Raw genomic sequence first — 72,089 nt, forward strand, 5'->3', positions numbered from 1 at the left:
ACTCTGATTTAATGGTTAATTAGAAATGCTTCTGAAGTCTAGAGGGAACTCTGACCATTTGTTTGGAATGTACCAAAGATAACATTGAAACAGATGTGTCGTTAATCTCTTCAAAGAGAGGAGGTAGAGAAAGGGGGGGTTTCCACCGTCCTTTTCTCTAGTGTGTGTATTGGAAAGTAGGGAGAAGAAGAACACGTTTGAGGGACAGATAGCACGATCGGTCCATCAGACGTGTTACCTAATTACAATTATAAAGACATTATATCACAAACAATTTTATCACAAACAATCCCGGTTCCTTTGGTTGAGGTTTTAAAGGAGAAGTAGCTTCATATGTTTCCTTCGTTTGACCTGTGTGAAAGGAATGTTCCTGTTTGTTAGGTCAAAAAAACAGTTCGTACAGGGGTTACCATCGTAAATTAATTCAAACTGATTCCCTCTGGTGGTTTTATGACGAGAGAGTGTTGTTCTCCCTCCTAAGAGATGACACGGGGAGACATCCCGGCGTCTCCATCCTGATAACGTCCTCATACAGATGGAAAGTGTTAATAATGAAAAAACAACAGGGCCTCAGCAGGTCAAAGGTCCACATGAGAGCATTAGGCATGTTTCCCTACAGGTGTAATTCAGGTATACACAGCTTTGGAGATATTATAAATGACAATGGTTTGCAAAGCTGTCAGGATTCGAAGGAAACATGTACATTGTATCCCCACTCCTTTTTTCTCTATCTACAATTACATTCGGCTATTCTGGCTGTAAATATCTTGAGTGACAGCCACCTAGTTTTACAATCCAATAATGGACTTAATTAGGAATCATTCTGGATTAACTAAAGGACATGTGTCTTTAATTTGTGATACTTTGTTAGAACACAGACAAACTCCATTGTGTGTGATAGCAATTTGGAATAAGAACTGCTCTGAATCATCAATAGAATGGGCTAGAGTTAGGAAGAATGCTTAAGTCATAAATTAACAAACCTGAATTTCATGCATCAAACTCATCTGACACCAAAGTGGCATTTTATGTTGAATTTAACTACTTCTCCAAACTGCACGCTATGTGATTTGAATCAATTAGGGACTTTTTTACAAATCATGTTGGAGTGTCCATCAGTCAAAATAACAAAACGTCCATCTGAAACTTTGGGCTTGCAGGTTGAATGCTCTCCAGCATGTATGCTGCTTAATAATGATTCAGGAACTTTAACCAAAGGCAGTTATAGCTATCAGCTTGTGCTGTTGCTAAAAAGCAGTAAGGTGGCAGCCACCACACACTCTTTCTATTCAACAGTGGAATTAATCTTTAATAGAGATTTTATCTGTGGAGCTCTCTGTTGCTATGATGAATGGGACAGGCCATGCCATGCTTGTGGCTAGGAAGGAGGCACTCAACTTAGCAAGAAATATGATATTAATTTTTATTCACATGTTGTTTTCATTTTACTCTCCAATGCACCGAGACAATTCCTGCATGTATAGTGGAATTTAGAGAAAGACCCACAGGGAAGGGGCAGGTCAGGGTTGAGGAGGGATCAAAGCTGCAGGTGTATACTTAAGGTTACGTATCTCTATTTGTTACTGTCTTTATAATAATGGTAGGGCTGTATTCAATTAAAATGTTAATGCATGAATTTATGAAGAGAAGGAAAAAATATTTACTTTATTTGTTATTATGTTTATGTATTATTCTGTTTCGAGTAGTTTCTTGTCTTTTATTGCCCAGATATGTCTGTATGTTATGATTGCAGCAGTAGTTATTTGTTGAAGCATAACCGCAAATGTTGTAGCAAATAAATTAAAAAATTGGTCACCAAAAAAAAAAAAGAAAATCAGTTTTATTATATTGAGTTACTTTAGCATCTCCTTGTGTGAGAGTGGAGATAAGGTCCTGTAGCCTGATGCAGTTTTGGAGAAATTGCATTTTCATAAACAATGTTTTATTATGAAAATATCATTTCATTTTCCATTAAAGAAAGGTTACAAAAATGTTTTTGTGTGCTGTCAAGTGTGGTTCTTCTAAAGAAAGAAAGTCAGAGTAGGTCAAAATTGGAATAAACGTGTCAGAAAATTGCTATTGTTACATCTCTGCTATCTATCCATCTGATCTTATCATCACTTGGCTAAATAGAGCAGGCTGTAGCTAAATTATAGGAATGGTAAGCAATGTGACATTAATACCGGTAATAGAACAATCAGGCAATATAGCTTCAAGAAATCGACAGTAAGCCATGGAAGGATATATTCATGATGTTAAGTTTTATGAACAAGTCAAAATGATTAATTCCAGTCTAAATGAAATCCAGAGAAGCTATGGGTATGGGTATGTCCCCTTTTCCCATTCTCAGGATCAATAAAGTACTTATAGTACAATAATGTATTTATTCCTGACTAGACCCTGGGGCTGACCGTTACGTTAGCTAGCCAGTTAGCTAGCATTTTGCTTATATTAGCTAACTTAAAAATGACTATATACGATGTGGTTTGACACGAAGATCGTAGCATCAATATAATGTGACTCTACATTGTAGTTTAAAATACCTTTTAACAAATGTAGGTGTCTTTGGTGATGTTGATGTTCATGATGGTGATGTGAGGTCTACTGCACAGCCTAATCCATTGTTTACATTGGGCAAAATTTGTCTTTATAAAATAATTTAAAAAAAAAATGTATTAATAAAAAAAAAAATAAAGTAACATTTCTTCCTTCTGAATATACTGAAACTTTATATCACAAGTGATCATCTACATCCCATTTGTCAATCAACTCGCTCCCTATGGCTATGGCCGACAGCAGCCTATCATTTGTTTGTGAAAATCTTGATGTGGAGACAATGACATGGCTGGTTAGTTAAGCCTCGCTAGTCTTGTTTTTAAATATACCATCAGATTATATTTACTGTTTGTCAAATGTACGCAGTGTTATTGGATCTTGCGAGCGTAATGTTAAGTAAGTAAGTAAGTAAGTAACGTTTATTTATATAGCACTTTTCACAGATAAAAATCTCAGAGTGCTTCACAATAAAATAAAATACAACAGTAAAAACATAACAATATAATGCATAAAACAGTTTAAGACATTAACTAAAAGCCTGCTTAAATAAAAAAGTTTTCAAATGTTTCCTAAAAGAATCCACAGATTCGGAGCATCTTAGAGAGAGAGGCAGGGCATTCCACAGTTTGGGTGCCACTGCCTGAAAGGACCGGTCACCTCTGGTCTTAAAGTGGGTGTGAGGGACCACCAACAATCTCTGACCTGACGACCTCATAGTACGGGCAGGTACATGAGGTGTAATCAGGTCAGAGATATAAGGGGGTGCTTGGCCATGAAAAGTAAGGACCAAGATTTTAAAATTTATTCTAAAATGGACTGGTAACCAATGCAGGGAAGCTAAAACAGGGGTGATGTGTGCTCTTTTGTGAGTGTGAGTTAAAAGCCGTGCAGCTGCATTCTGTACAGTCTGGAGACGGTTGAGCTCTTTTTTGTTTAAGCAGGTAAAAAGGCTATTACAGTAGTCAAGACGAGAAGAGATAAAAGCGTGAATAACCATTTCAAGTTCAGCTTTTGACACCATGTCACTTAATTTTGCAATGTTCCTCAGGTGGAAAAAGCAGTTTCTGATCAATTGTCTGGAGTGCTGCTCTAGCGACATTGCAGAATCGAAAATGACACCTAAGTTTCTGAGGTTTGGCTGAACAGATGAGCCTAAAACATCGCCAATGTACTGACTGATCTGAGGGATTTTGTCATCCGGGGCAATAATCAATGTTTCTGTTTTATCAGAATTAAGCTTCAGGTAGTTGTCGTTTAACCATTTTTTGATCTTGGTCAGGCAGTCAGTTAAGGTAGACAGTTTATGGAGCTCAGTAGGTTTATACTTACAATACAACTGAATGTCGTCAGTATGAAAATGGTAAGATACATTGTTATAAGACCTGATTATTGTTCCTAGTGGAAGAATGTACAAAAGGAATAAAATTGGTCCCAAGACCGAGCCCTGGGGAACCCCACATGGGAGTTCAGTAGTATCTGACATAATCTGGTTCGCACAAACACTAAAGGTTCTACCTGACAGATATGATGAGAACCACTGTAAAACTGAACCAGACATCCCAACCAGATCATGAAGTCTTTTGATCAGAGTCTAGTAAAACCAGGACAGTGTATTCCCCTGAGTCGGCTGACAACAAGATGTCACTTGAAACTTTAAGTAGTGCAGTTTCAGTAGAATGCCTTTTACGGAATCCAGACTGGAATTTATCGAGGATGTCATGGTTTTCTAAATGTATAGTGAGTTGTTCTGCCACCACTTTTTCTAAGATTTTTGACACAAAGGGGAGTTTAGAAATTGACCTGTAATTTTCAGGATGTGATGGGTCCATACTGGGTTTTTTCAGTATTGGTTCGACAACAGCATGTTTGAAGACACAGGGAACAACTCCAGTTAAAAGCAATAAATTAAACACATCAACAATACAAGGGCCAATAGAGTTAAAAGACTTTTTAAACAGCGCTGTAGGGAGGACATCTGTAGGACAGGAGGAGGGTTTCATTTTATCAAGAAGGGTAGAGACATCATGTAATGTTACTGGGTTAAATGAGGACCAAGTGTGAGGGGGTGACAACACATAGGCAGACCCATAACACGATGGTGGTGAGGTGTTTCCCCTGATATCTCTGATCTTTTCGATAAAGAAAGTGCAGAGTGCATTACTGTCTGTTTGGGAAAACACAGGAATTTGAGAGGCGGTAGGGGACACTATGGAGTGTATGGTGTCAAACCGGATTTTGGGGTTTTTCTTATTCAAAGATATTAACTGAGAGACGTATTGGGTTCTGGCAGTTCTTAGGATGTCATTTAAGGAGGCTCTCAATTCCTTCAGATGAATCCTGTGAGCTTCAAGTTTAGTTGATTTCCATAGGCGCTCCACCTTTCGACAGTTTCTCTGGAGAGAATTAATAGGTTCATCAATCCACGGACAATGATTTTTAAGCAAGACATGGCTTGATTTCAAAGGTGCCACTTCGTCTATAATGTCCAGGCAATGGCTGTTAAAAGCCCCTATTAAAGCATCTGCATCAGTGTATCCCACCAGGGAGTATGGATCGAACAAAACAGAAAACTTCCTAACAGCATCCTCATTTATAAACCACCTTTCTACCCTCGTTTTCGGAGGAGGGGGATCCAAGGGAAAGGCGAGGTCAAAGAAAACACAACTGTGATCACTAACACCCACATCCTCTACACACACATTAGCAATATTTAAACCAAGGGAGAAGACGAGGTCCAGGGTATGGCCCTTGGTGTGTGTAGGTCCAGAGACATGCTGGGTGAAGTTGAAAGAGTCAGTTATGGACAGGAGGTTAGCAGCCATGTTGCAGCTGACCTTATCAATGTGAAGGTTAAAATCGCCAATGATTAGAACCTTCTCCAGCTTGATTATGGAGGCTAAAAACTCTGCAAAATCATCAAGGAAGACACCTGCAGGGCCAGGGGGGCGGTAAATTAAAACACAATAAAATACATTAGTTGAACCAATCTTTATCATCTGTGACTCAAAGGAGGAGTGGGTATCTAAATTTATTTCTCTGCACAAGTATATGTCGCGATATACAGCAGCGAGCCCACCTCCATGGCGTGCCAAGCGAGGTGCACCAGCAGCCGACTGGACAGAGCTCATTCAGGTGGACAAATTCACCCTCACGTTGCCACGTTTCTGTAAGAAACATAAAATCCAGGGACTCTGGTGAAAAGTTCATTGTGGATGAGAGATTTATTAGCAATTGAGCGGGCATTAAGCAAGGCTATCCAAACTGATTTTGACAGGCCAGGGTGCCTAACTGATGACTGTAGGGGAATAGACAGTAAACACCTGTTGCGAGTTTGTGATCTCTGCCTACGCCGAGTGATCGGTCAGTGGACATTGAGGACAGGCAAAGGCACAGAAGACAGATTTGCAGACCTATCAAAATAATATTGGGGGTGAGGGGGAGTCCCCCTTATGTCAAGTAGGGGGAGCTGTGGCTGTGGCAACAGGGAGGCATCATGGAAAAAAGCTGGCTGCCAGTGTTGTTGAGGCCAGCAGGGGGAGCTAATCACTGAAATGCAACTATGGGCGTTCATGGGGACCATAGAGGAAGATTCAGGTGTGAGGGTGTGTTGTGTAAACAGTCAGTCGCGAGGAGTAGGCTGAATTGCATTCTGTACATGGTATTGTAAATTAGCCTTCAATATTGAGCAGCCCAGCCTGGTGGACGCCGTCATGACTGTAAAGGGAGGGACGGTTCCAAAACAGATTAAAATTGTCAATGAAACACAAATTGGTGGCTCTGCAGGTCATACTGAGCCAGGAGTTGAGGCTGAGGAGTCTACTGAAGCGCTCTGCACTGCGGGATGACAGGGGCAAGGGGCCGCTGATAAAAACAGACTTCCCCAAGCTTTTTAGAAGGCTAAAAAGGTCTTTAAAATCCTTTTTCATCAACTCTGACTGCCCGCGAGCGGTGTCATCGGAACCTACGTGGATTATAATCCGGTTAACAGAGGATAGGAGTGAGTTCAGCAGGCCAGGTATTTTATCCAGGATGACTGGGACTGTGGCTCCAGGCAAGCAGTGTGTGATGGCATTGAAAAAGCGTATGTACCTGGTAATGCTGTCACCCACAATCAAAGTGGTTGGAGAAAAGAGGGAGCTGGGGGGAGACGGCGAAGGAGATGGGTCCGCATCAGCCAGGCCCAGCTGGCAGGGAAGCCCGTCAGCGTGGGGAGGCGGAACAGCGGTATGAGCCGCCAGCTTTGTGACAGATGGATCCCAGCTGGATGGTGCGCTGTCCATGTGACGGGACCCGCTGGGCGAGGGACGCCAACCGGTGGTAGTTGAACCAGTAGGAGGATCCCCCGCCAGGTCCTGTTGCGGAAGCCCACCTGAGCGGTGGAGCACGGCCTCCTTCAGAATCCTACACCGGGCGGTGGAGGTTGCGGATCACGAGGAGGGCCGCTGGATTGTCCCGTCGGTGGGATTTGTAGCTGCTCGAGGGTCGGTGGAGAAATTAGCTGCCCACGGGGATGACGTGGTGTAGATGGCAGGCGGCTTGGATGTGTCTTCATCCAGCTGAGGAAGAGGAGGCGCAGTGGAGTCAGACGAATGGGCCAGGTTATCGTCGACCAGGATGGAAAAGCGATTTGAGAGACTCAGAGGAGGAGGAGAGGGGAACTCGCCCGAGCCCTTCTTGCGGCCATGGACCACCACCTCGGCCCAGGTCGGACCGATGCCGGGGGTTGAGCAGAAGGAGGGCTGCGGGCAGGTGATGGGGTCCCATGCAACTGTATCCTGGAGCGCTGAGCTGAGGGAGGCCAACTTTTTGGACTGTTCACTCGCCAGGTCCATAAAGCTGGATAGTAGGGAGTTCTTCTTGTGAAGGTCGTCAGAGAGCCGTCTGATGTCCTCCTTCAGGTCAGCAATGTTTTTATTTGCTTTGAGCAGCAGTGAATTGTCATCTCTGTGCATCTTTGAGTGAGGGCGACAGGTTAGCCGCTAAGCTAAAAACAAACAAACACAACTAAGTGTGCTGAATGCAGCCTGACTTCTGTCAGGTCGATTATTATAAAATCCCGGGGACAGAAGGGTACGAGTCCTTGTCAGGTTAAAAATTGCAGTTAAAACCAGTCGGGAAATTAAAAGAGGAGTCTAAAATGTCAATTTAAAATAGGTTAAAAGCCCGATTAAAAAGCGGTGTCAGGCAGTGACTAGCCAAGTGTATGATGTTAGCTTCCAAACTAAAAGGTTCTATGAGCTGAGCGGACTTCTGTATCTCTCGTTGCCAAGTCGTAACTTAGGTTTGGCCTTTGCACTGGAGTAGGATCTCCATTGCATAAGAACCCAAATGAGGATGGCAATGATTGTTCCTGCTATTATTCAAACCCTCAGGTGTTAACAGCGTTTGCAACTACATGTTGGATGGTTCTGACCTCACCCATCTTACATTAGACCCTGATAATGGACACCTCTTTGGTCATATTCCCTTACAGATATCCTTTCTTCCGTGTTAGCCAGTGTTAGCAAACTGTAGATAGACATTGCTGTATAAGTGAGGGGAGTTTGTGGACTTGGTGACTCCTGAGTGTACAGTAGAGGTTTTGTGGACTTGCTTTAAAGGGTGACTGATAAACACTGGAATGCTCACAAAAGAGGTATCATCTTTTTTTGTTAAGCATTTAATGTCCTTGAATTCTTTTCACTGAATTCAGTAGACACTCGTGGAGAGCTTCAGTATTTACTCTGAAGCAAACAGCAGTGGTGTCAAAAACAGAGGAACTGTTTTGGTGTCTTGGTTTTTATGATGCTCTATAAAGGCAAGTGTTCTGTCTTTACAGTTCTGTTCAAGGTCCAGTCAAGTGTTAAACATGCAACCTCTGTATTCTATGAAACTCACTCATTAGAAAGTACAGAATCTCAAGGTAACTTCCATAAAATAGAAAGTGGGGAAAATTGGACTATTTACTTCACTGAGTCAACAGAATAACTGGCAAGGCCTGAAATAAATTCAGAGCGAACATAAAGTGTTTTCCATTTCATTTTCAAGGAACAAAAATGACAGAATGCCTGGAGTTGATGCACCAAGAGTAATAGAGGAGAAGTGGAGGAGTAAGCCAACAAAAACTTTCAAAAGATGACAAATCTTCGCTTCTGCAAGACTGACACACCTGAGACTGTTGTCATTATAGAGACTCATCAGGACAGAAGGTGACGTGCCATTATTTACTCTATGAAATTCCTATTATGGAACTATTTTTATTGTCTTCAGTAATGATTTAGCAGATGTGTGAGTGTGTGTGTATTACCCTCCAAACTCATTGGACCTCTTCATCACAGGGTGTGCAATGAAGCAATGAATGCCTCATACTACAGGAGGCATACACATTGAAGAAAGACTGTCCATAAGTCTCATCAGTCATGGATAAAGTTTATTGAAGTCCTCACTCACGTCTCTTCCTTGCACCTTAGGGAACATGGAACATCGCTTCGCTTACTCCATTATTTTAACGGGACAACAAATACTCATGAGGCTCAGTATCTCAACCTGAAATCAGTGGTGCCATCCTTGGTTTTTAGCCTGTGCTTTTCCCTTAGTCTTTGTCAGATTGTCTGTTTCCCCGTGTCAATCCTGCATCTGTTCTCTGGTCCTGTTTTGTTCCTGGTGTCACCGTGTTTGCTCCTTGTGCTCTCTGCCCTTTTTTTTGCAGTCCTGCTTTGGTTCCCCGAGTTTTATCATGGTTAGTACTTCTCTTTTGTCTTTAGGAATTACCCCAGTCTGTTTCTGTCAGTGTTGCTGCCTGTGTTTTGGGATTTTGGATTCATGGACTTCAGCTTTGTGTTATTAAAGCTCCCTTTTTTCTTTTTCTACCTGCCTGCCTCGCTGTGGTAATTTGGGTCCTCACCTTTTTGCCAAACTTTACCACACAAGCATGTCATTAGTTAAAAATCTTCAAGCGGTTAGCCCTGTTGTAACGGAAATACAAATCCAGCCAAGCCAGCACGTGTATTGAAAAAGCCCACTATTTTTCACAGTCCGGATCAACTCTGCTGTGAAGAACGCAGGAAGTTGCCGCAACGTTACATGAGCAGGGACTTTAAATTTCTCTCCTGTGGCAGCAAACACAACACGCATCGCTTCAGTAACTAACTATTATACTGCAAACTGCCTGACTACAGTAATAACAACATGCATTTTTCTATGGCTGTGGCAATGTGCTGGTACCTCTCGCCTACAACAAATCCTCTTGACTCTGACACACACAGGTTAGCAGACCACCTGTGGAGGCTCAGCCGGTAACAAAAGTGCAAGCAGGTGCATGTTAGACACCATAAGCTTGAATATTATAGCCAACGCACTATGAGCATAATACCTGTCATGCATTACCACATTACCACTCACAAAAAGTCTTGTTCCCCCTATTCTGGCACCAGTGCCTGAAATTAGTAACAGTTGAAAAGAATCACCTGACATCTGGTGACTGTTGCTGTGGTATTGGGTTGGAGAGACTTAGGATGTGACCAGTTTGATTACTGAAAGCACAGAGTGGACATCACGGAGCTATGAGGATAGCTATAAATGTTCGTGTTTAATTGAATGAGGCATTGACAAGAAAGAAAGAAAATATTGCGAGGCATATCTCGCCCTCAGCTTCATCAATGCAATGCTGGCCGAAAAAAAGACACCTTTGTGTGTTGTATGTCTCAAAATAGATTCTGACAGTATGAAGCCAAATGGAGACTAATGAGTTTTCAGGTTTTTATTTGTTCCCATTGAGTTGCTGTTTTTTTTCAGTGACAATTTAGAGAAAATCTGCTGAAAGAAAAATGACTACTGTCACAAAAAACACCTCAAAAATTTAGAGAAGATCCATGCTGCATTTCAAAGGACTAGAACATCGTCATTGATGGTTGATGTATCAATTTCAAGGACAGGAGAGCAAAGAAAGCATCCAGACTCCCTGAAAGTCTGCAGAAAGTCAAAGGCTTGAAGTCACCTCACAATGCCTGAATAACCATCTTGTTGCAGCCACTTCTGCAATTATTTAATCACACCTGACTGGAGAATTAGTGCCACCAACTGTTCATCTGAATGCTCCTTAAATTGACATAACATAATGAAAAATGTGCATTAAATAGCATTTCCATTTTCCATTTTCTGGAAATTTATTAAAATTTGGCAGGTTTGACATTTACTACTGACTGTGTGGGGCAGTCCTAAACAGCATGTCATGTCTGATTAATGTGATAACCTTCTTCAGCACTCTGATATGACTTACTTTACGTAAGGAGGTTGTTCAGTTGCCTGCTAGTTTAAACTAAATAATACAAACACTATTTAAAAGGCTACAAGCTCAGCAGTTATCACATCATGACTGTAGCTTTAGCTGTCTTTTAGTAGCGTTTAACCAGGATTAACATACTGCATGTCCCTGCTAAGCTGACATGTCAGGAGTTGAGCTTCAGGATTTGTCAGTTTGTGTACTGAACATCTAACCCTAACCCTAGTCGACTTGCCAGCCATTCCAATTCTGTTGTGAAATGAGCCATCTTAGAAATACCATTCTAGGAAGTTTTATTAAAGATAACGCAACACTATACATTTTTATTTTTCTAACTATTCTCAGGAAGTCCTGGACCTGGAAGTCCAAAGTATTGTCCTGATGTCTTCCCTTTTTAATTCCCAAGATCTGAAGACTTTACCACACTGAAGGCCACAAAGGATAACCATTTGTGTTCACGTTTTGGCAAAATAATGCCAAATTTTTTGGTGCATGTAATGGAGCCTTTGGGATGAAACAGCCTTGTTGTTTCATTTTGATTTATTTGGTCTGAAAATGCAGATTTCAAGGGAGGTGGCCCACAAAATTGGGCACAGCACAGCAGTGGGAACCAGTTTTTCTTTCAACAAGTTCACCCTGAGATGACGGCAGCACACATAGACAAGTCTTGGCTATTTGTTGCAGGCATGCCAAAGCAGTCTGTGCTTGCTATCTGAGGCTAAGTGCTTATGCATGAGAAAATGGTGGTGGATGTTGCTGCAGTGCCCCGAAATTAAGTCTTCACAACAACGCCCACTGAGATGAATATAAACAATCTATAGTAGTCGCACGCACCCAGGTGCTGAGCCGATAGAAGATGAAAACATGAAAAACATCAAAAAGGACCACTCACTGTTGCTCCCTCAGGCGAGTTTATTAGCACATCCAAGTGACATCTGGGGTGATACTCCACTGAGATGAATGTAAAATGAACTGTAATTGTATCAACTTTTACAACAAAGTGGAACTAAAATACACATTATGGACACACATTTCAAATACATTGATAGTTTAAAAGTCTGGACAAAATAAATCATCAGTTATGTTGTTTTAACATATCTCACCGCTGAGATAACTGAATGTTACATTAGATGCAGCACATGAAGCTAAGCGTTTACACTCCTATGGGTAGATGCAATTCTTATTGGTCAGATCTGTCTGCACACTAAACACAGGAAGAAGGTCCTGTTTTCTGGATTAGTGGATTCTTCTGTGAGAGAATCATTGCTATGAAACACGTTGCAATGGCACTGTTGACATTTGCTCATAACCTTTGCAATGTACCGGGCAAAATTATAATAAGAGATGGCCAATTGATCTTTGAAGAACACTTGAAAATACGATCCTGCTCGGTGAGTGTGATATGTTAACAGCCTTTTCTCGCCATCTGAATCTAACGGTAAAGTACTGCACCACACTGAGTGCACTGGGTTTCAGTATCTCTCTTCCTTCATTATAGCAGTATGTGGATTCACCCACACTACAATGTGCACGTTAATAACATCTGGACTGCAGAGCATGGATCCCTGACCCAAACCGGTCCAGATGGGATGGGATGGGTTTGGTCTCATCCATTAATATGTGGCTGTCAAGTTCTTTTAGTTGAAATATAGTGTAAAACTACTGTATTTGTAGGCATTGCATTATATGATATATATGTAACGAGCTGAGCACGTACAGTATCGTCCTGTCATTCACTCTGTGGGGCCAACGCTGTGGGGCTGCATTTTACCCGACCTACACACTCAAAACAAGTAACTAAGAGTTAAAGCAACTGCGTTTAGGATCTGAGCCAACAAATTAATAATAGATAGTAATTTTAAACGTGGCATGTCCAGGCTTTGTGCACAATGTGAGTTATTGTTTCTGCTCTGACATTTTCAGTGACAAACATATTCACAGTGGGACAATCATTAAGACAAAAGTTACTGTGCACGGCAGCAGCTTTGAATAAACCATCAGCCCACCTGCTGCAGCCACACTGTCTGTTATTATCACCTACTGCAAAAGTGTCCCGTGCCGGGCTTTGTGCGAGGTTCGTGGTGATAAATACGGAAGCCCATTTCCGCCAGTTGTCTTTACTGGTGGAAATGGGCTTCCATATGAAGGATCATATCAGGGCAATAAATAAGTCATGTATGTGAGACGTCAGTGTCTTCTGGGTCATTGTGCCGCTAAAGATTTAACAGGATTTTCTAATTCTCCTCCTATTAGGCCTACACAGCCCTGCAAGCAAGAAATGATTCCACTTTTTTGTGAATAAATTTTTCCCTCAGTTTATAGCTAGCTATCATTAACTTGTAAGGATGAAGGATGCAAAAGATCCTTTTGCGTGTGTACGCACACAGGTTTAGGTGCTCAGCTATCTAAACAAATAGCACCCCTGAACCACCACCCTAAACTTAATGTGGTACACGTTACCAATGCTGAGAGGTAGTCAGCAAAAATGACTGGTGCTAGCTTACCACCACAGTCTGTTGACATGTATGAATAGAGTGCTGCACGGTGTGTAAAATGCTCGTTATTTTCAGCTTCTGTCTTTGTTGAAACTGCATTTCCTGTTTGTTTTTTGTTTTTTTGTTTTTTTTGGGGGTTTCCATCATATTCTGCCTAAATCTCATTGGGCGTATCGTATGCAGCAAAGACAATGTGGTTAACCAACATTACATACTTTAGCCTCTTGTCCACAGTTTGATTGTTATCAGATAAATCAGTGTCTCTCCTGCAGTGGTTTGTCTTTTGAGAAGTATAGCCAATCAAAATCCGGGATATCGTCTCAATACGCAGGACATGGGGACAAGGGGTAGTACAGCGGGACACATGGTTACTCTAGAGTTCTATGTGAGTCATTCATTGTTTTTAAAGCCACTGAACTTTTAATGTTGATGGTGCTGGTTGCAGCTGAAGACATGGGTGTAGCTGAAGGTTTCATTCCATGGCTTCAGGTGACATGGACTGCTGTGGCACAGGAGAGTGACGCAAAGGCCGGGCAGTAGCAGTGCTGAACCCCACTGGAACTGGATGAATCCAGCACAGTGTATGTGGGTGCTGTTGTAAAGGACACAAAGCAGTGATGATAGAGCCCATTAGATGCATGACCATCTGTGGATTTGCCTGTTGCTGCTCTTGCAAAGACTGTAATCTCCTTTCCTCTGCATCCTTTTGTGTCTGTCAGAGGCCTCATTTTCCTGTTTTTATGCAATGCAGCTCTGATGTTGCAGAAGTTTCTACCCAGTGAGCAAAAAGTGGTCTAGATCACGTCTTTTAGACGTCATTTATGGACATCCAAGACGTCTTAAAGATGTCCTCTGGGGAGCCAGAATGAAAGTTTTTTATACATCTTTTCTGGACGTTGTATAGACGTTTATATGTTGTTTGTCGACTAATTCTGGCTGTCCGTGGATGTCCAGATCACAGCCAGTACAGTATGTACGTCTATTCTCAACTAATTCTGGATGTCAGTGGATGTCTAGATTATGGCCTGACTGGACATCCAGATAATGGCCTGGCCCGTCGGACATGATATCAACCTGTTTTGGACGTCCGCAGACGTTGCCTGCTCAGTGAATATGTACATGAACAATTACTTTATTAAATCGCAAAATTCAACCACATCATGATACAGAGATATGTCGATGTTGGGGCTGTAGAGATAGGCCTAATCAATATGCATTTGATTATTGTGGTCTCTGGGCCTGTCTATCAGCGGCATATTAGCCACGCAGTCTTACACCTTGGCAGACTTGACATGATGACATTGAACACGTCACAGGACGCACTACTGAAAACCGCAAGGGCTCAATCCACACGTCCTGAGGGCGGACATTCAGCAAAATAAATGTCCAGTACATGCAAATGGAAATGGCACGTATTTGACATCACATTGAATTACAATGTCTGCAATATTGCTGCAGTTTTCATGAACTGGGCAGTTTTGCACAAAATTGTGCTTAAAATCCTCTGTGAGTTAGACTTAATTTTTAGATTCATTTATGTTTTTGAAAAGTGAACTCAGCTGATCCGTCTCCCACCCCTTATCTCTGCTGGAGGCTAGAGGCTGCAGGCTACATTAGCCTCCAGTGTTGAATGGAACTAAAAACATACAGAGCATTTGTTTTCACTGTCAAGCTTGGCCAGTGGATGGCACTAGATACATGGCAGAATGAGATTTTAAGTTTCCCACATGTGTGAAAGTGTACAAGTAGAGGGTTAGTTGGGAAGATGAATGGGTGGAGAGAGGCTCAGACTGACTGAACACTAAAGCCACAAACCATGTGATAACTCCCATCATGCTGTGTTGTAAGATTATCAACAATTGATTATAATAATAATGACCATAGTGTGCTATCTTGCTGAGATGACTGCAGTTCTTTACAAAGCTAATTCAAAATGTATCTAATGTCAATGAATTGGCATTTTTCAAGTTCAATACAAGTTTACTGTATAACAAAACATTGTAAATTACAGTCACAACTTGAAATGGCTAAAGTTTGAGTTAAAGCTTAAGACATGGTTGACTCAGCACATATAAAATTCATAAGAAAAAGATTAATCATGATATGAAACTAATTAAAGAAGAAAGGGGGCACTAGTTATGTCAGCAGGGGGCACACTGAGCACAGTATATAGATACTTTGATACACTGTGAGGAAGCATAGAGAACTTTCTGAAAAAATGTTACAGCAAAGGACAAGACAGCATGATGAAGCTCATTACAGACTGTTGGGTAACTTCAGCCTGGTGTCTGACCTGCAGCACTGTCTGCACTTCTCTTCTTCTGCTTGTATTTTTCCTCTGATATCCCACTGATGACTGTGAATGATTGAACCATATGTCTTTACTTTTCCCAGCAATTGGGCTTATTGCATTCTATGCAATCCATTAATGAGTTATTGTCACCTGCTAACAATCACTAGATGGTATCATTAACAGTTACCTCATCAACTATACTATATGGCCTCTGCTGTGTTATATACTGTACCATCTCTGCCCTTCCTCCTCAAAGCATAGAGGCATAAAAGTCTGTAACAGAGCCTGAGCCATGCTGGATTATGAGATTTTAGATGCCCTGTGGCATTTATCGAGTTATCTGTACATTCAGTTGTGGTTCCTTGTGGTCTGAAAAATATGATGAAGCGCATTCACTTTCTCTTGAAACATGATTGTTCACATCCGGTCTACTTGTCGATCAGAGGCACAGCATGAAACCGTGGGGAGGAATGTGCGTCACGTCAGCTGTGACATGTGAATGTGTCCTTGTAAGATTTCACCTTACAGCCTGATTTCACTATTTTTGGTCTGCTCACATCATGTTGGAGCTGAGATGTATCAGCGTTTTTTTCAAGCTCCATTTACAATGACACGTCTCTCTGTCAGTGAAGTGACTGCAGGGAGTGTTCCCCTGGCTGTGAGCCTGGAAAAACGCATGGCAGAAAGATTGTTGCATTGCTATGACAACCCCAACCGTTCTCTCTGCAATGGGCCTTTAATTAACTCTAATATAAACCCACCCATGGCAAGAGCAAGTCAGGTGACAAGTAGTAAAAAGTGATGGTCATCAGTTATAAATGGTAAAATAATTCAACTTTAATTAAAACTTTAATTTTCATTGTTAACAAACAATGAAATGTTTCGTAAACATTTATGAAGCATTTGTTAAGGTTTATAAACATCAGTTACAACTTTATAACAACATCCAAATGATGTTTATAGAAGAACTACACAGTATTTATTAACCATTTACAAAATGTTATAATCATCAGTTACAAATCTACTATAAACAGTTGCTTAATAATGGTTTATAGAGCATTTAACAGTGAGAAAAGTTTTATTTAAAGTATAAATAACTATAAATTTACTATTTATTAATGATGGTTAATTTAAAGTGTTCCCATGCATGTGAAACCAAAATTCGGAATTGATTCATTTGAACTTAAATATGTAAGTAATAGTACGTCACATACATAACATAACATAACCATAACCTACATTTCAGTCATATCATAGGTTTGACCATTTATTGCAACAAATGGAACAGTTATGCGTGGGATGCCACTCTTAGGATGCTCCCTGAATTGACCAAGCAGCATGCTAAGCCAAAACAGGGAGCACAATATACAAAACCCCCCAGGGTGCACAAGACTGAGCCATAAGGAAGACAACACTTATACTGTTATAATACTTTGTTTTAACCTTGAGTCCTGACAGGACTCTAGTAGAATGCAAAAGGAGCCATGACAATACGTGGGAATGAGAAGAGATTGGACAACAGGCAATGGTGAGCTTCCGTCACTAGTCTTAGCTGCATATTTAAAAGCTTTATTACTAAAGAGACTTAGATTTTATTCTTCCATTGCGATACACACCATCAGCTTCTTCTCTGCTGCAGCTGCTGATTTATCACCTTTGGTTGTTCGTTTATCCAACAGTCTATAAGAACTTGTTCGTGTAAATCTGTGACTTGAAATGTAGCAAGCAGTGGCGACTGGTCAGTAGAGGGGTTCAAACATTCAGGTTGGATGGTCGAAAGACGCAGAGGGCCGTGATGTTCTCAAAGTCCGCTGCTCTTCATACAAGATGCCCGCTTTCTTCTCCAATGATGATGATTGTATTTATGCCATAGGTAGTACGTGTTTCAACAATAAAGCTGAAAAAATGGCAGTCAAAAATAGCAAAAATGTAGCATAATCATCAGCTGCCGACCGCTGCATCTTCACTCACCAACGATGCCACAGCAACCTTCTCTTCAATACAAGAGATCGGACACTTTTGGGCACATTTTTCCAGCTGCATGCAGTTATTGCCAGTGCTTTCCCTGCCTCCTTTTTCAAATATCACCAAAGCCATCATGGACTCAGACAGATTGATTGATTTTAAGCATTTTTTCAGAAAAGTTTGACAATGAGGCTGTTTTCAGTCCTGGCCTGACATTTAATTTAGAGTGTGATGTGGAAAATTACAGCAAGTAATGTGAATATGGTAAGATACCAGATACAAGCAGAGACTAATGATCACTCTCTTTCTTTCTTTTTCTCATAATCTAACATACACACACACACACACACACACACACACACGCACACACACACACACAGTACCAGTCAGCAGTCAGGGGAAGCAGCACTGCAGACCCTAAAGCCATGTTATAAGTCAAGACAGGGTAGAGGGTGCATGTAGCTCTAATCCTCCAATTAATTCTCATTCTTCACAAGTGGAGGACCCCAGAGAGCTTCTTGACACTTCTATTAAAAAGTAAAAATGAAACACAGCATGAAGGTGAAGCAAGAGAGATCTCTTTCTTCTGAACGTCTCCATGGAGGGCAATTTTTTTGGCAAAAAGCTAAATTTTCTTTCTTCCAAGTCTCATGTGGGGAAAGAGTTAGCTTGTATTCAGCTTGTAACAAAAGCATTTTGTACAGGACCAGGAGAATAACATTAAAAAAAGTGCAATTGATTTTTGTGCCAAAACTTGTGGCCTAGAATTTAGTTAATGCAACAATTATATATAAAAAAAAAAACACACACACAGATGTTCAGGAAACACAGAGTGAATGATGAAATAAGTGGTTAAAATGTGCACATAGTCAGCATGGCTCAAGCACTTTATCAGCTCTTCCACAGAAATCAGATTGACGCAGGAAATCATTGACTGCTTGACAACCAAACAAAAGTTATCTTGAAAGAGGAATCAGAATGAGTTTACAACTCACTCGACTTATACATTCTATTGATCATTATTAATGCTTTAAATGTTTACTGGTGACAGGGTCTACATAACAAATCCAAATCCAGGGATGTGCGGTCGGTGACAAATGAAAGCAAAAACATCAATTGGTGTGAATTATACATGCACGCTGCAGCCCCAACAATAAAATGTTGTCATCTGTCATAAATTAAAACTGTGACATCAGTTGAAACAGTGTGTTCAAACAGCTGCTTAAGACACACCTTATACCCTGTTCACACTTACACCAAGTAACATCTGGCTTTTGTGTGTGAATGTATATGATCAGGATATTCTCCCAGGTCCTGAACCCTGCAGTAGTCACAGGTATTTATTTTTCTGCAGCCGTTTTGCAAAGTTTGTTAAGTTTCTCCTGACTCAACAATTCTCAATAATGTTAGATTGGTGTGTACAGACTGCTAAAAGATTGTGGTCACATGGGGCCCAGATCACCTCTTTTTCTCACCACTCATACTTCATTTGGTATGAGTGAGTGGATCTCACATGTGTCCTCAGTACATCTTAGGTGTGTGTGTGTGTGGTTTGATCTAGATTTGAAATATGATGTAAAACCATGTTATTTCTTCTATCTGGCTCTCATCTGCCTTGAACTCGTGAGAAGAGCACAGACAACAACACATCCTCTGATGTGATTTCTGATTAATGTTTTACGATGAACTTGTTTTAACTCCATGTAGGCTAAAGTTAATTGTTTGAATCATATTCTCAGAACAACCTCAGAGCAGTATCTGTGCAGATACAGTATCCTTAAAAAAGGACTAACTGAATATGAACAATTAAACTGCTCATCAGTTCCCTCCTCAGCTTGCTCGTTTATTTCATTGAAAGCTACATTTCTCCTGATTTCATTCTCATCAGGAGTGATTTCCTGAGTGGAGAAGGAAGGCTGGGTCACCTTCAGGCTCTGGGTGAGCTCATCATCACCAGGGTGCTGCTGGGCCTTCTGCCTCTTAGCCGCCTACCTCTTACTGATTGATGTTCTGGCAGGAGGAGCCGTCTGTGGCGCACATGACGGCCCTCACTTAGGTTATGGTAGCTGCTTCAGGGAGAGCTGGCTGGTTAGCTGCTTGGAGAGCAGACAGGCTGCTGGAGGAACTGGTTGTCTGTGAGTGCCGGCTGGCTGATGGAGCAGACAGACGACAGTGTTTTGGTTTTTGTGCTGGTCAGCTGTAAGGCCTTGTGTTAGATAATGTTGCCCTGAACTCTACTAAAGGGTCAAGAAAGCTTGTGACACCCACTGCCTTGTTAGTCTTCATCTGTTCTTCTTTTTCTTCTTTTGCATGTGTCTCTGAGCTTTTGCAATCTTCCTCTGGTCAAAAAAGTGGAAGTAGTAAGTGAGTAGGCAATGATTATTACGATACAAAACAATGCACCTTCCTGTTTTGGTTGTAAAAATGTCAGACACACTTATTTTGTCCTTCATGTATAGAACCAATCTATACATGGATGGTTTCATTTTTCTACAGCCATTACACTGTAGCCCCATTCACACTGCCCTTTCAGTGCTGGAATCATGCACCGATTCTCCGCATCGCTGTCTGTGTGAAAGTTACAGATGCGGAGAGGGGGGACAGATTCACTTCGTCTCTGATCAGCGTCCGAGGTAGTATCAGAGCCGCAGCAGAGGCGAGCCGGTGTCTGTGTGAATGGAAAAGCTGCCAACGCGGATCAGGGGTGTGTCGGTCTGATGGTGTTCACAGTCTGACAGCTGAACAGATCCTTCACTCATCAAACAAAAGAGAAATGTCCCACACTTCAACCTACAAACAGTAATGTGGTAACTGGTAGTGTCTGCATTGGGATCTACATCTGGGGCAATTTATATGTTATGTGTGTGTGTATGGGCCGTTTTAGCAAACACGATCAAACAGTGCATGCATATTGCAAGAAAAGGATGAGAAGATATACATCTTTCAAGATTCAAGATACATTTGTCATCATGTGCAACACAAGATTGTGACTCTTCTCTGGAGTGAAGCTGCTCTGTAGTCTGGTGGTACGGCATCAGATACTTCTGTATCTGTTGTCAAATGGCAGCAGGGTGAACAGACTGTGGCTGTTGTCTTTTAGTATCTTTGGGCTCTGTGCAGACATCTCACTTCACTGATGTCACTGTTGTTCTGTAGATGGTACCAGTGATGTTCTGGTGGTTTTAATCTACATGTTGTAATCGCTTTTTCTTTGTTCTCTGGGAGAGCTGAGGATTTGATCAAGCCGGGCTTTTTGTCAAAGGTTTTCAACAAGTGCTGGAACACCACCTGTTTTCTGACATTTGTTGTACTTAAAGGATGGTTCTGCTGTTTTTCTGATACGTATTGTGATATCTGTTCTTACTATTTTCTCATATTTCTTGGATCACACAATTCATATGTTGATAGAAAAAATAATAAGCAGATTAATCTATAATGGAAATAATTATTACTTGCATTCCTGAAAAAAAATGTTTGAAGTCCATAGGTTTTTTTTGGTAGTAATAATAAATCTAGCGGAATAATGCATACACTCTCAGGGACCATTTTTCTGCATCGTGTACTTTCTCCTTTAATACTTTTACTGATTATATTGTACTTGTAAGATATTGTCCCTTTTTTATAGTTTGTGAAGACTGCAGCTACTGTAGCACACAGACCCCATTGTGTGTGTGTGTGTGTGTGTGTGTGTGTGTGTGTGTGTGTGTGTGTGTGTGTGTGTGTGTGTGAGTTTTATATCATTAATCATATCACCTCTCTAGCTGCTGGAGAGAAGCTGCTGTAACAGTGAGCTGGTAGCCTGTTGTTAACATGCAGGTCACACTCAGTAGCTGACCTGCAGTTATTTTCAGTAACTCAAGCTACAGGGTCCTTTCCTAACTGTGAATACATCTGACTATTCTGCAGTAAACAGCCTAATGCTGCAACATGGGGGTATTTGTGTCACTGTGCTCTTATCACTTGGAAACATACTCATATCCCCCAATTTATGCTGAATTTGTGTTGCACAAGAGTCCACTTCCTGTCTCCTCCCATTTGAACACATGTTTAATCTGATAATCTTCAGTGCAATAATGTCCGACTCCTCTAACTTTTACCGGCCTTGACTTTACTCATGACATAGCAGAGAAAAATGGTTGGAAAGAACACTTATCTGAAAGCATGACTCTCTGCTGAAGCCCCTATTCATTCTTGACAGCTTGATATTTTTTCCTCCCTCCCTCCTCCAGTGGAAAGGATGGCAGAAATTTAAGCTGGTTTACAATTTGTCAGCGAGCAGTGTGCAGGGAGAATTTAGCCACAGGAGGAAAAATTAGCCACTGAGGCAGGAGGGTAGGTTGGCAGGCGATCTGCCAGAGCTTTAAAACAGAACCCACGCTAGGACCAAACTAGAGAATGTAATAAATGATGAGTAATGACGTTTACAACCATAAAATACGCTGACTTAAAAGGTGTACGTGTAAAAATAATTGTCAGAATTCGAAGGTAGCTCCAAAACTATAGAGGGTACAAGGTAATTTATTTGTTTGAATAGGGGTCAGCTTAACCTCTAACTGCTGCTCAGTGTAGTCTTTGCTGTTGCTATCTTTGGCTGCAGCATCTAGCTAATGACTGAGCAGGTAGCTCAGTTAGCCATGGAGCTAAGTAGCCCGCAGAAGTCTGCCCATACCGCAACCTCAGATGATGTCACTGCGGTACAAGGGGCTCAGACACCTCACAGTCAACACATCTGGACACCAAACTGCGATTGAACCTGGATGTTAGCAGCGTGTAGCGCTGAAATATTTTTACATCGTACTCTCTGAATTGAGGATTTATTTTGACCAAACCAGAGGGGATTGTGAAAAGACAAACCAAGACCGTTTTGGTGAGTTCTATTTCATTTATGTCCTGTTTGAGTGCGTTTTAGATGAGGTAACGGGGCAGTTAAGCTCTTACCAGGTATAAGAGAGAAAGCTGAATTCAGAAGGTGCACAGTTGTATGTTTCTGTTTAGTAAGGGAAAATATGTAAAAATATCTCCTTTTTTGACATTTTGTGAATGTATTTTATTTACTTTGCTGCTTTTACATCTCCCTGCTGAAACTACAGGGCTACCAGTCCACCGCCTTGTGTGTTACAAAGTAGCATTACAAGAAAGGACAGGCTGAGGCTAGCTGGTTAGCATGCTAACTTCAGTAGACATTATGCAACACAGTACTGTACATACACTTCTTTGATGCAACGTCAAATCTATTGTTCCTTCACATTTTGTTCATGATGTTAGGGTTAGGGTTGAATGTTTTAAAGCAGCTCTGTGGAACTGAGTTGTGCTGGAAGCCAGTTCTTAGTTTATGTTCAAGGACGATGTTTCTGAACTAACATTAGCTATTGCTGCTCTCTGATAGTGGAGCGGAGAGATGCACTGAGATGAGGTGCTCAAGACAGTGGCTAAAGTCACATCATTTGGACTCTTTTCACAGATATCTACAGTCCAGCCGCATTAAACAACTTCAGCACAACATCTACAGGCTTGTATAAGCAACTGAGAGAGACAGGGAAGGTGTCATTTTTCACTTTTCACTTCCACAGAAATTGTTAAATAGAGCCCCTCTAAACTAAAATCCTGGCTATGTCTTACAAGTTGCTCTTTTAAGACTGGTCTTACTATTTCTCCTCCTCAGTCTTAAACTAAAGAGCAGATCCAGTATAAAGAACATATATTGTCAGTCTCGATCAGTCGTGCAACCAGCTGGTCTCGTCCTCTTCTGAACGTTAGCATGAAAAACATGTACACTATTTGAACTCAAACTTTTAAGCAGTGCTGTTTTAGATGAACGTATTTGGGAAGAACGTTAAGGGAATGTGAAAAACAGAAACATGAAGCCTGCTGAATAAAAGATCTGATTTAATCAAACAGCTTAGATTTACAGAAGCAAATGCAAGAACCAAATCAAACAAAAAACAACCAAGCATGAAGCTTTAATTCCCTTTTTTGGCGCAGCTCCCTCAGTTTTACAAGTAGAATGTGGCTCATATTAAACGTGACAGAAAAACAAGTTAACAAAGAATATGAATCATTATTAAAAAAAACAGCATTTTTACAAAGGAATAACATCAGATGAAAACATAAAATTAAAACAAATATAGTCACAAGCAGCTGTTAACAGGCTCAAGGCCATGTGGAAGATGACTGGACAATGAGTGTGCACACTTTGCAGAAGCACACTATATTAGGACAGGTTATAGATACTCTGTGGTCAGCTGTTCAACAGAGTCAGATGCACACAGTTAATCTTGCTCTATTTGTTCTCACGCTAACCATATAGTTTACGATATTTACAAATAATAGTAACATTTTGTCGAGGTGTAGTATCAGCTTTGGACAACCTAAATTAAGCGTAACCAGAAAAGGTCTATATGATAATTATACAGAGCACACCACAATTTTATAATATTTAAATCCCTTTACATGTAGGATGTTAACGTTTACTCAAATATTTAAGGAAGGCTGCAGATAACCAATTGTGCCGGGTAAAAACAATTGTGTTAACACTGAGTGTTTCTGATGGCAATCAAAATCATATCACGTTTAATTTTTTTGTTTGAAAAAGGTGATCAGGGTGAGCAGCAGGTTTTCAACGCAGTACCCCGTCTTTGAACATATCTAAGGTTTACAGGAATGAACATTGTCAACTTTTATTCTGGTAACTGGATTGTTAAACAAAGTTTACATTTTTATATGTTCCACCTGTACATTTCTCTAGGTTAACTTTTCAATTTTATGTTGTGACAACGCTCTGATCTGGTTAGGATTAGGCACAACAACCACTTGTTTAGGGTGAGAGTAAGATTATGTTTTGACTTACATTAAGCTTACATTTGGTTTAAAATGATGTCTGTCAAAATAATGCATTAATAATGTGTACATTTTGATTGATTAATTAATTACAGAAAAAATTACGCCGATTAATCGCACTCTGACGCCCCTTGACCTTACGTCTCCGAACACGTTCCACAGCAGCTTTGTAAACATGATGGAGGTGATTAGACTAAACACTGCGTGCACTGAATGGAAAAGTCCCACTGCAGCCAGTGTTGCTAACTGTCAAACGGTTAACATTCTGTCTCAATCCCAGAATCACTGTGGTTGTTTCAGCATGAATAATATCCTTACCATGGATAGCATTAGCATGGATATTAGCATGGACACAAATAGCATGGATTTTAGCAGGGATAGTGATAGCTGCCACTCAAACATGAGGTCCTCTTGTGTATTGAGGAGCTGCAGAGTTTATTCATGGTCAAACTAGACAACCTCTCTGTTAAACTTTCCGTCTGCTCCGGTGGCGAACAGCTAACAGCTGCTCTGAGCTCAGCCACTGGGACAGAGGGAGGTGCAGGCAGGACGAGACATGAAGGCATCTGATTGGTTCTTTCAACTCGGACCGAGAGGCAGGGATTGGTCAGAGTTTTTACAGGCCTGCAGCTGCCACAGAGGTCTGATTTCTTTAGCTCCTTTTTTTGAACACATAATGTATGGACTACTCTCAGGATGGAAAGCCCATTTCACCCAGTATAACAAAAAGTGTTTCTGAACAGGATTACCAACTATACCTTTAACTGATTCACTCATCTACCGAAATGTATTTGCACTGTAATTCATTCAATTTTTTTTTTAAATCACTTGACAGCCCTACTTACTGTAAAACATGACTGAAACATGACTGGAAATTGTCCAAAGGTCTCCTTAAAAATATCCAGTGGTGTCGTGCTTGGAAATGTTGAAACAGAGTCTAGAACTACGGTCACTGGTTTGGCAGCTTTCAGGCCTTTAACTCCACCACCATCCCCTCCACCTCCTGATCTAGAAGTCAGGTCGTAAACATGTTACGTATGACAAATTTGAGCATATCACTGGTTAGCATGAACATTAACTGCCAGCATTTGATTCTGGTGACTGGGCTTTGTTTAATGTCCTTAATGTTGTCTTTACTAACAGTAAATGTGGCAATGACAGCTCAGTTAGCAGAACAAAATTAGTATTTTCCATTTCTTCAAACCTTATTTTCAAATGTGTACATGTGATGCTTACCATATCAACATTTATACAATATGTGTCATATTACGCTCACAGTACATGACTATGAGCTGACTTTCACGTAGAGACTTTGAGGGGGTGGTGGTGGCAATGCAGCTACGTGTAAAAAACTTCCAAGCCAGTGACCACTGTTCAAGACAGTGTTTAATTTTTTCTAAAGTGTGACACCACTGGATGTTTTTAACAAGACGTCATGGCATTGTCTAGTCGTATCTGTGACGACAGAACCAGGTCCTTGAACCTAAAGAAACATGCATTTGCAACATAGAGAATTGTAAAGTTTCAACAACACTGTGTTTTGCAGAGACGAACATAGCCAATCTCGCAGCAGAACCGCAGTTAATCCATTTTAACTTTTGTTACAGTTGTAGGTCAATATTCTTAGTTATTACATTTATACTGAAGACAGTCTGCAGCACATCATCTATGTCCAGTGCGAAATTCTATAAGCCTTAATGATGACTCAAGGAGTGCCTTTTTGTGGTGGATGGGCGTGAATGAACTCTCTCAAATGGCTCTATACAGCTTGTCAGGCATAATCCAACTCTCCCTTGAGATCCCAAACTGATTTGAAAAGATGTTATTTACACCCTCAATGCATGGTCAGGTGGAGTATGAAACTTCACAAGACTTTCCATTGGCATGAGCTTGAGTAGATAATGACTTGATTTTAATTTTTCTGTGAACTGTTTCTTTAATGTTTCTGTTGTGTTTGACATGACTGAGGGTTTAAAGAACCCTCCGAAATCAATGTTTTTGCAGTTGCCCAATTTTAAATTCATTTCGGAGCTTCATTAATGAACCTCTGATCAATGGAGGGCAGAAAGTCGCCAAAAACAACAGTAAATGAGGGCAACAAACTTGAACAACCCTTGCAAATCACTGAAGCATCGTGCTGAACAGTTCAGGTAAGAAAACATTTCCCAGACTCTTGGCCAACAATATTTGTATATGCAGCGCAGGATTGGACTATTACCAAATGTCTCCAGCAACCCAGCTACCCAAAGTGTAAGTACTCACTATCAGATACACATTTGTTTCTCTGTTAATTAAGCTTTTTAGCTCTCCACAATGACAACCCAAAATGACTAAAAACTGAGAAACAAAGGCCTTCCCCTTCCTAATGATTGTTTGGTGTCATTTTGGTAGACATATTGGTATTGCTGTGCTGACTGACAGAAATGTGCTTCTTTAACCCGGGGAAACGTTTGACCAGCATCAGTCTGAAATAGTTCTGGAACTTTCTCCCAACAAACGTGTAGAAGATAGGACTGATGCAAAAGTAAGTGTAAGCAAAGATACGAGTGACATGAAGAGCATAAGACCATTTCTTTTGTTTCTCACAGCCTTCCACTTTATCTTGCATCAGCATTGCAATGTTGTACGGGGTCCAGCACACAAAAAACAACAGCACAATGATGAATATTAACCTCACTGTTTTGAACTTGGTAGCGAGCCTGGATGATATGACAGTGATGGCAATCCTGACATAGCAGTAAACAATGACGGCCAGAGGAAAGAGCAAGAAAAGAAAGATCTGAAGGTAAAATCCAGTATCCCTCAGCCTCTCAAAATTAAGACGAGATAAATCACCAGGATACTCATCACAGTATGTTTTGTTGGTCATGCTATGTAAATAAGGGTTGTGGATAAATATCTGCTTGATGCAGGACAGGATGCTGACCACCCACACCACAGCGCAGGAGACTACCGCATACCTTTGATTTCTCACTCGCGATGCACTCAAGGAGTACACAACTGCAAGGTGTCTGTCAAAGGTCAAAAGAGTTAGGAAGAGGACAGAACTGTAGAAGCCCAGGTAGTAGGCGCTTCCAACAATCCTGCACATGGCTGCGCCAAAGGTCCAGTCGGAGAGCTGCATGTAGACTCCCATGAAGGGAAGGCTGCTCACGAAGATCAGGGAGGAGAACACCAGGTTCAACAGCAAGATGTTGGTCACAGTGGTCAGCTTCTCAAACCTAGGAGAGAAAAAACAAAAATGCTAATTGGTCACACAAGCATTTTTTCAGTAATGTGTGTTTGTTCGTGTCATAGTAGGAAATCAACATTTCTGTATGAGTGCCATATCATTAGGGGTGTGAATCTTTGGGTTTCGTTTCGATTCGATTCGATTCCGATTCTTAGGGTCACGATTCTCGATTCAGAATCAATTCTCGATTCAAACGATTCTCGATTCAAAAATTGTTACAGTGCATAGTGTGGTAAGGCAAATTATGGCATCAAAACAATGCAGTTTGTATAAGATAATGTGATTTTTAAACAAACTGATTCCAATGATGTAATCACATAAAGGCAAACATTAAAAAAAGGTAACATTTATTCATGCTAAACAAATAAAAACTTACTTACTGTACAAGAAATAACTTGCATAAATAAAATTGCCTAAATAAAAGCTTAGGCCAGCTGCCTTTTTCTCCCAGAAGTTACAAAAATAAACTGTACACAAATAACACAAATTGGTGTTTTGTGTGATTTTTCAAAATAGAAAAAAATATATATATATCGATTTTTGATGTTTATGAATCGATTCAGAATCGTGGATGATTAGAATCGCGATTCTTATGTGAATCGATTTTTTCCCCCACCCCTACATATCATGTTCACATTATATATTTATGGCCTGACTTTCATATCAGGAGGTGGAGGGGATGGTGGTGGAGTTACAGGCCAGAAGGCTGTTAAGCCAATGACTGCAGTTCAAGACTACAGTTGAACATTTGCAAACATGACACTAAATATTTTTAAGGAGACCTTGGAAGAAATTCCAGCTGTTTATGATGATAAAAAACAGATATTTTTGATGGCAAGTCAGGAGCAGGCAATGGTGGAGAGCAAAACAGGTCTCTGCTCAAAACATGATCGTTTCCTAACCCTAACCTGAAGTGGTTTTTGTGCCTAAACCTAACCCCACCATGAGCATGTCTAAAAAAATTACAAAATTCTCTTTTCCATTTTGTTATGTTTAGCGAGCTATCTTGTTGAGGGTGAGGCTGTCAGTCATCTTAACATTCCTAACATTGTGCCTGTCCTCTCAAGAAGAAGGGTAGCATCAGTCTTTTCAGCAACTGCCCCAAAACAACATGTGTTTACCCTCAAGTGTCAAAGACTGGCTGGGGAAACTGTGGCAGGTGGAAGTCATTTAATGGGAGACGGCTGTTCGTTTCCATTGTTCAGCAACCTTAAATGTGTTTAGTATTGTAACCTTCAACAGTCACCTGCCCTTACAGTAGTTTTAACCCAAGCCACAATGTGCCCCTGACCATACTTAAATAAGAAAGTAGATTTTTAAGTCTTATTCCCGGCGCTTTGGGATTGTGGAATGGGTCAGGCGCCATCACACAGTGTCACCTCTCCAGACCTGCACCTGCTGCACAGTTTGTTTGTTTTTGTCTTTGTGTGCAGATGAAAAGTTTAGATATTAATTCAAATTGTACTCAGTACTCAATTATAATTTTAAAAGTAACTAAGTACATTATATGGTGTAATGCATACTTTATGAGAAAAATGGAAGACTTAAATCATAGGGACTTTACAATGTGTTAAGTAGTGTGGATTATCATTACAGTTGTGTTATTGCGCAACACTTTTCTTTATGATCTGTGTTCAGCCCTTAGAAACACAAGCATATATTTTTCTTTCTGCACATTTATAATCTGAAATAGAAGCCAACAAAGAGAAACACAGAGTAAACATTCTCAACTTCAGTGAATCATAACCTTTATTCTTAGAGATCAAATAATGATGATATTGATAGTTTCATTTCAATATAGTCTACGGATAAAAAAGCGGCACTGAAGCACTATTCAATATTTATTGATTGGATTTTTAGATGTGGAAAAATGTGAAGCTAAGCTTTGTGAATTAAGACAATGAAGCTAGTTTTGAGTTGTCAGTTGTAATTTCAGAGCTGTGAATGGTACCTTCCCTGAGCCCTCACCATGTCAGTATGCAGCTACCTCAGCACGTCTCATTGCTTCCCCTTTATAATATTCTGCATTATAAACACTGTTTTCAGTCAGAGGCCCAGGAAGACTTTGCTAAGTTCATCTCTGACTGCCATTTGTGGGGTTTTTTTGTCTCTCTTGTTTCCTCATCCAACACAGATGTGTTACATCGCTAACTATCCAAACATGAGTTAATTAATAAGAGTAACCATTAGTCTGCTGATCATTTAGCTGTAAAACTTGTTGCGTTCATTTATTCAGTCAGAAATGGTTGTTTAGAATTTCACTGTTCCAGAGCGCTCTGAGCATCCTCTGTATGGGAGACATTTTTGGACATTATTAACACTAATAAAGCTAAAAGTAAAATAAATACAATTTAAAAAAAATATTATTATTCATAAATAATAAATAACATACAACAAAAAGTCACTTGAAAAACAAGTGAACTGTACCATGTATATGTTAAAATAATTCTGCATTAATTTAGAACTGGAGGAAGGAGATCGGAGTCAGGTCAAAATTCAAACAAGGGTTTAATCTTACGTACAAGAGGAGCATTCACAGAGCAACACGCAGTTCAGTTACAAAGTGAAGACTCAATATCAGAAGAGCAAGGCTTGGTTTATATCTATCTCTGTGGGTGTGTTTTCACTCTAACAGCTGCTCATTCATGCCCTCCTGCAGAGAAGAGAGTGTCTACCTTCAGTGATTACTCAGTACCTTACATTGGTCATAAAACAATATAAAACAAGTAATGAAACAAGGTCATAAAAAGAGGTCACAAGTTACAGGTCACAGTTCACATTTAAGGGCTGTGTAAACGTCAATTCACATTCCTCTACATGAAGTACAAAATTCTCATCACAGTATAATAATGTTCATCCCTTGAATCAACTGAGAGAATAAACACATACTGTATATGTTTCAAGACTAACATAGGTTAAATGCTGACTTTGGAGAATGGGAGACATTCTGAATAAATCTGGCACAGTTTACCAGTTTACCTGTCCTCACTTCTCTCATGTCATGTTTTACTATTTGACCTCATGGCTGTTTTTTCCCATCGCAAGATGGTGTCAAGTTTAGCCCATAAACCCTCACATCCTGGTAGTGTGCTCTGTTCTCTCTTGGCCTGAAAGCCATTCCATTCCATTCCATCTTCTTCCGCTTATCCCGGGTCGGGTCGCGGTGGCAGCAGGCTCAGTATGGAGCTCCAGACCTTCTTCTCCCCAGCAACACTTTCCAGCTCCTCCGGGAGAATCCCGAGGCGTTCCCAGGCCAGATGAAATATGTAATCTCTCCAGTGGGTTCTGGGTCTGCCCCGGGGTCTCCTCCCAGTTGGACGTGCCTGGAAAACCTCCAAGGGGAGGCGCCCAGGAGGCATCCTGATCAGATGCCCGAACCACCTCAACTGGCTCCTCTCGACGCGAAGGAGCAGCGGCTCTACCCTGAGCTCCCTCCGGATGTCTGAGCTCCTCACCCTATCCCTAAGGCTAAGCCCAGCCATCCTACGGAGGAAACTCATTTCGGCCGCTTGTATCCGCGATCTCGTTCTTTTGGTCACTACCCACAGCTCGTGACCATAGGTGAGGGTTGGAACATAGATGGACCGGTAAATCGAGAGCTTCACCTTGCGGCTCAGCTCCCTCTTCACCACAACAGTCCGGTACAACACCCACAATACTGCAGACGCTGCACCAAGCCGTCTGTCCACCTCATGCTCTATTCTCCCATCACTTGTGAACGAGACCCCTGACAGCCATATAACAACAAATACGCCAAAACTCAAAATAGTCAAAGTACTAGATATACTGTATGTAGAAGTCAGGACTCGGGTATTTGACAGCAACATAAGACTAAAACTCCTCAGCACTACAGTTAGCACCTCCAACTCCCCAACAAGCTAACCAATCTATGTATTAAATATTGTAGTAGCTTATGGCATGATGGATTGACCTTTTCCTTAAACATCTATTCTTCGACAATGTGTGTTTGTTTGGCTGCACTGTGAACACACAGCAGTTGATCTTCTGTTGTATTTCTTACAAAATAGCTGCTCAAGGATTGCGTGCTGTAGTATTAAACTGCAGTATCCACAGGTGTTGCCAAATCAACCAGGACCGAGAATTATAACTTCAGTTTACACCTTGTAAAACAAAATCCAAGGTTATAGTAAATGTGTGTAAATGATTTAAAAATAAATTACATTTTGTAAGAACTGTTTGAATTAGGGCCATGAATACACCTGCTACCCCTTCAAACTGCAACACCAAAACTTTGTTTGCATGGTATTCTCTTTAAAAAGACATCTGCATTACTGTTGTTCATTTAGTTTTTGTTGAACTACTCACCGATGGATGATGACCAGAACCACCACGTTGCCAACGAGGCTGAAGAGAAACATAAAGTAGAGGAGGGGGGCTAGATTAGATCCCAGACGGTTGTCACTGTGCCTGTTACATGGAGGGACATGCGTGAACGGATCAGGGCTGTAATCATAATCAAATGTTGAAGTCTCCATCTTTTTATGGAAGGTCAGCAGGGGAATCTGCCGGACACAGAAACACAGCCATCAAACATAACATTCACAAAATGATGATTATCAAACAATTCATCTATTAGAAATGATTTAAGGAGAGCTGGACAGCAATGCCTTTACCTGAGAGGCTCAGAGGAGCACAGGAAATAATAGCAGGTGTTTGTGGGAATGAGGATGATGCTAAGGGGAGCTGACTTACCGTCCAGCCAGCAGGGAGGCTTCTTCTTCTTCTTCTTGTCTGACTCTGAACGCCACAGCTGTCTGACTCACGGTGAGTTCACTGTATCACTCCATGATAAGTCAGCGAGCTAGGGGAAGGAAGTGTCACAGAAAAGTGGGTGTGTTTGTGTATGTGTCTTTGCATGTGTCAGGGAGGGATTACCACAGCAACACTTTACACAAACAGGATAAATGCATCTGTGCACGTCTCATGTTAATATTAAATTCAAATCATATTTGACTAACTGTAAGGAAACAACTGCAGAAGACAACAGACAAAATGATCACACACGTTTGATAAAGACAAGAGACCGAGCACGTCGCTGACGATGCTTGCAGAGTGTGGAAGAGACTCTAACATGACTATTGTAAAAGCTCTGCAGTGCACCTGCAAAAAGCTGCCGTCATATAGTTCACACATAGCCTAATCAGGTGTCCGAACGAAAAACAGGTCAAGGTTGAATATTACATTCTGGACTTAGGGTAAGTTTACCCTAAAATGTATTAATTCAGCAGTTCATGAAAATGTCATTGTCCAGAAACCCCCCGGCCCACCAACACTCAGGTGAAGTTTCATAGTCATCCCAAACTGATCTGAAAAGACTTGATTTCCAGCCGTTTTGAGCCGAAATTATCATTTTAGCTGCAAAGCACCACACTGTATGAAGCCAAGGATCTCATTTCTTTTACAGACAACTATACTATGATTAGAGTTCAGGAAATAGTGTGGTTTGCTTACTATTGTCAAACTAAAACACTAAAACACAAAAAGGTTTTTTGTGTCGGTTTGTAGACGGACCCAAAAGCAGACAGGTTAAGGTTATAAGGTGATTTATTCAACAATCAGAGGGATAATAGTGCAGTTCAGGGGTAGCTCGTTGAAGCAGGTGAAGAGGGCTCCAAGAGGAAAGGCGTTACTTGAGGTCATGAAGCTGCAGAGTGTGCAGAGAAGCTTGGTGGCTGGCTGGGTCAAGGTGCGGGGTTACCAGAGAGTGGACTGGGGGTCCTGCGAGCATCGCGGCTCGGGGAGTCTTGGGTGGAGTGCGGCTGGTGGCAGAGGTGCGTAGGCTGGAGGCTGGTCGGTGGAGAGGCTGGAGAGCGTGGAGCAACCGACACTGGGGAGGACGAGGAGAAGAACAGGGTTAACTGAGGTAAAAAGACAAGGTAGCAATAAGAAATTACACTTAGAATTGGGCTGGAAATTAATTAATTTACATGTTGTAATCGCTTTTTCTTTGTTCTCTGGGAGAGCTGAGGATTTGATCAAGCCGGGCTTTTTGTCAAAGGTTTTCAACAAGTGCTGGAACACCACCTGTTTTCTGACATATGTTTGTTTTCTGACATATGTTTCTGACATACTTAAAGGATGGTTCTGCTGTTTTTCTGATACGTATTGTGATATCAGTTCTTACTATTTTCTCATATTTCTTGTATCAAACAATTCATATATTGATAGAAAATATAATAAGCAGATTAATCTATAATGAAAATAATTATTACTTGCATTCCTGAAAAAAATGTTTAAAAGTCCACAGTTTTTTTTTGGTAGTAATAATAAATATGACAGTATAATGCATACACTCTCAGGGACCATTTTTCTGCATCATGTACTTTCTCCTTTAATACTTTTACTGATTATATTGTACTTATAAGATATCGTCTCTTTTTTATAGTTTGTGAAGACTGCAGCTACTGTAGCACACAGACCCCATTGTGTGTGTGTGTGTGTGTGTGTGTGTGTGTGTGTGTGTGTGTGTGTGTGTGTGTGTGCGTGCGTGCGTGCGTGCGTGCGTGCGTGCGTGTGTGTGAGTTTTATACCATTAATCATATCACCTCTCTAGCGGCTGGAGAGAAGCTGCTGTAACAGTGAGCTGGTAGCCTGTTGTTAACATGCAGGTCACACTCAGTAGCTGACCTGCAGTTATTTTCAATAACTCAAGCTACAGGGTCCCTTCCTAACTGTGAATACATCTGACTATTCTGCAGTAAACAGCCTAATGCTGTAACATGGGGGTATTTGTGTCACTCCCAGCCAACATTTTTATGTGGGGCCCATGTGGGTACAAGGTGAGCTGAATAATGGGCCCCATATGGGATTGTCAGATCGCACCCATACGGGATTGTCCAGGGGTTCCAAGGCAGGATTACACTAGGTTTTAGGTAGGCCCCAGCTGGGCAAAACAGACAAGACCCATCTTGGTCCCAGCTTTAAGTCCTATGTGGGTCCTACATCGGGACAGTATGGGCTGAAATATGGGTTGCAAGTGGGATTGTCGGCGGGTTCCATGTTGGCCCCAAGCCAATTGCCCATGTGGGTTTAAGGCAGGATTACACCAGGTTTTAGGTAGGCCCCAGCTGGGCAAAACAGACAAGACCCATCTTGGTCTCAGCTTTAAGTCCTATGTGGGTCCTGCATGGGGACAAAATGGGTAAAATATGGGTTGCAAGTCGGATTGTTCGCGGGTTCCATGTTGGCCCCAAGCCAATTGCACATGTGGGTTTAAGGCAGGATTACACCAGGTTTTAGGTAGGCCCCAGCTGGGCAACACAGACAAGACCCATCTTGGTCCCACCTTTAAGTCCTATGTGGGTCCTACATGGGGACAACATGGCTAAAATATGGGTTGCAAGTCAGATTGTTTGCGGGTTCCATGTTGGCCCCAAGCCAATTGCACATGTGGATTTAAGGCAGGATTACACCGGGTTTTAGGTGTGCCCCAGCTGGGCAAAACAGACAAGACCCATCTTGGTCCCAGCTTTAAGTCCTATGTGGGTCCTACATGGGGACAACATGGCTCAAATATGGGTTGCAAGTCGGATTGTTCGCGGGTTCCATGTTGGCCCCATGCTAACTGACCATGTGGGTTTAAGGCAGGATTAGAAACTGGGCTAAATACACAAAACCCATCTTGGTCCCAGCTTTAAGATCCCTGTTCTATGCTACCCTACTGACCAGAATGAAAGGATTTGAATAATTTTCAAATAAAATGATACATGCCTCCCTCATTCACAAACCTCTATACACCCAAAAAATATTGCCTAACAATCCATCTGGAAAATTTGAGTAGCAACATCACACCTATTAATTAACAAAATATTACCATGGCTAAGAGTACTAGAGCACACAGTGAGACTACTATCTTTTCAAATTCAAATCAACTTTTAGTTCAGATGCCATATGCTGCAAGTATAAACACCTTGCTTATAACCATGAAAACTAAATAAAATAACAGCATGATACAAGAACAGTATAATAGAGAAAACAGTTTAATTTACTCAGTAGCGGGTGTGGAAGTAGCTCATTTCAAATATTCAAATGACAGTAAGTAAAAGGTTTGGTAATTTTAAAAAATATATTGAAAAATAAAATTTAAAACTGAAAGTTCAAGTTTGAATCTTGAATTGTAAAAAAATTTTCAAACTAAAAATAAGCATAGGGAAAGGTTTAATTCAATTTCTATATACATTTGATTTAATTCTGAAATAAATGAAGTAAATACATTATAATTACAATTTTATTTTAATTAATTTTCATTTCTATATATGTTCACACTTGAGGTCTTTTTTTTAAGTTGCAAATGTTGTTATCAGATTCATCTTTTGTTCACATTCAAATGTTTTTGATTTTTTAAAAATGTTTTTTTAATTTTCAGATTTTTTTTTCACTTTCAGATCATATTTTTTCTGTTTCAGAGTTTGGCCCTGATCTGGCGTGTGGGGCAGGGCATCAACTGGGTGTGGGATCATGAGTGTCAGCATAGCAAAGAAGATTCTCGGTCTGCCCCAGTTATATTGCCAGGAGTTGTGGATACTTTGATAAATGTGACTTAATGCTTACTATACACTGTATTCATGTGATAAGCAGTGAATAAAGTGATGTCAGATTGTAAAGCCACTGTAAACACAAATCCACAACAGTCATCTAACCATGTAATTTAGGGTCTTATGTACATGATAGTGAGTATATAGAAATTAAATTTAATTAAATTTGAAGTATTGTTATCTAAGTTTTTTTCCACTGCGCCTTGGTAATGCACAAGCATTTGAAGAGCAGGCACATCAGGCGTGAACGAAACAGAGTCTGACTCACTTCTGCAAGATATTAGCTTGTAAGCTAACTAGCAGACTGAGACAACTCCTGTAAATAGGTGTTGCGTCAAAATCTGTCCTCACCGTCTATGTGTTTTCCCTTGTTAGGTTTAGGCAAGAAAACCACAGACTTTAGGGTTAGGGTAAACTACAGGGGTAGGCATAAACATCGCCAAACGCGAGCGCACACACACACACACACACACACTCCCTCGCTCTCTCTCTCTCTCTCTCTCTCTCTCTCTCTCTCTCACAAACACACAAACCCGCGCGCGCGAGGGGAACGCATTATTCGACGGGGGAACAGATTTTGACACTCCTGTTGGCTGCATGGAGAGTCTAGAATCAAAAACAAAACATGTCTTGAATGTACATTTAAAAGGTGCATTTTAGCTTTAAAAGAGTAATGTTATCCCTGTGCCTGACAAAAGTGTTAATTCAAATTTAATAATAAATTTGCCTGTCCTTGTTTAGAAAAAATGGACAATTTTATTTTATTTACTTATAGCTTATTATTAATTAGCACATAAAGCAAACTTGTGCTGAATTTAAAAGCTTATAGCTAAATAAAAGTAATTTAATAAATATGCAATTCATAATCCGATTAGTCAACTAATTGTTTCAATGTGACTAGTCAACTATCAAAATAGTCATTAGTTGCAGCCCTACTTCTCCACTGCTGCTGTCTAAGTTTGAGCCAACTAAACAACCCTACTCAACAACACTAATAATATCACTCCTTTAACACAGTGATTTTGCCTGGCCAAAATAAATATCATTCTGACTGTGAGCTATATTTTGAACATTTTCCCTGCTTAACCTTGCTGTTCGACAGCCTTTTCCACTGGCGAACTGAAGCTGTCATCTGCGCTCGCTTCACAGCCACAGAAGTCCATGGAAAAAGGTAATTTTCCCCACACAGAACATGGGAGTTGTTAGTCTACCACCGCCTTGATCTGCAGCAAGTAACACTAGTTCGGATCGAAACCAACATGCTGAAACACCGAATTCACACAAAGTCAAACAATAACACTAACTAATAAGCACAAACACAAACTCCTACAACTCCCTTGTACTGCAAGGTAAAAATTCTTCTGTCCATGGAGTCTGGTGGCTGTGGAAAAACACAGACCTGCTCACCAGCCGCTTGCCTTAACCCCCATATAATTTTAAATGTAAGCTTATTGTCGACGTAACGTGACGCTGTTCAACCACCTCTAAAGTTCAGAAATAGTGCATCGTGGGCAAATGTTTATGACTTTCATCAGCCGTCGTCTGCAGTTTCTATTGTATCTTCTAGGAGCGCTCGTTTTGTTTTCTGTTTGAACATGTAGCCTTGTGTATGAGACACGGAGACAGCATAGTTACTGTTAGCCGGACCAACAAACCACCGCCCACTCGTGCTATGCCGGTATAAAAACAAACCAACCCCTCGCTCAGAAGCTAACAGGCAGATGAGCTTCTTTAGACGACAGTTTACAGGATCATACTGGTGTATGACATGAACTGACGTGTGCCATCAAATGATAATCTTTTGGATAAAATACAACAAAGTAAGGAGCTAGTAAAGACTAGTGAAGATAAAGCTATTTTAAATTGACGTTGGTGCTGATTAACTGTCCAGTTTAATACTCTGATGGTTTGCAGCATCCTCCAAACTATCTTGATGGTTTGGATAATCTGACCGCTGATGTGATTTCCCACTGCGTGTTGTTTGTTAGTCCATCCATCCATCCATCAGATTGACGTTTATGTTTGTGTTGTAAATAACTATAGAATAAAAACTAAAGTAAACAATAGAAACTATAGAAATAAGACATGTTTGTTGGATATGTTGAAAGTAAATAACTGTTCATGCTGGCCTGTTCAACTAGTAAGATGTTAAAATATTAAAAAAGAGAGAGATCAAGAAATCATTAATGTTATGTGATATCGTCAATAATTTTGTTATCGCAAAAATTCTGAGAAATATTGTGATATCAGTTTTGGGCCATATCGCCCACCCCTACTGATGACTAAGTAAAGTGGCGAAGATGTTCCAAATATAGCATACGCTTAAACTGATAATTTTTTTACCTGGTCCTGCTGGGACTTTAGAGGCAGCTGTCAATCAAACGTCAGCTGACATCCCCACACAGTCTTGAGAAATGGTCTAAACTGCAAAATGAGCTTATATATTGATAACCGCCTCAAGTCGTCTAAAACGGCTTGTTAGATGTACCTTTGTCATGAGCATCACTTTATTCCCTGCTAATCCAGTGCATAGCAAGCATGAATACACATTTATCAAGGTACCCATGCCCCCTGAAGGCAACATCATTGGGGCAGACCCAGAATCTTCTTTGTTATGCTGACACTCATGATCCCACGGTCCTCTCAGTTGACGCCCTGCCCCTCATGACAGATCAGGGCCAAGACTCTGAAACTTTGAATTTCAATGTGGAAAAAAAATATCTGAATCTGAAAACATTAAATTAGCAACTTAGAAGAAGACCTTAAATAAATAATTCATTTCAAAGAATATCAGAATTAAATCACAATTGTATTTAAATTTAAATGAATGTTTTCCTACACTAATTTTTAGTTTGAAAAGCGGTGTTATTTTATTTATTTTTTTACAATTCAAGATCAAAACTTGAACTTTCAGTTACAAATTTTATTCTTTAAATTACTTTGTTTTTCAAATAATCTGGCTCCATACTTAAATTTAATAAATTTTAAAGCTTGTAGTTTTAATTGTACTTATGCATTACACAAAGTAATCTACTTAGTTACTTTAAAAAATCCTAACATCCAACCTAGAGCTGCAACAATTAATCAAAAAAATAAATTATTAATCACCAACCAGTTTGAGTCAGGCTCTATCTAATTTAAAAAATGGCCACATTCTCTGATTTCAACTTTTTATTTATGAATATTTTCTGGTTTTCGGTCACATATTTTCTAACATTTCATGGACCAATTATTTTGCTGATTCATAGACAAAATGATCAACAGATTTATTGGTAATGAAAATAATTGTTCCAGAAAAACAATGTTACAGTTTGTCAACATTTTGCAAACTTTTTAGCTAACATTGGCAAGAAAACAATGTAATAGTACAAGTTGGTCTTGAAGAAAGGTTATTTACTTTACTTTAGTAGTTTTACTTGTAACTGAGTAATATTTTAACAGTGTAACTGTACTTGTACCTGAATACAAATTTTCTGCACTCACTCATATTCCACCACTGCTCAGTTCTGTTTAATTTGGCACTGGCTGTCTGGATGCCCTTCGTCCTCCTCTGTCTCTTGCCCCAGTGAACCATTTCGACAGTGCCCTCTGTGCTTCCTGCTGGTTCACCTGTGCCATCAATGAATTCTTCTTAAGAGCCTCTGTAAAACAAATTTGGTTGACAGTATATCTGCATAATCTGCGCTTAGGGGCACACCACCTACATATTTTAATTTTGTAGGCTAATGAAAATCAACTTGGAAAAAGAAACTTACAACAGCAAACTGCGGTCCCCCAGTTTCTCCCTGAGAGCCTCAGCATCTGCTTGAGTTTGCAGCGGGAAGACCACTCCATCAGGAACCTCCATCACTGATGCATCTTGCTTCTTCAGCAGGACATTTAGCATCTTATCATGAACCTTCTGGGTCTCCTTAATTTCTTCTATAATTGTAAGAAGTTTAGAGAACATGGCTTACAACTGGGGTTCCAACCCTTTGGGCAGTGGGGCTGGCGACCTGCTGGACAGTGGAGCTGGCGACTCGCTGGGCAGTGGGGCTGGCGACCTGCTGGACAGCGGAACTGACAACTCGCTGTGCAGTGGGGATGGTGATCCCTACAAACACCTACTTTCTCTTTATCAAGCCATCTTCGGTATCTGTCAGGTCTGATGTATACTCAGCTTGATGTAGCTTTACCCTGGCCTCTGCATAAGTGGCTGTAAAATACAATGACACAAAATAAAAGGAGTGAAGCAGATATTAAAATAGAACTAGATTTCCATAGGCATTTAAAATAGGTGTCGTGGATCACAAAATTCACAATTTGGATGACATCACACTTTTGAGTCACGATTCAGTTAATTTTTCAGATCAGCAAATGAGGAAAAAATGATAGAGTTGACTGTCTGTAGTTATTACTATGGTAAATATAATGTGATTGTTTGAAAAATGATTGTTTAGAAGTCATGAGTAATAGCCAATCAACACAGACAGACATTGTGTCAGACAGGGCTGCACCGGTGAACAGAGGTGAACTCTAGCTCTGTGAAGAAGTAAAGAAATCACCAAAATTAGAATAAACATCACAATCTAATGATCTATTTCTGTGACGACAGCCTGCACAGTTTCCCAGTTACACCGCTGTAAATGCGCAAAGTCATGGTCAGGAATTCACTTGATAGAAGTGTGACAGACTTTTAAATAAGTCAGTCTTCCTCTTCCTCTGCTGTCACACAGACATGAACTGCAGAGAAAAACACAGTGCACATCTGTCGTCCTTCCACTGCAACTCTGCATCAAGATTCAGGGATCTTAACTTAAACTCTAAACCGGGGGTCGCGTTACTAGAATATCTTCCGTAATTGACCGTTTTTTTAAAACAGTGATGGAAAAATCTGAAGGCCATCTATCACTTTGACAGATTGTAATTACCACTCCTGCCCAGTTGGTGGCGTGTGCGCACATTAATTAGCTATTATCTAGTCTTGATGCATGACCTCGTTGGCTTCACACGGCAAAGTGTCATGGCACCTGAGTGTCCAAAGTTTCTTCAAACACCCAATAACGGAGAAAGTGTTGATAAAACAGATGAAAATAGAGGGACTGATGTAGGTGAACTGAGTTCAATTCAGCGGATTTCTTGCGAATGGTTTGTTCATATTTTAATAGCAATTGTTTAATTTTGTAAATTATTATATTGTTCATATATTACTGGTTACGCACAGTGGCCACAGTTAGTGGTTTTAGTGGAGAAAAAGTAATTCATCTGCTTCATGTGGTGTTGACATAAGTGAAGGCACGGTGTGGATGTCTTTTCTCTCATGTCCTTATAAATGCACAATTTATAGCTTGTTTTGATTGAATATTAATTCAAATTGAAACAATGAAAATTAAATGCTATTGAATAAATCTATATAATTAAAAAACAAAAATTAAAATGATGTTTAAAAATAGATTATGATGGGATTTTTATGACCCTGTCAGTCAAAATGACTGACCCACATGAAAAAATCTAGCGCAACCTCTGCTGTAAACTGTATTTAACACTTTGAGGGTTTCATTTAGTCCGCAGATCACATGTGGGCGAACCCTGGTCTGTACAAACCACGAAGCAACAGCGATTCGCTACACCCCTACTTTGCAGCCCTGAAACCAGTAATTATTGAAAAAAAACATGCACATACAGTATACATAATATGAAGCAGATGTCTAATCTGCAGAGGGATAGTGTGGTTGTAGGTATCCAACCAAACAAGAGCACACCTACAAATATCACATGTGTGAGGACTGAAATCAATTGAATTGAATGAATCCAGTTTGGTGTGATCCTGCTTGTTTGGAATGATGATCTGTGGCTACACCAGCCCTTGACCAATTAGCTCAGAGAACCCTGTAGAGGAAAATCAACACAAAAAAGAATAAGTTGGAGATCACAGAGGCTTTAAAGTATGTAAAGGAAATAGAGCAGTAGTTAATGAGGAAACTCAAAGTTACCTGCATTTCCCATTACACGCACATTACACAGAATCCAGTTTTGAGCTGGTGGTGTGTCCTCTTTCACAGCCTTGGTCACATTGAGCAATGTGGCTGGTGGCTGTAGTAGTAGTAGGACTACTAGTCCCAGGAGGCTTAGCTCCCACAATGCAGTGCGTGTAATATGCTCTACATGGATCACAGTAAACAGAGATACGGCTCGAAGCAACACATCGGTGTCCTGTGTTATTATTATACATTGGCCACCAGCATAATTTTCCATCAGTGCCCTCGAACCACTCTGATGGAATGGTGTCCACCTTCTTGCAGCCATCAGGGTCAATTTCAACTCCACCACACTGAATGAGGGCATCCTGCAAAGTTCATCATGTTATGTGCTGTGTAGCTGAGGCAAAGCCACAAACATTTTCCGAAGAGGCAATAACAGCAGTGGTTTTGTGAAGACTGTTACTGGAGCACTGGCAAGCTGACCAGTCAGTTTTGATAGTAAACAAACTCCAAGACATATCGAATCAATGGGGTAGTTGAAAAAACATGCCCCTATCTCAAAAAGTTCATACACTATATGTGTTTCTGCAGTGGAATGCACAATGTTCCTCACAATTGCAACTCTGCCCCCCAGTTCAAAACAATTGGAGCCACTGGAGTTTGAGGATATCGTGTCTTTGAGTTTATACATCTTATATTGAACACTCTGATGCATGGAAAAATATGTTGGCTACGGAGCCCCAGACATGACATGGTCAGAAAAAAATTTAATTGTGGCCACAATATAGCTATAACGTGCACAAAAAATACTAATTCATGGCCACAAAATACTAATTTGTGGCCACAAATTAGTATTTCATGTGCACGTTATACTTATTTCGTGGCCACAAATTAGTTTGTGGCCATGAATTAGTATTTCGTGCGCACCTTATAGCTATATTGTGGCCACAATTAATTTTTTTTTGACCATGTCATGTCTGGGGCTCCGTAGTTGGCAGTGGTCCAGATGCATGGGGCTGTCAACACCTTCAGGCATGTCTTTTGAAATGTGAGGAAATAATTGCCTTTCATAGACACGTCTGACAATTTGTTGCACAGGACCCTATGGTCTTCTCACCATTTTTTTCAACTGTCCCAAATAATTCTTAAAAGGAAAACATGAAACTGAATCCAGAGGGCCATATTTTTCAGCATCATCTGCTAAATGTATAAGACTGTGTGTATTGTTAACCAGAAATGTAGTCCTATATATCTTAGCAAAGTTGGTAACAAAGAATCTTAACAATTTTCTGGCAAAACCACAGAACTCTCTACACAGAGGAGACAGAAGTATTCTCATAGAACATGACAAAACCAGCTTCCACTGGCTGTACTCGGACAAAGAGCTTGGCTTTCTGGAGAAGCTCCAGGGTAAGCTTTGTCTACACAGTTTCAAGTGATCAGAGATGGCAGAAAAGGACAGAAGATGGAACCCTACATTGCAATGGCCCCTTAAACCACAGAGCAATCAATTTACGCACAATGCAAGCAAACTAAATGCATGTAGTCCAGAGGAAAAGCAGAAACCATACCAATGCCTAGCCCCTGGAGAGGTGATTTAGAGTGATGGTGGTCTTCATCAGACATTTGTTCAAACTGAGTGTCTGTCCTCAGGCTGGAATCCATGTCTGGAAACACAACTCTACTGTCAACATAAATGCCATACTGTGTGCAATGCTCACAAGAACTATAGCCACCATGACCTTTGATACATTTTAAAAAAGCTCTTGCTGGAGTGTCAAAAATAAAAGCATCTGGAAGTGCGACATTATACTGTTTCCCACTTAACGTTACACCAGTTGTTGTGATGGCTTTTAAATTTTCCTGCATATACACCTATGATAAACACTTTTGCTTTTGGTAGTTCAACTATTTGACCTAAAATAGGCCACAGCTGCATATTAGCGCTCCTTGAAAGAGGCAGCCAATCAACATTCACATGAATAGTTAATGTGTCTGTTGTCAGTTCATGCTCATTTGTCATTTTCAGTTCTGACAGTATTGCACTTGCAAGCCCAAAGTGGTAGTAACTTCCCTGTCCCATCTTTTTGACCGCACACTCTTTCACCTGACCGAGGAGAGTTCTGGGATCCTTGGGTACATCCAGACCTAGCTCCAAGAGTATTGCTAGTAACTCTGACAGTGCAGAATGAGACGCCTGACGGTTAGCTGCCCATTCAGCTAGTTTCCTCTTCGCATCAGAGTGAGGTTCCTCTTCAGTAAAATCACAGGCAGGATCTTCATCACAGTCATTACACATGTACAAGCCATCGACATCACTGTCAAAGTCCAACTGCAGATTTACAGCCTCATCAGCATTGTTCTCCATATATTCCTCAACCTGCACATCCGGATCAACTGCCTGCATTTCTTGGTCCACCACCTACACTACTTGATCCACCGCCTGCACTGCCTGGTCCACAGCCTGATCTGCCTGGTCCACCGCCTGCACTTGGGATCGGGGTGTGACTTGAGTTGGGCAACGGGAGTCAGCTGCCATGGGTTTGAGCCCACAGATCCCGTCTGTGTTGTCTCGTATGAACCGTTTACTCGGACATAGGTAATGTATGTCTTTCTTCAGGGTGCACATACGCAGGTTTGGGGCCAAATACAAGTCAGGGTTGTTATCGTGGTATGCAATAAGCGACGGAGTCTGCACTTTAACGTGTGTGTCGCCTTGCTTAAATCCTACATTCACCACGTATTTGAGCCTGTAAATGTTTTCTGCAGAAACTATTGGCAGATTGATGATGAAACCTATTTCCCTTCCCTCTGGATTGACATATATGGGGACAGCACTGCCTAGTGTGTAAGCTAAGTGAGCCTGGATTGATGTGACTACATCTCTGGTGGTGGTGGACAGAATGTCCTGCACCAAAGACAATGGAATAAGATATGGGGGAATCTTACCCATTGCTAAGCTGTCCACTGAGGATCCGATGTCACGCGACATATCTGTCATCAACATGCTGACCAATTGTGTGTGGGCATAGTCGACCGAGACTACAGAGAGGAGAGTGTTTACCGCACGGATGGTCTTGTTAAGGGCTTCGCTATGAGTATTGACCATCAGAATAGTGCCCTTCAGTGATTGTCCTATGGTTTGTAGCTCCTCCTGTTGCTGGAAAATGTGTTTTCTGATGTCTGGTATTTCAGCTTGTAGCTCACCTACATGACGTCTTACAGTAGATAAACTGACAGAATTGACTGATGAGAGTCCCAGATTGAAAAGAGTTCCGACAACAGCTGTTGCTGTCAGAAGTCCTGCAATGAAGCGTTTAGGCCTGCGACTAAGCCGAATCAGTTCTGCCTGAGTGACCGTGAACTTCTGCAACTGCTGCAACATGTGAGTTGTGTCTGCTTCAGCCTGTTCTATTACCTCCCTGTTCCACCTCTGGCCTGCCCAACCGGTAAGCTCGGCTGTGGTTGGTAATCAAGAGTCCTGATTGTTCCTTTAGAATGATTCCCGAGTTTGGTCCTGGTTCGACTATCTCGGGAAGGGCAGTGGTTATTACCTAACCGAGGGTCAGGAGGGATAACAGCCATGTCATCCTGATGAGGAGAACACACATGATTAGGGATACCATCAAATGAATGTACAGTTTAGACCAAATGGGTAATCGTTTTAGATTACCCTCACTTTGAATCAAATGGTTTGGGTGAGTGGAACACTGTACTTAGTTAAAAAGGTTAAGTTAGTAGGTTAATTTACAAAGTCTGTTTCTCAAGTCAACTTTGTAAATGACACGAACAACAGTGAGTTTTGCTGGAGAGAAATATTTTATTTATATTTTTTTCTGATTTGGCACGTTTAAGTGTTTTAAAGGGTTTGTTTTTTTTTTCTCTTATTTATGACCTAATGTGTGGTTTAATCTGGTTGCGATGGACCCATTTAAGCGTCAGCTCTTTCTTGCCTTTGCTAACCTTGATCTGGTACACAACAGGTGAGAGTTTTTTGGTGACTACATAAGGACCTGCCCAGTGCAGTAGAAGCTTGCGGGCAAGCTTCCCAGCGCTCTGGTTGTCTTTCTTAGTCAGGGGAGCAAAGATGTAGTACCACACCTTTTCCCCCACTTGGAGTTCATCATGGGACGCTTTTTGGTCGTAGTAGGCCTTGCGTCCTTCCGTGCATTTGTCCAGATGCTTCTGGGCGAACGTAAAGGTGGCTTTGAGGTGGTATATGCGTTGGCGATGTTAGCCTCGCCTGGCTGGTAGAGCATGTGCAGTGGAAGCGTCATTTGTCTACCTGTCATCATCTCAAAGGGAGAGAAACCCGTTGACTTGTGTGAAATGGCTCTGATGGCCATCAAGACCAACGGTAGCTTAACGTCCCAGTCTCTTTGGTTGAATGCTACATACTTTCTCAGTATGCTGATCACTGTTCGGTTTGCCCGTTCTACCTTGCCGGAGGACTGAGGGTGGTAGCTGACTTGGAGGTCGGCTTTCACACCCAGTAGTTGCCAAAGTTGCCGCATTACATCAGCAGTGAAGTGTGTTCCTCGGTCTGAATCGGCCGAACCGTGAGAAGATGTGGTTCATTAGTAGGTAGGCGGTTGTTTGAGCCGTGTCGTTAGGGGCTGGCAAGCCTTCCACCCACTTGGTGAATGTGCAAGTGACTGTGAGGAAGTACTTATTGCCTCTGGTTGATTTGGCTAAAGGTCCTACCCAGTCGATTTGGAGGTTTGACCAGGGGAAAGAGATGCCCCTTCCTTGTAAGGGAGCTCTGTGAAGCGGGTTCACGGGTTTTTGGAACTAGACAGCCTTTGATGTAGTCTGCTACATCTTTTTGCATGTGTTGCCAATAAGCTACTTGTTGGAGTGCCTGGTATGTTGCTTTGACTCCTTTATGTCCTGCACATGGAGAGTCATGGGCATGCATCAGCATCACCCCCCTGTGGCTCTGAGGCACCACGAATGCAGGAGAAGTGAGAGCGTCGGAGACATGCACAAGGAGGCCCTTGACGATTTGTAGGGAAGGACATGCATTATACAGGTTTCTCAAGCCCGGAACAGAGTCGAGATCAGCTGAGGAGATAGTGTGGTTCAAAGGATCTGACAGTGACAGGAAAATCAGGCGGATAGCCGGATCAAGGGCCTTAAGTGCTTCAAGGTCAGTGTCAGTGAAACGGGGAGTAACAGAGATAGCTGCCGACTCAGAAGGGTTGTTAAGAGGAGCAGCTGTTGCATGAGCCCGAGTGACAACACCAACCATCGGGTCGGGAAGGTTGGGAAGAGATTCAGGGCTGAACTGCCAAGGAGTTCCATCAAGAGCGCCTTGTTTGGCCAATGTGTCTGTCAGGTCGTTGAGCTCCTTGTCCCGTCCGGGGACATGAGAGTGGCCTCTAACCTTTTTCCAGTAGACTTGCGTGTCGTGTTTGTCCACCAGATGGTCGCAAGCCATGAACAGTTCTTCGTGTTTGACTGGTTTCCTGTTGGAGGTGGTGAAGCCGTTGCGTTTCCACATGGGCAGGTGTCCCAGAAAAAGTGAGTTTTTCATAATATGGGACCTTTAATTGGTCTGATTGTTCAGATGCATCATTCTGGACCACTGATCTTTGGTTCTGAGGCAGTGCCTGTTCTGGTTCAGTGAGGCCCGAACACCACTCCTCCTCCACAACCACGTTGGGTTGGTTGGATGAAGTTTCTGGAGGGGAAGGTGCTGGCTTCTCAGCGGCTGTCAAGCGAGCAGCTACTGAGAAAAGGTTAGCTTTCTCCTTATCCTCTTGGCACATGCGTTCAATCATCCGTTCAATAGCGTCAAGGTCTTCTTTGGTCATACCTGATTGATTCAACTTACCACTGGTGTTTTTGCTTGTTGTTTCCTCATCAGAAGTGTTTTGGTGTTGCCCGTTCCTGGATGGATAGCTTTGAGACCCACGTCTGTCATGTTCCCTACCATTATGATTTTGACGATTTTTCCATTGGTTTGGTTGGAACTTGTTTCGGTGGGAGTCAGAAAAGTGACGTTTTGCACCAAATCGTGGTTGGTACTGACTTTTATCAGACCGGGATGTTTGCGAGTACCTTCGACCTGACTCAGATCGGTGAGGTGAAGTGTTCTTCTGATCTTTTCGAGGTTGGTCAGGTTTAGAAGAGGATTTGGCTGACTGGAGCGGTTTGGCATCTGAAGCTCCTTCCAACTCCAGCGGCGGTGTCTCAGTAGAAACACTCAAGATATTTGTTTCTGTGGACTTTTTTTTTGTACGAACAGTGACTTGTGTAGAGGTGTAGTTCTTCCTCCATTTCCGTCTCATTCTTGGGTCCGAAATAGGCTTCATGAAGCCTCTCGTAGTACTCCTGAGGGGATTCTTGCCTTCCCTGTCTGACAGCTAAAGCGGCAGTTAGGCCTGTTTTTCGTGTGTAGCTTTCAAATTCATCCTTTAGTGCTCTACTGAGGGCTTCATAGCTCTCTTTGATGCGGCGAGGTTATCGCTCGATGAATTTGCTGACTCTCTGGTTAGAGGTTACTCTAATTAGGTAGATTTTGTCATCAACTGTGGCATCTGGGAATCTCCTCAGATAGAACTCTATATCTTTTAGGTAAGTGCTGGTGTCGTGAGTGCCCCCAGGCTTGGGTTCGAAACGGTTTATGTTTCGAGCCATTTTATCTAGGTCCCTGTCGGAGGGGCCTCGCGAATAGTGCGCGCTTGAAAGAGGAGGAGGTTGAGGAGAGGAAGACCTTGTAATTCGGTCATGCAGGTCCGAGTGTGGACAGCAGGATCTATGGGCGACATACATCGCGACGAGGATATGCCTAATTTAGCGTCTCTGTGGAATCTACTCTCTTTCCGTTCCACACGGGAGCTTGCATTTGCAGGCATTTTTGGGAATGAACTATACTCAAGAGAATGCTCTAACTCCCTCTTAACCTTGTCAAGCTCTGCCTCCTTCTCCATCTGTTCAAGATGGGATTTGTTAACTTGGTCCCTGGCTTCTGTTATTGCCTGTTGCATGTCTTGGAGACGTTTCCTGTCATTTTCTCTGGTCCTGTCCCAAACTTTGAGCTTAATGTTTAGATCCTTATTTCCCTCGGTTGCTCCTTCAAGGTCTTTGTTAGCATCTTTAAGCTGTTTAGTTACTTCTCCAAGTTCATATTCTGTCTTATCTAGCTCTAGCCCTTGGGCTTTTAGGATCTGTTTTAACTCTGATTTTTCTTTCTGCAGTTTAGCTTGTTCATCCTCTTGTGCTTTAACTTGAGACTGACTCAGTTAAGGACTCCTCTGCTTTGGTTAAAGACTGCCCTGTCTTAGTTAAGGATTCCTCTGTCTTAGTTAAGGTCTCCTTTGTTTTAGTTAAAGACTGCTCTGTTTTAGTTAAGGACTCCTTTGTTTCCTCATGTTGCTTTTTAAGAGTTTTGTGGGCGTCTTTCCTGATCTTCATTTCAGCTAAAGCATTATCTAGCAATTCGTCTATGTGTTTTTGTTGCACAGCCATCACAATATTCATGCTCCCTAACATTTTCTCTCTGTCTTTTCCTTGCATTGTTTCGGTTAGGGATTGGCATATTAATGTAGCCATTATACTGTGTAGTTCACTAGGGTCGGTCTTCTGGATTTTATCTACGTAACCTGGCAGCAAATCTGTTGTGAGCTCCGATATTACTGCATCTTGATTGGCTGGGGGATTCAAACTTGCGTCTAGTGAAAAGTCAGAATCACCTGATTCTGCCATTGTTTGAGTTTGTTTTGTTTGTTTTGAAAAAAAAAATAAATGTATTTTCTTTGTGTTATTTATTTATTTTATTTGGGCTTTAAATTCTACTTGTTTTCCATCAGAGGTAGGGTTCGCTTTTAATTGACTTAACTTGTGAAATTCAAAACAAGTAAGCGTTTGGATTTGAAGAATCTGACAGCTAATGTGTTAACAACAAAGGCTAAAGTATTTGATCTAACTGTAAGGCTACTCGGATGTGTAGTTAATAGCTTACCTTTTAGACTAGCATGCGTTGTAACATATCAAAATCAAATTCCAAGTAATACAAAAAACATTTTATTGAATTTGGATTAAAGTTTTAGAATCTGGTTAAAGTTGTCCGATGCGTAATTTACAACTTAATTATTTTTTGTTTATCTGAATAATGAGACACGTTATTTCACTATAGTAGTTATTGCAGTATCACAAGTTTCCAATAATACAATTTAGCAAGTGCCTGTGTGGGATTTTAGTCTATTGAAACTGAAGGACCAAATTCAGTTAACCAAGTTAGCAAGCAGAGTATGCTATTTAGACATATTTGTTGTTAACAGAATCAGCCACCAGGCATGCTGTCACAATTTTAATATTCACAGAATTGGTCATTAGAGGAAGCTATCACAAAATAAAAATCTTTTATATTTTGTCGAGCAACAGAGGGCGCTATTACAAATTAAGAAGTTTTAATAGAGTCGAGCAACAGAGGACGCTATTACAAATTGGAAATTTTAATAGAGTTGAGCACTAGGGGCGCTGTCTCAAGGTTGAATTTTAACAAAGCTAGAGGAAGAGGGGTCAAGAGGAGGGACCTTTTAACTCCGCCCACTGATATACCCCCTTTGTTTTAGCAGAATTTGGCTCAGTGGTGGTTTGGGCTCTGAAGAGTTCACTTCTCATCTGTGGAAATTGCAGCAGTTGAGTTCACTTTTCACACAATAGCTGGTCTGGGCGCGGCGGCCGGCACTGACTGAAAACTGACAGTTTTTCCAGCACATCAGAAAACATTCAACCAGCAAATAGCATTGCATTCATTTACTTATGTTTTCACAATTTGAGCTCAGCACTTCAGAAAACATTCAACCAGCGACTAGCATTGCATCCATTTACTTATGTTTTCACAATTTGAGCTCAGCACTTCAGAAAACATTCAACCAGCGACTAGCATTGCATCCATTTACTTATGTTTTCACAATTTGAGCTGATACAGGTTTTCTGCCCTCCTTTACACAGCCAAATATATTGTCTTTGATCGGATTGTTGCCACAGCAACCAATCTTGATACTACGGGAGTAGAACAATTAAAACCTCTCACTGTTTATACAGCTGTTTCCTGTTTAGGTAGCTAATCTAAGTCAGAAAACACGAGGGTCTGAGCAACTTTTTCAGGATGAATCTATGCTCTGGCACTGCGCAGCAGCTTAGTATTCATCAAACCGGTTAAATTTAGAAGTGTGCGGCGACACTTATGCATGCAAATAAATCACAGACCTGATTCAACACAGACTCTGTACATGAAGCATTAACGCACGGCGGTGCTGAACAACTTTTTAATTCACAGATCTGATATTACAGCGCAGAATCTGTGCACATTAATTCCAACATGCGTCAATGCTGGGAAGCTCCTTATCACTCACGGATCTGGTAATCACGCAGCTTCCGTACACATTAATTTCATATTAAGCAGCGCGATCACAGCTCGGCGGAGTTTTATGCTCACACACAATTTAAGGTATATGCAGTCAAGAATATAAAGTTAAGTATTGCATTAATCACTCAGTGGACAGCTAAACAACATTAAACAGTTTGGGTTTTGATTTTAAAACCGATGTTTGTCTGTACACATCAATTTAATGCAGAGAACTGGGGTTTTAAGTGGCCTCACACGGGGCACCATAAATAGTGTAGGAGATACACTACTAATAAATGTAATTCATTAATCACTGGCGATTAATAAAACACTCGTTAATGGGGCACCACCTCCGATGTTTTGTCTATTTGAATAATCCGGAGGTAATTAATCAAATCCGACTAAGCAAGGTTAACTTGTATTTGACTATATATAACTTCTAATCAATTTCAGATCAATTTATTCAATCTCATAAATGAAGCAGTGATTTCTACACAGTTTCCATCGGTTCTCCATATTAAAAACAAACCTGCACAGACAACGACATACGGTTAAATATGTTTGTTTACTCGATAAATCAGGGTGAATAAATGAAATGGTAATTTAAACAAACAACAATGATAACAGAAAATGTGGAGACTATATGATTAAGGTAATGGGATTATATGAATATGAGCGGATGGTAAAGTCGCGAGTCTGGGAAGCATTCAAATATTACGGGAGTAATTTTGATACTAACGAGACCCTAACCAGATTTCTCTTAAGAAAAGGTTATTATGAATGAAAAGTCAAGAGACACCAACTCAGTACATGCGTGTGAATCCAGCAGTGTGCAAGGTGCTTAGCCTACTTTGTCTGGAGAGTTGGGACGTCCACAACTTCGCTGGAGTTCGTGGCTCGACTGCGGGCTTGCAGTGCCGGTCCAAGAGCCGGAGGGAAGTCGCAGTTCGTCCGATCTCACAGTGGGTGATGCTCTGTCCCGGTGTTGGAGGGAGAGCTCAACTCGTCCAGCGCTCAGCAGATGATGGTTCCGGTCCGCTGCCCAGCCGGGTGGCACCGCTTGTGAGCGTGGGAGGCAGGCCGGTCTCGGTTTGGCACAAAGTCTTTCTGTCATTGCAAACCGCTCGCACGGTTTGTTGAAGCAGACAGTTACTGCACGTTCTTATTAATGGTGGTGGTCTTAATAAAGATCTTCTTCTTGAAGATCGATTTAATGTTCCGAGATCGTGCTTTGCCTTTCTCAGAACTGTACCATTACAAAATAGATGGACTTCGTCTAACAATGAAATAATATGACCTGATTAAAATCACTGAAAATTTTAAAGTAATTAACACTGGATTAAAACATAAAGACACACTTGAAGATACAGTAGAACTGATAGAACTGATCACTTATACACATTTCTTCTAGTTCTAGCCTAAAACTTGTAAACAAAAACATATCAGAGACTTTTACTGGTAATCAAGAAAAACGTATTAGGCAAAAGATCTCCCGACAGTCTAATCCAATCGTACCAGGACTCACCACTAGAGGATACTGTGGTTCCACCAAACACAAGACACATTTAAACATTAAACTTGATTTCAGTCAAATTTCATCACAGAGAAACGGGAAAAAGATCAGTTTTATGAACTTCTTTTACTGACTCTTAATTTGTTAGAATTAAGAGGGTGAGATCCTGACTTAATGGTTAATTAGAAATGGTCTGAAATCTGGAGGAATACGGAGACCATTTGAGTGGGATGTCCCACAGGTAGTGAAGCCAGATGAGTTGTAAATTACAGACAAGGGAGTTCACAATACCAAGTGAGAAAGGTTTCCAGTGTCCTTTCAGCCTTTAATGTGTGGATTAGAAATCAGAGAGAAAGAGAGAGAGACAGAGGGAGAGAGAGCCTTCAGACGTGATGTTGGTGATTTGTTTTTAACTTAAAGTGTTTTGCTTCCTAAGAGAAAATCTGATGTTTAAAAATGCCACTCGTACATTGACTCCAGTTGTTCCCATGAGAGCAGAATTCAAAATGTTCTCAAAAATTCAGTTTTTGAGATAAAATTTGGATATTTGCCACACTCCATCAACCATGACTCCAAAATATTCTCAATTTTTGGAAGATTGAAAATGTATTTAGCAAGAATTTGATAGTATATGTTTACAGTACTGTTTACAGTCAAACATTTTGATGAACCCACACAGTCAGCCCACAGGGGCTTCCCGTGTGGGCCCATGACAAAGGAATTATGTGGGGCCCAAGAAATGATACACAGCTCCACCCCATGCCCACTCTGCCCACTTATATCCCCCTATGGGGCCCATGTTACTGAAACCAACCATTCAAGCCCATGCCCACTTGGTACCCATGTAGCCCCTTTGTAACCCATATGGGGCCCAAATGTACATGTTGGCTGGGCTGTGCTCTTAAAGGGGACATATTATGCAAACCTGACTTTTTCCTTGCTTTAGTATGTATAGTTGCGTATCCGGAGTGCCTCCCCACCCCCTAAGCATGAGTTTTGACAACTAAGTCAATATTTTGTACCTGGCAGAGTCAGGAATTGAGTCTCTAAGCGAGCCGTTTGGATTTCGACCGGATTGTGACGTCACAATCCGGTCTTTTGCATACTCTTTGCGTATCTCCTCCCACATTACGCCAGCTACCTGAACGAGGATCCGCCATTTTTTTCCCTCGCTAACTTGTACGCGACAGCCTGACCGCTACCATGTACAACCCGAAAGCCAAGCACTGCTGCTCTGTCGTCGGATGCACGGATCCTCATGTTTCGCTACATCGCCTCCCTACCAAAGAGGATATCAGAGCGAAGAGGCTACTTTTTATTTATCAGGGTCCCAGCTTCAGTGAGCAGAAGTTTTATGGTCTGTGCCAGTCACTTCACACCGGACTGTTTCAGCAACCAGGGTCAGTATAACGCTGGACTGGCAACGAGATTGTCCCTTAAAAGATGGATCCATACCCACTGTCAGTGATGGAACTGTAAGTATTTAAAAAACAGTATAGTTTGTGTTACTTTGGCCGTTTAGCACATGAGCTAACGCTAACCGTGGGTGTAAATATGAGGCTGAACTAACATTACATGTGAAGTTATCAATGTTGGGCTTACTGACCGTAGGATTCACGATAATGTTAATGATACGAAGCGTTAATTTGTCATATCAGCACTCTTTTAAAACATGACGGTGAATTGAGAAAATGAATTAGGATATTGAGATTTTATCGCTTCTAACCGGCCGGTGAACCACTGCTCGGCCGTGAACATGGGGAGGAGACGGGGTGAAATGTCTCAGTTGTTCGCGGACAGTGAGCTGCTGCTCGGCGGTGAACAAACAGAGGAGACGGTGTGAGATCGTCTCAGTTGTGTGTGTCAGTTGTTCGCGGACGTTTAGCTGCTGTTCCGCGGTGAACACGCAGAGGAAACGGTATGAACTGGTCTGTTATTCTCGGCCAGTGAGCTACGTTAATTCATTAGCATGTTGTGCTAAAGGACAGTGTGTAAGCAAACTTCTAGAAGCGTGTCTTGTCTGAATGCACTGCTGACTGTGTGACAGCCCGAGGAGCTGCTGTAGTTTGGCAGATGTCATGGCTCTGGGAGACTGTCCTCTGACTGTTTTTCTGTGTGTTGGTATACATGTAATACGTGTGTAGCGTTAGCCGTAGCATTAGCTGTAGCGTTAGCTGTAGGCTACAGCTAACGGTACAGCTAATGCTACAGCCTGTAGCGTTAGCTGCTGGCATGAGAGACCAGACCTGAGAGTATCAAAACGTTATCTGCAGTAAAGCAGTCACTACTTTGTTTTGGAGCTGGAGACAGGGGCTACCTGCTACATGTCTGCTGTGCTACTATCAGTTATATGCAGGCACGGACACAGAAAAGCTGCGTCGCGCTGTGTATTGCTCCTTGTTTGTTTTTTTTTGTTTGTTTTTTTCCTCAACTTTATTGAAAGTTGCTGTGTAGTGCTTGTTGCCATGGTCCCGCGATGCCTTCCTCATGTCTTCCGGTCGGCAGGAAGAAGTGGGCGGCGCACGCAGTAGCTCATTAACATAATGAAAAAAAGTCACTGAATCCGGCCGCTTAGAGCAGGGCTGTGAAACTGGTGTGTAAACAACCCTGCTGTGCTCAATCCTTTGGTTTTTTCGACCAAAGCATGTTACTATCATTCCATTTAGACATCAAGGACCCATGTCAACAAGCAGAAATGAGCATAATATGTCCCCTTTAAAACTTGGAAACATACTCATATCCCCCAATTTATGCTGAATTTGTGTTGCACAAGAGTCCACTTCCTGTCTCCTCCCATTTGAACACATGTTTAATCGGATAATCTTCAGTGCAATAATGTCCGACTCTTCTAACTTTTACCTGCCTTGACTTTACTAATGACATAGCAGAGAAAAATGGTTGGAAAGAAAACATATCTGAAAGCATGACTCTCTGTTGAAGCCCCTATTCATTCTTGACAGTTTGATATTTTTTCCTCCCTGTCTCCTCCAGTGGAAAAAATGGCAGAAATTTAAGCTGGTTTACAATTTGTCAGCGAGCAGTGTGCAGGGAGAATTTAGCCACAGGAGGAAAAATTAGCCACTGAGGCAGGAGGGTAGGTTGGCAGGCGATCTGCCAGAGCTTTAAAACAGAACCCATGCTAGGACCAAACTAGAGAATGTAATAAATGATGAGTAATGACGTTTACAACCATAAACTATGCTAACTTAAAAGGTGTACGTGTAAAAATAATTGTCAGAAGGTAGTTCCAAAACTATAGAGGTTGTTTGAATAGGGGTCAGCTTAACCTCTAACTGCTGCTCAGTGTAGTCTTTGCTGTTGCTATCTTTGGCAGCATCTAGCTAATGACTGAGCAGGTAGCTCAGTTAGCCATGGAGCTAAGTAGCCCGCAGAAGTCTTCCCATACTGCAACCTCAGATGATGTCACTGCGGTACAAGGGGCTCAGACACCTCACAGTCAACACATCTGGACACCAAACTGCGATTGAACCTGGCTGAAAACAGCGTGTAGCGCTGAAATATTTTTACATCGTACTCTCTGAATTGAGGATTTATTTTGACCAAACCAGAGGGGATTGTGAAAAGACAAACCAAGACCGTTTTGGTGAGTTCTATTTCATTTATGTCCATTTGAGTGTGTTTTAGATGAGGTAACGGGGCAGTTAAGTTCTTACCAGGTATAAGAGAGAAAGTTGAATTCAGAAGGTGCACGGTTGTATTTTTCTGTTTAGTAAGGGGAAAATATGTCCTTTTTGGACATTTTGTGAATGTATTTTATTTACTGACCACTGCCTTGTGTGTTACAAAGTAGCATTAGGACAGGCCGGGGCTAGCTGGTTAGCATGCTAACTTCGGTAGACATTTACCCAACACAGTACTGTACATACACTTCTTTGATGCAACGTCAAATCTATTGTTCCTTCACATTTTGTTCATGATGTTAGGGTTAGGGTTGAATATTTTAAAGCAGCTCTGTGGAACTTCTGAGTTGTGCTGGAAGCCAGTTCTTAGTTTATGTTCAAGGACGATGTTTCTGAACTAACATTAGCTATTGCTGCTCTCTGATAGTGGAGCGGAGAGATGCACTGAGATGAGGTGCTCAAGACAGTGGCTAAAATCACATCATTTGGACTCTTTTCACAGGTATCTACAGTCCAGCCGCATTAAACAACTTCAACACATCATCTACAGGCTTGTATAAGCAACTGAGAGAGACAGGGAAGGTGTCATTTTTCACTTCACGATATAATCTGTTCACATATGGCCAGTAAAAGAGTGATTCATGTAAATTGCCAAAAATTGTTACATAGAGCCCCTCTAAACTAAAATCCTGGCTATGTCTTACAAGTTGCTCTTTTAAGACTGGTCTTACTATTTCTCCTCCTCAGTCTTAAACTAAAGAGCAGATCCAGTATAAAGAACATATATTGTCAGTCTCGATCAGTCATGCAACCAGCTGGTCTCGTCCTCTTCTGAACGTGAGCATGAAAAACATGTACACTATTTGAACTCAAACTTTTAAGCAGTGCTGTCTGAGATGAACGCATTTGGGAAGAACGTTAAGGGAATGTAAAAAACAAAAACATGAAGCCTGATGAATAAAAGATCTGATTTAATCAAACAGCTTAGATTTACAGAAGCAAATGCAAGAACCAAATCAAACAAAAAACAGCTCCCTCAGTTTTACAAGTAGAATGTGGCTCATATTAAACGTGTCATAAAAACAAGTTAACAAAGAATATGAATCATTATAAAATAAAAAAAACATCTTTACAAAGGAATAACATCAGATGAAAACATAGAATTAAAAGAAATAGGTGTAGTAGTATCAGCTTTGGACAACCCAAATTAAGTGTAACCAGAAAAGGTCTATATGATAATTATACAGAGTACACCACAACTTTATAATATTCAAATACTTTTACATGTAGGATGTAACGTTGGAAGAACGTTTACTCAAATATTTAAGGATTCGAGGACTATGGACCCCTTTCCCTTGGTGCTGCAGATAACTAATTAAAAATGGGTAAAAAAAATTGCACTAACACTGAGTGTTTCTGATGGCAATCAAAATCACAATGTTTAATTTTACTGTGTTTGAAAAAGGTGATCAGGGTGAGCAGCAGGTTTTCAACACAGGACCCCATCTTTGTTTAACAATCCAGTTACCGGTACAAAAATTGACAGTGTTCATTCCTGTAAACCATGGATATGTTTACATTTTTACATGTTCCACCTGTACATTTCTTTAGGTTAACTCTTCAATTTTATGTTGTGACAACGCTCTGATCTGGTTAGGTTTAGGCACAACAACCACTTGTTTAGGGTGAGAGTAAGATTATGTTTTGGCTTAAAATGAGGTCTGTCTAAATAACATATTAATAATGTGTACATCTCGATTGATTAATTACAGAAAAAATAATGGAATGAAAAAAATAACAGATTAATCGCACTCTATGACGCCCCTTAACCTTACGCCACTGAACACGTTCCACAGCAACTTTGTAAACATGATGGAGGTGAACTAAACACTGCTGAGTGCACTGAATGGAAAAGTCCCACTGTAGCCAGTGTTGCTAACTGTCAAACGGTTAACATTCTGTCCAAATTTCAGAATCACTGTGGTTAATAGTCGGACGTTGTACCATTGCTACCAGACGCTGTCGTTTCAGCATGAATAATATCCTTACCATGGATGGCATTAGCATGGATATTAGCATGGACACAAATAGCATGGATATAAGCATTGATAGTGATAGCTACCACTCAAACATGAGGTCCTCTTGTGTATCGAGGAGCTGCAGAGTTTATTCATGGTCAAACTGTAACCTGTACTGTACATTTACTGCCACTAGACAACCTCCCTGCTAAATTTTCCGTCTGCTCCGGTGGCTAACAGCTGTCTGCTCTGAGCTCAGCCACCGACCATCGCTCTCCACTCGCTCACTACAAACTGTCCTGTTATTAAAGGAGCCACGCAACTCTTAGAACACCGGACGCCAAGCTTGGCGGATGACATAAAAGTCCTACTGTAGTCCATTCCATTTTAGCAACAGCTTGATTTTTTTTAAGCACAAAATTTACATTGACAGTGTCGGGAAAGATCATAAAAATACCAAAATACACTGGAGTGGTACTTCAATGGAACCGTTGACAGGAGAACCGTGTTGTGCAACTTATGCAGTGAGGAATATTCTAACCATTGCAGAACTACAAGCTTCAAATATCCCCTGCTTTTAAAGTTTAGAGCATCCATTTATTAACTGATTCACTCATCTACCGAAATGTATTTGCACTGAGATTCTTTTTAATAATACGGCAAATATTGGCATATGGCATTAATTATAATTGATTAATCATAAAGCTTGAATTAATTCAATTTTTGTATTTTTTTAATCACTTCACCGCCCTACTTACTGTAAAATATTTGGATTTGTCTCCTTAAAAGGGGTCCGCCCGCTATTCCAACATGTCTCTATTTAGACATGCCGCTATTCCGACATGCCTCCGACAATGACAAAAAACAATGTCGAAATAGTGGGATGCTTGAAAAATAACTTTAATGCCGCTATCCCGACAATTAGAGGTCACTGTCTAAATAGCGGCATGTCGGAATAGCAGCATGTAACCCCCTTAAAAATATCCAGTGGTGTCGTGCTTGGAAATGTTGAAACAGAGTCTAGAACTACGGTCACTGGTTTGGCAGCTTTCTGGCCTGTAACTCTACCACCATCCAATCCACCTCCTGATCTAGAAGTCAGGTCGTAAACATGTTTCGTATGACAAATTTGAGCGTAACACTGGTTAGCATGAACATTAACTGCCAGCATTTGATTCTGGTGACTGGGCTTTGTTTAATGTCCTTAATGTTGTCTTTACTAACAGTAAATGTGGCAATGACAGCTCAGTTAGCAAAACGAAAAAAATAGTATTTTCCATTTCTTCAAACCATATCTTCAAATTTGTACATGTGATGCTTACCATATCAACATTGTCACATTACGCAGCACATCATCTATGTCCAGCGCGAAATTCTATAAGTCTATATGTCTAGCCTATACAAAGTGCTCTTGTTTAAGCTAAGCCTTAATGATGACTCAGGGAGCTCCTTTTTGTGGTGGATGGGCGTGAATGAACTTCATCTGGGAAAAGTTCATGGTGTGCAATATCCCACCAGTTAAAAAGAGAAGTTCACCCAAAAATAAAAGATGTAGTCATTATGTACTCACCCACTTGTGCATGAAGAGTCAGGTTAAGTTTCGTAGGAGCTTCACATCAAAACAGCATTGCAGCATTCTCCTAAACAACTCAAGTATCAGGGGACTTGTTTTGAAGCATGGAAAACCACCATAAAAGCATAAGATGGCTCTATACAGCTTGTCAGGCACAATCCAACTCTCCGCTGAGATCCCAAACTGATTTGAAAAGATGTTATTTACACCCTCAATGCATGGTCAGGTGGAGTATGAAACTTCACAAGACTTTGCATTGGCATGAGATTGAGTAGATAATGACTGGATTTTTATTTTTCTGTGAACTGTTCCTTTAATGTTTCTGTTGTGTTTGACATGACTGAGGGTTTAAAGAGCCCTCCGAAATCGATGTTTTTACAATGGGCCAGTTGCGCAGGATTGGAATACTACCAAACGCGTCTGCTACCCAAAGTGTAAGTACTCACTATCAGATACACATTTGTTTCTCTGTTAATTAAGCTTTTTAGCTCTCTACAATGACAATCCAAAATGACTAAAAACTGAGAAACAAAGGCCTTCCCCTTCCTAACCATTGTTTGGTGTCGTTTTGGTAGACATATTGGTATTGCTGTGCTGACTGACAGAAATGTGCTTCTTTAACCCCGGGAAACGTTTGACCAGCATCAGTCTGAAATAGTTCTGGAACTTTCTCCCAACAAACGTGTAGAAGATAGGACTGATGCAAAAGTAAGTGTAAGCAAAGATACGAGTGACATGAAGAGCATAAGTCCATTTCTTTTGTTTCTCACAGTCTTCCACTTTATCTTGCATCAGCATTGCAATGTTGTACGGGGTCCAGCACACAAAAAACAACAGCACAATGATGAATATTAACCTCACTGTTTTGAACTTGGTAGCGAGCCTGGATGATATGACAGTGATGGCAATCCTGGCATAGCAGTAAATAATGACGGCCAGAGGAAAGAGCAAGAAAAGAAAGATCTGAAGGTAAAATCCAGTATCCCTCAGCCTCTCAAAATTAAGACGAGATAAATCACCAGGATACTCATCACAGTATGTTTTGTTGGTCATGCTATGTAAATAAGGGTTGTGGATAAATATCTGCTTGATGCAGGACAGGATGCTGACCACCCACACCACAGCGCAGGAGACTACCGCATACCTTTGATTCCGCACTCGCGATGCGCTCAAGGAGTACACAACTGCAAGGTGTCTGTCAAAGGTCAAAAGAGTTAGGAAGAGGACAGAACTGTAGAAGCCCAGGTAGTAGGCGCTTCCAACAATCCTGCACATGGCTGCGCCAAAGATCCAGTCGGAGAGCTGCATGTAGACTCCCATGAAGGGAAGGCTGCTCACGAAGATCAGGGAGGAGAACACCAGGTTCAACAGCAAGATGTTGGTCACAGTGGTCAGCTTCTCAAACCTAGGAGAGAAAAAACAAAAATGCTAATTGGTCACACAAGCATTTTTTCAGTAATGTGTGTTTGTTCGTGTCATAGTAGGAAATCAACATTTCTGTATGAGTGCCATATCATGTTCACATTATCAGTGTTGGGCACGTTACTTTTAAAAAGTAATTAGTTATAGTTACTAGTTACTTCTCCCCAAAAGTAACTGAGTTAGTAACTGAATTACTCCACTATAAAGTAACTAGTTACCAGGAAAAAGTAACTATTGCGTTACTTTTTTTTTTTTTTTTAAGTTTAAATATGTCTAAGAATTTGGATTTTTTTCTAAGCGGGTTTCACAAGCCAGTTGCATAGAGTAGAACTGCATAGACAGGTACCTACACACAGCCTTTAATATTCATTGCACCTCAACAGACCACAACTGGTAGACATACTGTACTTCAAGTACTTTCTCCGTCACAAAAATACAAAGTGTAAGAATATAAAGTGCTTTTAACTCTCTGTACATTCTGTAGGCTACTTCAAGTATTTTCTTCATCACAAAAATACACAGTGTAACATTATGAAGTGCTTTAAACTCTCTTTACATGCTGTACTGTTTAAGTATTTTCTTAACAATAAAAGTACACAGTTTAAATATGGAGTGCTTTAACTCTTGTTGAGAGATGCTTCATTAGATTATAGTTGTTTACAACGGACGTGGACAAACACTTCGCTCTGGGACATAATGTACACTTCACATGTACGTTCTTGCCTTTTACCTCAAGGAGATTAAAGTAGTGTCTGTACTTCCACTTTGAAAACGCCAACTTTCCCTCCTGACTCGCCATTGCTGCAACCTACTCTGCTAGTTTGTGTGTGTGTGAGGCTGCTGCGGCACACGAATAAGACACTCCTCGTATGACTTCATCTGTACTCTCCCAGTGTGTGTTTTTTTCCTGACAACCTGATGACATCTCCAGTCAAATCCAACAGTGCCACAAATGGTGTAGAACTGAAGCCTGTCGCAGGACTGCTCTGTCCATTCTGCCTCCCAAATATCAGAATCTGAGGCAAGTAGACAAAAATCTGTCTTTAGATTTCTTGGCTGAAGAAGTGGTTAGGTTATAGTGTTCAGTTATGCTGATACCATGTTGATTAGATTTTGAGGATGTAGTTTGTGGTGGTGCTGACTTGTATTGCATTGAGGGGTGTTTTAAATATCTCATCCGCCCATTTATTAAAAGTGAGGGTAGGCAAAATGTAGTGCTTGCCAGTTTTTTCAGTGTATTCACTCTCAGCGTTAGTGCCAGGGTCCACCATTTCTGCACAGGATTCAACGCCATGGGACAGATGCAGCGTGGAAGCCAATGTTTTGTTTTGCGATTTACCGTCTTTGAGGTCCGCCTCACTGTTTACTGTTCACTCTCTCAACCATGTTCGAGCTGTGTTAGCTTCATCCTAATATAAACCAAACATCCTGTGTGAGAGTGGGGGGGGCTGCACACACACACACACACACACACACACACACACACACACACACACACACACACACAGACTGCCGAGCTCATAGTTTCTCTTGTTTCCTCAAGAGTTACCATTAGTCTGCTGATCGTTTAGCTGTAAAACATGTTGCGTTCATTTATTCAGTCAGAAATGGTTGTTCAGAATTTCACTGTTCCAGAGCGCTCTGAGCATCCTCTGTATGGAAGACATTTTTGGACATTATTAAAACTAATAAAGCTAAAAGTAAAATAAATACAATTTTAAAAAATAATATTATTGATCTAGAAATGATTGGGTCATAAATAACACACACCAAAAAAGTCACTTGAAAAACAAGTGAACTGTACCATGTATAATAATGTTCATCCCTTGAATCAACTGAGAGAATATTTCAGTTAAACACATACTGTACTGTCTATGTTTCAAGACTAACATAGGTTAAATGCTGACTTTGGAGAATGGGAGACATTCTGAAAAAATCTGGCACAGTTTACCAGTTTACCAGTCCTCACTTCTCTCATGTCATGTTTTACTATTTGACCTCATGGCTGTTTATTTCCTTTCGCAAGATGGTGTCAAGTTTAGCCCATAAACCCTCACATCCTGGTGGTGTGCTCTGCTCTCTTTTGGCCTGACAGCCATATAACAACAACTAAGCCAAAACTCAAAATAGTCAAAGTACTAGATATACTGTATGTAGAAGTCAGGACTCGGGTATTTGACAGCAACATAAGACTAAAACTCCTCAGCACTACAGTTAGCACCTCCAACTCCCCAACAAGCTAACCAATCTATGTATTAAAGATTGTAGTAGCTTATGGCATGATGGATTGACCTTTTCCTTAAACGTCAATTCTTTTACAATGTGTGTTTGTTTGGCTGCACTGTGAACACACAGCAGTTGATCTTCTGTTGTATTTCCTCCAAAGTAGCTGCTCAAGGATTGTGTGCTGTAGTATTAAACTGCAGTATCCACAGGTGTTGCCAAATCAACCAGGACCGAGAATTATAACTTCAGTTTACACCTTGTAAAACAAAATCCAAGGTTATAGTAAATGTGTGTAAATGATTTAAAAATAAATGACACTTTGTAAGAACTGTTTGAATTAGGGCCATGAATACACCTGCTACCCCTTCAAACTGCAACACCAAAACTTTGTTTGCATGGTATTCTCTTTAAAAAGACATCTGCAGTACTGTTGTTCATTTATTTTTTTTTTAACTACTCACCGATGGATGATGACCAGAACCAGCACGTTGCCAATGAGGCTGAAGAGAAACATAAAGTAGAGGAGGGGGGCTAGATTAGATCCCAGACGGTTGTCACTGTCCCTGTTACATGGAGGGACATGCGTGAACGGATCAGGGCTGTAATCATAATCAAATGTTGAAGTGTCCATCTTTTTATGGAAGGTCAGCAGGGGAATCTGCCGGACACAGAAACACAGCCATCAAACATAACATTCACAAAATGATGATTATCAAACAATTCATCTATTAGAAATGATTTAAGGAGAGCTGGACAGCAATGCCTTTACCTGAGAGGCTCAGAGGAGCACAGGAAATAATAGCAGATGTTTGTGGGAATGAGGATGATGCTAAGGGGAGCTGACTTACCGTCCAGCCAGCAGGGAGGCTTCTTCCTCTTCTTGTCTGACTCTGAACACCACAGCTGTCTGACTCACGGTGAGTTCAAGTCACTCCATGATAAGTCAGCGAGCTAGGGGAAGGAAGTGCCACAGAAAAGTGGGTGTGTTTGTGCATGTGTGTTTGCATGTGTGAGGGAGGGATTACCACAGCAACACTTTACACAAACAGGATAAATGCATCTGTGCACGTCTCATGTTAATATTAAATTCAAATCATATTTGACTAACTGTAAGGAAACAACTGCAGAAGACAACAGACAAAATGATCACACACGTTTGATAAAGACAAGAGACCGAGCACGTCGCTGACGAGGCTTGCAGAGTGTGGAAGAGACTCTAACATGACTATTGTAAAAGCTCTGCAGTGCACCTGCAAAAAGCTGCCGTCATATAGTTCACACATAGCCTAATCAGGTGTCCGAACGAAAAACAGGTCAAGGTTGAATATTACATTCTGGACTTAGGGTAAGTTTACCCTAAAATGTATTAATTCAGTAGTTCATGAAAATGTCATTGTCCAGAAACCCCCCGGCCCACCAACATTCATAGTCATCCCAAACTGATTTGAAAAGACCTGATTTCCAGCCGTTTTGAGCCAAAATTATCATTTTAGCTGCTACGCTAAAAATACTATTATTAGAGTTCAGGAAAGAGTGTGGTTTGCTTACTATTATCAAACTAAAACACTTTTTAAAAAGGTTTTTTGTGTCGGTTTGTAGACGGACCCAAAAGCAGACAGGTTAAGGTTATAAGGTGATTTATTCAACAATCAGAGGGATAATAGTGCAGTTCAGGGGTAGCTCGTTGATGCAGGTGAAGAGGGCTCTAAGAGGAAAGGCGTTACTTGAGGTCATGAAGCTGCAGAGTGTGCAGAGAAGCTTGGTGGCTGGCTGGGTCAAGGTGCGGGGTTACCAGAGAGTGGACTGGGGGTCCTGCGAGCATCGCGGCTCGGGGAGTCTTGGGTGGAGTGCGGCTGGTGGCAGAGGTGCGTAGGCTGGAGGCTGGTCGGTGGAGAGGCTGGAGAGCGTGGCGCAGCCGACACTGGGGAGGATGAGGAGAAGGACACGGTTAACTGAGGTAGAAAGACAAGGTAGCACTAAGAAATTACACTCATTGGGCTGGAAAGTAATTAATTTACATGTTCTAATCGATTTTTCTTTGTTCTCTGGGAGAACTGAGGATTTGATCAAGCCGGGCTTTTTGTCAAAGGTTTTCAACAAGTGCTGAAACACCACCTGTTTTCTGACATACGTTGTACTTAAAGGATGGTTCTGCTGTTTTTCTGATATGTATTGTTATAGCAGTTCTCACTATTCTTATATTTCTTGTATGAAACAATTCATATATTGATAGAAAAAATAATAAGCAGATTAATCTATAATGAAAATAATTATTACTTGCATTCCTGTAAAAAAATGTTGTTTAAAGTCCATAGGTTTTTTTTGGTAGTAATAATAAATCTGACAGTATAATGCATACACTCTCAGGGACCATTTTTCTGCATCATCTACTTTCTCCTTCAATACTTTTACTGATTATATTGTACTTATAAGATATCGTCCCTCTTTTATAGTTTGTGAAGACTGCAGCTACTGTAGCACACAGACCCCATTGTGTGTGTGTGTGTGTGTGTGTGTGTGTGTGTGTGTGTGTGTGTGTGTGTGTGTGTGTGTGTGTGTCTGCGCACGTGTGCATGTGTGTGTGAGTTTTATATCATTAATCATATCACCTCTCTAGCTGCTGGAGAGAAGCTGCTGTAACAGTGAGCTGGTAGCCTGTTGTCAGACGCGCAGCTTGTGAACAGGCAAAGCAGGCAACTGCTTGGGGCCCCGACTTGCCAGGAGACCCCGAGGGCTGTTTTATGAATGTTTCAAAAATATATTCGACGCATGCCCCCCGACCCCAACCCCCTGACAAAACACCACAATGGAAAAGAGAATTGAAATAGATGGCTTGCTCTCAACAGACCTCCCTTTAAAAATAAAGGTTAAATAAACACCAATGGGCAATTTGCATTGACATCTCGAAACCTCCCGAATGGGGCCCCATGTCAATAAATCCCACCTCACGTTCACCTGTGTGATGCAGTGGTGCCAACTTAGCGACTTTGTTGCTATATTTAGCGATTTTTCAGACCCCTCTAGCGACTCTTTTTCATACTAGCGACAAATCTAGAGACTTTTTCTGGTGTATTTGGAGACTTGTGGAGCCTCTGACGTGAAAGCACGTATTGTTCAACGGTGCTGCCGTGCTGCCGTGGGACCGTGCCAAAGCACCCATAGAAGGCCCAGTCCTCAGAGGACACCCACAGACGGCCCAGTCCTCTGTGGGTACTGTGGCATGGTCAAGATTAGGAACTGCAGCCGGGAGGGACTGTTGTGTGAGGAGTCCTCATACAACAGTCCCTCCCGGCTGCAGTCAGCCCAGATGAAAAAGTATTACACTTAATTATGTTAAAGATATATTTGTAGCATACAAAGTTTATTATAAATTATTATAAATATACTTATACTTCTTGTGCTTAATTTGTAGTATATTTAATATATACTTTTAGAAAGTGTACTTTAAAATCTATGTGATTAAGTTCATCTTCAATATACTAAAATTAAACATACTAATTATGCAATAATTAAAGTTGTACTTTATTTTACTTATAAGAAGTGTACTTTATTGTAAGTGTATTGTAAATTGTTTTAAAGTGTCCTTTTAAAAAGTATACTTTATTTCAAAGCACTTATAGTAGTAGATTAATATTCTTATTAAAAGTGTACTTATTTTTGAGTCATTTGTAGTATATGGTTAATATACTTTATTAAAGTGCACTTAATTTGCACTTCTTTGGAAGTGAACTTAGGTACACTTATTAAAAGTGTACTTCACTGTAGGTCTGTTTTAAATTGTTCTAAAAAATACTCTTACAAAGTATACTTTATTTCAAAGTACTTACATTAGTCGAATAGTATTCAGAAGACAAGTATGCTTATTTGAGTCATTTGTAATATACTGTTAGTGTACTTCATTAAAGTGCACTTAGTTTCACTTAATGGGAAATGAATTTAGGTACACTTAAAAAAGGGCAAATGAAGTTGAGTTTTTTTTAAGCCTTACTTCTTCATAAAATGTATATTAAATAGTTGTAACAGTGGTAATTTAGTGTACTTATGAAAGGAGTAATTACTTAGCAATACACTTTCTACATATTACATGTATGTGCTAGTACATTTGTTTTCATTTAATTTCCAATTATGATACAACAATTTGTAGGAAGTCGCAAAATGAAACGGGTTGTAATTAATATATACAGTATATGCATTTCACATTTGAGTACAGACCCTTTTTATATACAGTCTATAGTACAGACCCTGGAAAGAAAGGCGCCTAATTCAAATAGCAATGTTTGCATCTTTGCCATCCAATCAGCGCACTGCGCTCAGCTCCGCCTCTTTGAGCTCCACAATTCACGGCGCTTCATTCTGGTCAACGTTGCTGTTGAATGACATTGACCAGCTAAAGTCTCCGTCGTGAAGCGAAGCAAGCACAAGCCTACTTCTGATTCACAGTAAGTACATTCAATGTTTTTATTTTCTGATTGAATGGTCGTACATTTTATATTTCCATTCGTCACACCGGCTAATTTTATGATTTCGTTGGCGAGTCATGAGCATCTTCAGTCATCGTAGCTAGCCAGATAACCAACGTTAACGTTAGCTAACGTCAGTCTTACAGCTACTGTAACTGTTAATTAAGCTATTATTACTGCTCTTGGTAGCGGCAGCGTTACGCTTGTGTGTATGTGCTTCAGTAGCACAGTGTAAAATTATTACATGATGAAGAGTGGTGTGGTTTCTTTAAGGGGTAGAGCAGTGCGTGTGTGCGTAGAGTCTGTGTGTGTGGAGTGAAGCGAGCAGCAGGTGAGGTTGGAGCAGACATTAGTAGAGCAGAGGAAGAGGTTAACCGTGCAATTTCAGGGTTCAGCATCTTGCTCAAGGATGCTTCGGCATGTAGCTCAGTCCCGCCCAGGGGAGCCAGGGTTCAACCAGCGACCTTCTGTTCGCTGGTCACCTGCTCTACCCACTGATCTCACTAATTAAGCATATATTAGTACATATAAAGCCATATGCTTAAAGTATACAAAATATACTTTAAGTTGTTCCACTTTAGCACATAAAAGTACACTAAATACACTTCAAGTTGAGCTTTTCTACAATTTAATTACAATTTAAATGTATTTAGTATAAAATTAGTTGTTCCAAAATAGCATGCTTCAAGTTAACTAATCATGAACACACTTGAAGTATAATGATGAATAGTGTGGCTTCAAGTACACGAAAGTATGCTAAATTTTAGTACACTTAGAACATTTATTTTTCAGCTGGGAGAGCAGGAGAAGTTCATCCCTTGTGTCAAATTAATAGTATTAATTTGCTAGCTATTAGGGTAGAAGAAAGTAAATAAGCAAACTTATTATGTTATGGAAATTTTTGCTTGGGGCCCCAACAGACTCTAGAATCGCCTCTGCCTGTTGTTATCATGCAGGTCACACTGAGTAGCTGACCTGCAGTTATTTTCAAAAACTCAAGCTACAGGGTCCTTTCCTAACTGTGAATACATCTGACTATTCTGCAGTAAACAGCCTAATGCTGCAACATGGGGGTATTTGCTCTTATCACTTGGAATCATACTCATATCCCCCAATGTATGCTGAATTTGTGTTGCACAAGAGTCCACTTCCTGTCTCCTCCCATTTGAACACATGTTTAATCGGATTATCTTCAGTGCAATAATGTCCGACTCTTCTAACTTTTACCGGCCTTGACTTTACTCATGACATAGCAGAGAACACTTATCTGAAAGCATGACTCTCTGCTGAAGCCCCTATTCATTCTTGACAGCTTGATATTTTTTCCTCCCTGCCTCCTCCAGTGGAAAGGATGGCAGAAATTTAAGCTGGTTTACAATTTGTCAGCGAGCAGTGTGCAGGGAGAATTTAGCCACAGGAGGAAAAATTAGCCACTGAGGCAGGAGGGTAGGCTGGCAGGCGATCTGCCAGAGCTTTAAAACAGAACCCACGCTAGGACCAAACTAGAGAATGTAATAAATGATGAGTAATGACGTTTACAACCATAAAATACGCTAACTTAAAAGGTGTACGTGTAAAAATAATTGTCAGAATTCGAAGGTAGCTCCAAAACTATAGAGGGTACAAGGTAATTTATTTGTTTGAATAGGGGTCAGCTTAACCTCTAACTGCTGCTCAGTGTAGTCTTTGCTGTTGCTATCTTCGGCTGCAGCATCTAGCTAATGACTGAGCAGGTAGCTCAGTTAGCCGTGGAGCTAAGTAGCCCGCAGAAGTCTGCCCATACCGCAACCTCAGATGATGTCACTGCGGTACAAGGGGCTCAGACACCTCACAGTCAACACATCTGGACACCAAACTGCGATTGAACCTGGATGTTAGCAGCGTGTAGCGCTGAAATATTTTTACATCGTACTCTCTGAATTGAGGATTTATTTTGACCAAACCAGAGGGGATTGTGAAAAGACAAACCAAGACCGTTTTGGTGAGTTCTATTTCATTTATGTCCGGTTTGAGTGCGTTTTAGATGAGGTAACGGGGCAGTTAAGCTCTTACCAGGTATACGAGAGAAAGCTGAATTCAGAAGGTGCACGGTTGTATTTTGCTGTTTAGTAAGGGGAACATATGTCCTTTTTTGACATTTTGTAAATGTATTTTATTTACCTACCACTGCCTTGTGTGTTACAAAGTAGCATTAGGACAGGCCGAGGCTAGCTGGTTAGCATGCTAACTTCAGTAGACATTATGCAACACAGTACTGTAAAATAGAGCCCCTCTAAACTAAAATCCTGGCTATGTCTTACAAGTTGCTCTTTTAAGACTGGTCTTACTATTTCTCCTCCTCAGTCTTAAACTAAAGAGCAGATCCAGTATAAAGAACATATATTGTCAGTCTCGATCAGTCATGCAACCAGCTGGTCTCGTCCTCTTCTGAACGTGAGCATGAAAAACATGTACACTATTTGAACTCAAACTTTTAAGCATTGCTGTCTGAGATGAACGTATTTGGTGAGAACGTTAAAGGAATGTGAAAAACAGAAACATGAAGCCTGCTGAATAAAAGATCTGATTTAATCAAACAGCTTAGATTTACAGAAGCAAATGCAAGAACCAAATCAAACAAAAAACAACCAAGCATGAAGCTTTAATTCCCTTTTTTGGTGCAGCTCCCTCAGTTTTACAAGTAGAATGTGGCTCATATTAAACCTGACAGAAAAACAAGTTAACAAAGAATATGAATCATTATAAAATAAACAAAACATCTTTACAAAGGAATAACATCACATGAAAACATAAAATTAAAACAAATAGGTGTAGTAGTATCAGCTTTGGACAACCCAAATTAAGCGTAACCAGAAAAGGTCTTTATGATAATTACATAGAGCACACAACAATTTTATAATATTCAAATCCCTTCAGATGTAGGATGTTAACGTTTACTCAAATATTTAAGGATTCGAGGACTATGGACCCCTTTCCCTTGGTGCTGCAGATAACTAATTATGCCGGGTAAAAAAATTGCATTAACACTGAGTGTTTCTGATGGCAATCAAAATCATATCACAATTTTTAAATTTACTGTGTTTGAAAAAGGTGATCAGGGTGAGCAGCAGGTTTTCAACACAGTACCCCATCTTTGTTTAACAATCCAGTTACCTGTACAAAAATTGACATTGTTCATTCCTGTAAACCATGGATATGTTTACATTTTTACATGTTCCACCTGTACATTTCTCTAGGTTAACTTTTCCATTTTATGTTGTGACAATGCTCTGATCTGGTTAGGTTTAGGCACAACAACCACTTGTTTAGGGTGAGAGTAAGATTATGTTTTGGCTTAAAATGAGGTCTGTCAAAATAACATATTAATAATGTGTACATTTCAATTGAGTAATTACAGAAAAAATAATGCAATGAAAAAAATAACACAGATTAATCGCACTCTGACGCCCCTTAACCTTACGTCACTGAACACGTTCCACAGCAGCTCTGTAAACATGATGGAGTTGATAACTAAACACTGCTGTGTGCACTGAATGGAAAAGTCCCACTGCAGCCAGTGATCCTAACTGTCAAACGGTTAACATTCTGTCCCAATCCACGAATCACTGTGGTTAATAGTCGGACGTTGTACCATTGCCACCAGATGCTGTCGTTTCAGCATGAATAATATCCTTAACATGGATAGCATTAGCATGGATATTAGCATGGACACAAAAAGCATGGAT

The 72,089-nt window shown here is 40.9% G+C and overlaps 3 protein-coding genes across 3 annotated transcripts in view; all 3 read right to left on the minus strand.

The window, feature by feature from the left end:
- Positions 1–25,425: 25,425 nt before the first annotated feature.
- Positions 25,426–32,410, minus strand: LOC311249469 (C-C chemokine receptor type 3-like). Its single transcript, XM_084340533.1, has 3 exons — positions 32,352–32,410; positions 31,965–32,161; positions 25,426–27,627 (listed from the first exon to the last, which is right to left on the minus strand). Exons 2-3 carry the CDS (start codon positions 32,132–32,134, stop codon positions 26,769–26,771), a joined length of 1,029 nt encoding a protein of 342 aa, XP_084196659.1. The 5' UTR covers positions 32,135–32,161; positions 32,352–32,410; the 3' UTR covers positions 25,426–26,768.
- A 25,209-nt stretch (positions 32,411–57,619) lies between these two features.
- On the minus strand, positions 57,620–64,799 carry LOC311249094 (C-C chemokine receptor type 3-like). The gene is made up of 3 exons (XM_084339839.1): positions 64,753–64,799; positions 64,366–64,562; positions 57,620–61,661 (listed from the first exon to the last, which is right to left on the minus strand). Exons 2-3 carry the CDS (start codon positions 64,533–64,535, stop codon positions 60,803–60,805), a joined length of 1,029 nt encoding a protein of 342 aa, XP_084195965.1. The 5' UTR covers positions 64,536–64,562; positions 64,753–64,799; the 3' UTR covers positions 57,620–60,802.
- Positions 64,800–70,949: 6,150 nt separating this feature from the next.
- LOC311249142 (C-C chemokine receptor type 3-like) overlaps positions 70,950–72,089 on the minus strand; it is a 15,106-nt gene continuing 13,966 nt past the window's right edge. The window contains exon 3 of the mRNA XM_084339945.1: positions 70,950–72,089. This exon is cut by the window's right edge and continues 2,933 nt beyond it. The gene's annotated coding sequence lies outside the window, so the exon portion shown is untranslated.

This window comes from Pagrus pagrus (assembly GCF_965226575.1).
Source record: "Pagrus pagrus genome assembly, chromosome: 20".
Lineage (NCBI taxonomy): Eukaryota > Metazoa > Chordata > Actinopteri > Spariformes > Sparidae > Pagrus > Pagrus pagrus.

Bases quoted from the DNA above. Each gene is read 5' to 3' on its own strand.
- LOC311249469 (XM_084340533.1), bottom strand. From the start codon at position 32,134: ATGGAGACTTCAACATTTGATTATGATTACAGCCCTGATCCGTTCACG. The intron at 27,628-31,964 runs GTGAGTAGTTCA...TTTCTCTCCTAG, and splicing joins GTTCTGGTCATCATCCATCG to GTTTGAGAAGCTGACCACTG.
- LOC311249094 (XM_084339839.1), bottom strand. From the start codon at position 64,535: ATGGACACTTCAACATTTGATTATGATTACAGCCCTGATCCGTTCACG. The intron at 61,662-64,365 runs GTGAGTAGTTAA...TTTCTCTCCTAG, and splicing joins GTTCTGGTCATCATCCATCG to GTTTGAGAAGCTGACCACTG.